The sequence below is a fragment of the Oncorhynchus mykiss genome, chromosome 24 (genome assembly GCF_013265735.2).
Source record: "Oncorhynchus mykiss isolate Arlee chromosome 24, USDA_OmykA_1.1, whole genome shotgun sequence".
Taxonomy (NCBI): Eukaryota; Metazoa; Chordata; class Actinopteri; order Salmoniformes; family Salmonidae; genus Oncorhynchus; species Oncorhynchus mykiss.
This window is the reverse complement of record NC_048588.1, coordinates 3,591,437-3,663,525: the sequence shown is the minus strand read 5'-3', so window position 1 is coordinate 3,663,525 and position 72,089 is coordinate 3,591,437. Positions and strand designations below refer to the sequence as shown.

The 72,089-nt window shown below is 43.2% G+C and overlaps 1 protein-coding gene across 1 annotated transcript; it reads left to right on the top strand.

The window, feature by feature from the left end:
• Nucleotides 1-21,040: 21,040 nt before the first annotated feature.
• LOC110503301 (prostacyclin receptor-like) lies at nucleotides 21,041-64,387 on the top strand. The gene is made up of 2 exons (XM_036961974.1): nucleotides 21,041-22,640; nucleotides 63,591-64,387. The coding sequence occupies exons 1-2, from the start codon at nucleotides 21,813-21,815 to the stop codon at nucleotides 63,879-63,881; spliced, it is 1,119 nt and encodes a 372-aa protein (XP_036817869.1). The 5' UTR covers nucleotides 21,041-21,812; the 3' UTR covers nucleotides 63,882-64,387.
• Nucleotides 64,388-72,089: the final 7,702 nt, after the last annotated feature.

The window sequence follows — 72,089 nt, the reverse complement described above, 5'->3', positions numbered from 1 at the left end:
GTAAGGAATCTGTTAGGATTGAGGAATATGTAGTTAATGTTTTATAGCAAAGTAGTTGTGATTGAAGTTGGAATGTAACCTGTGTGTGTCATCTGTGTAGGATTGTAGTGGTGAAACAGTCTCTACCTGCCCTGAATACCTCTAGCCCATCAGCCAACATCTCATTGGTGGAGCTAGTTATGATGTCACTGCTGCCGCACGCGCATCACCTCCTGTCCTGACAGGAAGTGGCCATTGCTGTGGAGCGACACCTGTCAACATCCCACGGCAAAATTTGGCCCAGTTGGACGGTAATGACCCGACATTCTTTCTGTTTGTTCTTTCACAGGCTAGCGAGGATGGTGTCCAACTCCTTATTGGCAAAATGACATCAATAGGGTGTGTGTGTGTGTGTGTGTGTGTGTGTGTGTGTCTGTGTGTGTGTGTGTGTGTGTGTGTGTGTGATGCCAGGTGGGCGGTGAAGCATCACCTGTGTTGCACAGAATACTCCTGGTTCAGATGATGACACTACCTGGATCACCTGTTGTCAAGTACGGATAAGAAATAGCCCGTTCACCAGTAAGAGACCTGGGTTCTAGGGATGCAATACAGACTAACTGCGTCTGATGTGCTCCTACTTTAGTACAATGCAACACCAGTGAATCGCTTCCTTTCTGTGGTGAAGAATGTGTCTGCAGAAATGAGCTGGGAACATGAGGCAGATAAGACCAATGGACTGAACGACTCAGTTGGGGTTTGTAGTCCAAATGGGCTATTTTAGTCTAAAATAATATCAAGCTTGTTGGTCTTCACATACCTACAGTATTACCACATCTGAGCTCCGTGGTTCTACGACCTCTGGCACGTGGTTTATGTTTATACCACAGAAAGTCTCTCAGAATGACAGGTCTATTTTCCCTTTGATCTGTTCCTCCGTTTGAAACCTCCTCTGTTCCTCCCTTCTTTCCTTCAGGAACAGAGGATGCTCAAACGCTCTGCCTTGGCTCTGTTCAACTCCCTCAGTCGCTGTCGCCTCAGAGAAGAATCTCTCATTTATGGAAGCTTCACCTTCCTCCCCTTCAACACCACCTCCCTCCCCCCCTACTCCTCCAACTCCACCCTGCTCCCCTCGTCGACCCCTGTGCTAGCCTTCCTGCGCTCCTTGGGCTGTTTCCACGTTGGGGTGCTACTCAACCTGGGGCCCGAGGCCCAAGCCCTGGTCCCAGCCTGGGCTCCCAGCCTTCCCAATACCGGGGTGTTTGTGACCAGCACAGGGATCGACCGCCTTGGCACCACCTCCCTGGAAACACTGGGGCTCCATGTCATCCAACTGTTTGAGTCTGGCAGCTACTCCTCCTAGGGCCTGTGGTCTGGGACATTGGGCAGAGTGAGAGAGGCTAGGACTGGATTACAGGGGAGGATAACTAGGCAGAAATGGGAACTATTTAGCCATCGCTTCTGTTGCGCACAAATGGTAATGTGTGCCAGGGAGGAGTCAAGAAATGGTTTTTTAAAAGGCTGTATCAAAATGCTTTTGAAAAGTCTTAAAATAATAAATTGTATAGTAATAATTTGTTCTGACGACATTGTCAACTTCAGAGGGTGCCAAATATGTGGAATACATTGCAAACACATTTTAAAGGCTATGGCTGTGTTTACAAAGGCAGCCCAATTCTGATATTTTTTCACCAATTGGTCTTTTGACCAATCTTATCAGATCTTTTTCAGGGTGTATAAACACAGGCATTGTCTGTTTGTTGTCATGAGTTTATACATCAATATGTTTCAGTTGAGAAACAAACATTGTATGACGTATCCTGAGGTATGTAGCTGAATAATGTGGTGGAACATACAGTAAATCACTGAATGAACCACAATGATTGGTGGGAAGGTCACACATGTTTCTGGTTTCATCCATTGTACATTACTGCCTTGAGTGACGTATTTGTGCCTAAAATCAAACCAGTGTGGAACTTAACATGGTGTTTGTGTGTGTGTGTGTACACACACTTCCTTTTTGCAATATGCATCCCTTCTAACTCTTATGTGGAGAAAAAGATAGAAGAAAATCATTTTAGGCCAACCAAACCCAAACAGAGTCAGCAGCCAGAGGAGTGAGTTTAAAGTAACACTTGCAACATGTCTGGGCCTGGCGAATGTTTGCTGATTGCCCATTCTAGAACAGAGTTTCCCAAACTCGGTCCTGGGGCCCCCAGGTGCACGTTTTGGTTTTTGCCCTAGCACTACAAACTGGGGAAAAATAACTTTAAACGGTCATCCAAGTCGGAAACTCAGGCATCTTTCTAGAGCTCCATCGTGCCGACCCTAAGATCACGGATACGATTTGGCCTCGTTCCCAGTTGAAATAACCACTCATCCTTGATGATTATGACGATGATGCAATTCAAGGGCCAATTTAAAAGCAGGTGCAGAAGGGTTAAACTGATCAAGTGACTGACGTTTTTTTTGACTGTGTTTGGTGTGAGTTGACCAGCCACAGAGGCACGCCGGAGGGAATGGCTGATGTTTTACGGGCTCCTAACCAACTGTGCTATTTTGTTCCTTTTTTCGCACATTTTTAAACTTATTTTGTACATAATGTTGCCGCTACCGTCTCTTATGACCGAAAATAACTTCTGGACATCAGAACAGCGATATACTCACCTCGATCTAGACATAAAAATAAATATTGAATGAGTCCGACGCGAAGGATATACTGCTTTCTCCGGAATTTTCTTGAAGAAAAGGCAGAGAAAAAGGGGGTAGAGGTCGGAGTGCCTTCTGAGAATTCTTAGGCGAGTGAGTAAACCCCATCTACCATCAGTCCTATTAGCCAACGTGCAATCATTGGATAACAAAATGGATGAGCTCCGATCAAGGATATCCTACCAACGGGACATTAAAAACTGTAATATCTTATGTTTCATCGAGTCATGGCGGAACGACGACATGGATAACCTACAGCTGGCGGGGTTTTTGGTCCATCAGCAAGATAGAACAGCTGCCTCCGGTAAGATAAGGGGTGGCGGTCTGTGTCTATTTGCAAATAACAGCTGGTGCACGAAATGTAATATTAAGGAAGTCTCAAGGTTTTGCTCACCTGAGTTAGAGTATCTCATGATAAGCTGTAGACCACACTATTTACCAAGAGTTATATATATTTTTCGTAGCTGTCTATTTACCACCACAAACTGATGCTGGCACTAAGACGGCACTCAACAAGCTGTATAGTGCGGTCGCATTAACATCTGCTAACCATGTGTATGTGACCAATAATATTTTATTTGATTTGATCTCCAGCACATCAGATGATGAGAGGTGCTGTGGCACTGCTAACACTTAACATACAGAACAAATGATACACAACTCACATGTACTGTTATACCTGTGTTAAGCAAAATTATATTTTTGTTTTAGTTACTAATATAGCCTGATATATGTAAGGAATCTGTTAGGATTGAGGAATATGTAGTTAATGTTTTATAGCAAAGTAGTTGTGATTGAAGTTGGAATGTAACCTGTGTGTGTCATCTGTGTAGGATTGTAGTGGTGAAACAGTCTCTACCTGCCCTGAATACCTCTAGCCCATCAGCCAACATCTCATTGGTGGAGCTAGTTATGATGTCACTGCTGCCGCACGCGCATCACCTCCTGTCCTGACAGGAAGTGGCCATTGCTGTGGAGCGACACCTGTCAACATCCCACGGCAAAATTTGGCCCAGTTGGACGGTAATGACCCGACATTCTTTCTGTTTGTTCTTTCACAGGCTAGCGAGGATGGTGTCCAACTCCATATTGGCAAAATGACATCAATAGGGTGTGTGTGTGTGTGTGTGTGTGTGTGTGTGTGTGTCTGTGTGTGTGTGTGTGTGTGTGTGATGCCAGGTGGGCGGTGAAGCATCACCCGTGTTGCACAGAATACTCCTGGTTCAGATGATGACACTACCTGGATCACCTGTTGTCAAGTACGGATAAGAAATAGCCCGTTCACCAGTAAGAGACCTGGGTTCTAGGGATGCAATACAGACTAACTGCGTCTGATGTGCTCCTACTTTAGTACAATGCAACACCAGTGAATCGCTTCCTTTCTGTGGTGAAGAATGTGTCTGCAGAAATGAGCTGGGAACATGAGGCAGATAAGACCAATGGACTGAACGACTCAGTTGGGGTTTGTAGTCCAAATGGGCTATTTTAGTCTAAAATAATATCAAGCTTGTTGGTCTTCACATACCTACAGTATTACCACATCTGAGCTCCGTGGTTCTACGACCTCTGGCACGTGGTTTATGTTTATACCACAGAAAGTCTCTCAGAATGACAGGTCTATTTTCCCTTTGATCTGTTCCTCCGTTTGAAACCTCCTCTGTTCCTCCCTTCTTTCCTTCAGGAACAGAGGATGCTCAAACGCTCTGCCTTGGCTCTGTTCAACTCCCTCAGTCGCTGTCGCCTCAGAGAAGAATCTCTCATTTATGGAAGCTTCACCTTCCTCCCCTTCAACACCACCTCCCTCCCCCCCTACTCCTCCAACTCCACCCTGCTCCCCTCGTCGACCCCTGTGCTAGCCTTCCTGCGCTCCTTGGGCTGTTTCCACGTTGGGGTGCTACTCAACCTGGGGCCCGAGGCCCAAGCCCTGGTCCCAGCCTGGGCTCCCAGCCTTCCCAATACCGGGGTGTTTGTGACCAGCACAGGGATCGACCGCCTTGGCACCACCTCCCTGGAAACACTGGGGCTCCATGTCATCCAACTGTTTGAGTCTGGCAGCTACTCCTCCTAGGGCCTGTGGTCTGGGACATTGGGCAGAGTGAGAGAGGCTAGGACTGGATTACAGGGGAGGATAACTAGGCAGAAATGGGAACTATTTAGCCATCGCTTCTGTTGCGCACAAATGGTAATGTGTGCCAGGGAGGAGTCAAGAAATGGTTTTTTAAAAGGCTGTATCAAAATGCTTTTGAAAGGTCTTAAAATAATAAATTGTATAGTAATAATTTGTTCTGACGACATTGTCAACTTCAGAGGGTGCCAAATATGTGGAATACATTGCAAACACATTTTAAAGAATATGGCTGTGTTTACAAAGGCAGCCCAATTCTGATATTTTTTCACCAATTGGTCTTTTGACCAATCTTATCAGATCTTTTTCAGGGTGTATAAACACAGGCATTGTCTGTTTGTTGTCATGAGTTTATACATCAATATGTTTCAGTTGAGAAACAAACATTGTATGACGTATCCTGAGGTATGTAGCTGAATAATGTGGTGGAACATACAGTAAATCACTGAATGAACCACAATGATTGGTGGGAAGGTCACACATGTTTCTGGTTTCATCCATTGTACATTACTGCCTTGAGTGACGTATTTGTGCCTAAAATCAAACCAGTGTGGAACTTAACATGGTGTGTGTGTGTGTGTGTGTACACACACTTCCTTTTTGCAATATGCATCCCTTCTAACTCTTATGTGGAGAAAAAGATAGAAGAAAATCATTTTAGGCCAACCAAACCCAAACAGAGTCAGCAGCCAGAGGAGTGAGTTTAAAGTAACACTTGCAACATGTCTGGGCCTGGCGAATGTTTGCTGATTGCCCATTCTAGAACAGAGTTTCCCAAACTCGGTCCTGGGGCCCCCAGGTGCACGTTTTGGTTTTTGCCCTAGCACTACAAACTGGGGAAAAATAACTTTAAACGGTCATCCAAGTCGGAAACTCAGGCATCTTTCTAGAGCTCCATCGTGCCGACCCTAAGATCACGGATACGATTTGGCCTCGTTCCCAGTTGAAATAACCACTCATCCTTGATGATTATGACGATGATGCAATTCAAGGGCCAATTTAAAAGCAGGTGCAGAAGGGTTAAACTGATCAAGTGACTGACGTTTTTTTTGACTGTGTTTGGTGTGAGTTGACCAGCCACAGAGGCACGCCGGAGGGAATGGCTGATGTTTTACGGGCTCCTAACCAACTGTGCTATTTTGTTCCTTTTTTCGCACATTTTTAAACTTATTTTGTCGCTTATGTTGCCGCTACCGTCTCTTATGACCGAAAATAACTTCTGGACATCAGAACAGCGATTTACTCACCTCGAACTAGACATAAAAAGAAATCCGACGTCCGACGCGAAGGATATACTGCTTTCTCCGGAATTTTCTTGAAGAAAAGGCAGAGAAAAAGGGGGTAGAGGTCGGAGTGCCTTCTGAGAATTCTTAGGCGAGTGAGTAAACCCCATCTACCATCAGTCCTATTAGCCAACGTGCATCATTGGATAACAAAATGGATGAGCTCCGATCAAGGATATCCTACCAACGGGACATTAAAAACTGTAATATCTTATGTTTCATCGAGTCATGGCGGAACGACGACATGGATAACCTACAGCTGGCGAGATAGAACAGCTGCCTCCGGTAAGATAAGTGGTGGCGGTCTGTGTCTATTTGCAAATAACAGCTGGTGCACGAAATGTAATATTAAGGAAGTCTCAAGGTTTTGCTCACCTGAGTTAGAGTATCTCATGATAAGCTGTAGACCACACTATTTACCAAGAGTTATATATATTTTTCGTAGCTGTCTATTTACCACCACAAACTGATGCTGGCACTAAGACGGCACTCAACAAGCTGGATAGGGCCATAAGCAAACAGGAAAATGTTCACCCAGAAGTGGCGCTCCTAGTGGCCTGGTACTTTAATGCAGGGAAACTTAAATCCGTTTTACCTAATTTTTACCAGCATGTTAATTATGAAACCAGAGGAAAACAAATCTCTAGACCACTTTTACTCCATACACAGAGATGCATACAATGCTCTCCCTCGCCCTCCATTTGGCAAATCTGACCATAACTCTATCCTCCTGATTCCTGCTCACAAGAAAAAACTAAAGCAGGAAGTACCAGTGACTCGCTCAATAAGGAAGTGGTCAGATGACGCGGATGCTACGCTACAGGGCTGTTTTGCTAGCACAGGCTGGAATATGTTCCGGGATTCTTCCGATGGCATTGAGGACTACACCACATCAGTCACTTGCTTCATCAACAAGTGCATCGATGACGTCTTCCCCACAATGACCATATGGACATACCGGAAGCCATGGCTTACTGGCATCATCCACACTGAGCTAAAGGGTAGAGCTGCCGCTTTCAAGGAGCAGGACTCTAACCCGGACGCTTATAAGAAATCCCACTATGCCCTCCAATGAACCATCAAACAGGCAAAGCATCAATACAGGATTAAGATTGAATCCTACTACACCGGCTCTGACGTTCGTAGAATGTGGCAGGGCTTGCAAACTATTACAGACTACAAAGGGAAACCCAGAGTCTACCAGATGAGCTAAATGCCTTTTATGCTCAATTCGAGGCAAGCAACACTGAAGCATGCATGAGAGCTCCAGCTGTTCCAGACGACTGTGTGATTACACTCTCCGTAGCCGATGTGAGCAAGACCTTTAAACAGGCTGTGTGGCCAGATGGATTCTTCACTGACATTTTCAACCTGTCCCTGACCGAGTCTGTAATACCAACATGTTTCAAGCAGACCACCATAGTCCCTGTGCCCAAGAACACCAAGGTAACCTGGCTAAATGGCAACCGACCCATAGCACTTTGAGTGCTTTGAAAGGCTGGTCATGGCTCACATTAACACCCAGAAACCTAGACCCACTCCAATTTGCATACCGCCCCAACAGATCCACAGATGATGCAATCTCTAATGCACTCCACACTGCCCTTTCCCACCTGTACAAAATGAACACCTTAGTGAGTATGCTATTCATTGACTACAGCTAAGCTAAGGACCCTGGGACTAAACACCTCCCTCTGCAACTGGATCCTGGACTTCCTGAAGGGTCACCCTCAGGTGGTAAGGGTAGGAAACAACACATCTGCCACGCTGATCCTCAACACAGGAGCCCCTCAGGGGTGCGTGCTCAGTCCCCTCGTGTATTCCCTGTTCACACATGACTGCATGGCCAAGCATGACTCCAACACCGTCATTAAGTTTTCCGACGACACAACAGTCTGATCACTGACAATGATGAGACCTGGCCGTGTAGTGCCAGGATAACAACCTCTCCCTCAACGTGATCAAGACAAAGGAGATGATTGTGGACTACAGAAAAAGGAGGACCAAGCACGCGCCCATTCTCATCATCAGGGCTGTAGTGGAGCAGGTTCCTTGGTGTCCACATCACCAACAAATTATCATGGTCCAAACACACCAAGTCAGTCGTGAAGAGGGCACTTGATTATGCCATTCTTAGTGCAAATTTCGGAAAATGAAAAAGACCTAGCTAAAAGATAAATTGCTGAAAATTTTTTCAAACCGTGTTTGTCCGTTTCCCCAGGTTTATAATGCATAGACTCCCCCTCAGGAGTCTGAAAAGATTTGGCATGTGTCTTCAGATCCTCAAAAGGTTCTACAGCTGCACAATCGTGAGGATCCTGACTGGTTGCACTGCCTGGTATGGCAACTGCTCGGCCTCCAACCGCAAGGCACTACAGAGGGTAGTGCGTACAGCCCAGTACATCACTGGGGCCAAGCTTCCTGCCATACAGGACCTCTATACTAGGCGTTGTCAGAGGAAGGCCCAAAAATTGCCAAGGACTCCAGCCACCCTAGTCATAGACTTCTCTCTGCTACCACACGGCAAGCGGTTCCAGAGCGCCAAGTCTAGGTCTAAAAGGCTTATTAACAGCTTCTTAACAGCTTCAAGCCATACGACTCTTGAACAGTTGATTAAATGGCTGCTCTGACTATTTGCATTGTCCACACCCCACCCACCATTTTTACGCTGCTGCTACTCTCTGTTTATCACCCATGCATAACCACTTTACCTCTACCTACATGTACATATTACCTCAATTACCTTGACTTGACTAACTGATGCCCCCGCACATTGACTCTGTATATAGCCTCGCTACTTAAATATATGTTATTTCTTATTTTTAAAATTGTTTATTAACTTCATTGTTGGTTAAGGACTTGTAAGTGAGAATTTCACTATAAGGTCTACCTGTTGTATTCGGCGCATGTGACAAATACAATTTGATTAGATTCTATTGCAAGTATTTGACTTTGTGTTGTTGCCCCAAAGGTATAATGTTTTTCATGGTACATTTATGATTATCAAACAAGCCAAACCCATTAATTTAATAATAGTATCTAAATATCAGTATCTAAACATGCTGCTAATCATTCATTAGTTGAATTAGTTTGAAGAAACAAGTGTAATTATTGGCAAAAGACCAATTAGTGGAAGAAGATCAGCATTAGGATGCCTCTGTAAATGCAGCCTTATGCAGTCACAAACAAATCCAACTGTTCTGAACAACTTATCTTTGCTTCTCACCCCATTCCTACCTTTAGCCCAAACTACTGGCACTCAATTGTTTTGTTTTTTTCTTCCCCGATTTCTTAAATCTCACTCTTTACTTCCTCAGTAATATTCAAGGATTCCAAAAATATCTGCCGCCTTCCATGTAAAATGTGAATATTTGACAATCAACCAACCAGGTCAACAGACATAGAATCCCAAAACCACAGGGGGGTGCACTACTCAATATTATGAAAGTGTTCTTAATGTTTGGTATAATCAGGTGGCCCAATTCTGATCTTTTGCCAAATTATTGGCAAAATTGCTCATCTAATTTGTCAGAAGACCAATTAGTATGTGGGGGGGGGGGGGGGGGGGGGTCAGAATTGGGCTGCTTGTGTAAACGCATCCATTGTTTCTGGCATTTCCCTACAGTTCTTACACATCACATACCTACCTAAACCTATAAACCCTAGGGGTCATTCTGGCTACGTTAAGACAGGCAGCCCATTTCTGGTCTTTTTTCTCTCTCACTAATTGGTCTTTTGGCCAATCGGATCAAAAGCTCTTATGTGATTGGTCAAAATAATATCAGAACGTGGCTGTCTGTGTAAACGCTCCCGTTTGTGAGCTCAATTTATCAGGAAGGATCTGTTTTACATCATGTCACACCTTCTCTCTCTCTCTCTATCTCTCGCTCTCTATCTCTCTCTCTCTAAATCTATCTCTCTCTGTCTCCCTGGTGTTTCTAATCAGGCGAACATGGGATATGGAATCCAAGTGGTCACACTGTGCATTGTTGTCCATAACAAACTGCACTCCCATATGAGGTAATTGTTATACCCAGGGCATGTTATTTTGATGACACTGTACTCTCTGCTTGTTGGGAACACTGCATTTGTTTTTGTTTTTTAAAATTGCATTATGTTTTGCTATTGAATTAGACATGGTGAGGCTGGCCTGGCTGAATCATGCCAGTATTGTATGGAGGAACACAATATGTGTTCCATCACAGGGGTCTTCCCCTAACCAAGAGATCACTTGCTCAGTGTTCCTTTGTGTCAACCGCTGGTACATACAAGGGGCTAATGTTAAGACTTGTACAACAACCAGGTGGTAAATGAACTGGTTGATCCTCTGTGCTGCACTCTTGTGAAGTCTGGATGTTAACGCCAGTACATCTCAAGGCACCATTAGGGTCAGGAATGAGAGAGGTGGGGGGTGGGGGGGGGTGATTTCTCAGTTACAGGAAGTTACTTCTCGTTGGGCATGGCAAGATACCACATTTGACCCCATGTCGTTTTTATACACAAACACAAACACGCAACAAGACATGCACTCGTGCATGCACACACAAACTGATTCAATCAGGAAAAGTATTTAATATTTTCATTACTTATAGCCTAAACCTGATCCTTATCTACCTAATAGCAAACTAAGCAACCAGACGGCCTTTCTTCGGGACAGCCTCAATAACAGAACAGATCTCACCACCGAAATGGGAAAGACCGTTAACAACATTTACTTCATTTTTTGATCAAATGTATTTTTGGAAGTCCATGAACAAAAATATATTAATGTCCAGAATAGTCCCACTGACTTTTAAAATGACATTTTAATGCTGAGTCAGACTTGCTTGGCCACGTCATCGACAGTACATGCTGTGTACACATCTATAAAGAGACGTGTCGTCGACAAAAGAAGTAGGTGGGAGCCGTCCTAATACACTGTGAATATGGCACGTTGCTTTATTATACAGTTTCATAAACTTTCACTAAATCCACATTCGTATGCTATGAATATATGGCCACAATTTATTTTGGATAGTCAGAATTGTCCATCTGTCGATGATCTGCAGATGGTCACACCCTCTGTTGTTAAAGCAACTGCTTGCTAAGGTTAGGTTAGGGTAAGGGGTTAGGGTGAGTTAATGTTAGGGTTAGTAGATAGTTGAAATGCCCCTGATAGTCCATCTGTAGTTGCTCGACAGATACCCAAATAAAGTGCTACCGGATATGTTTATCGGGTAATATAACATTTCATAAGAGCCCACTTCCAGTTACATGTTACCAAAGACTGCTTGTCAAGCATAGAACCAGATCCAGACGAGCCGGTTTACTGTTGTCAATTCACAAATGGAAATCACGGAGAGGTGAAAGTCAATCCAGACCACTGACGATAGACTGAAAAACACACAGATTTCCATTCATCTCCATAAAGGAGGTTAAACTCAGGAGTTCATAGCAATGGCCATTCCTCATTCCTGTCTGTCTGTGATAGGAGGTGGTCAACATTTCATACAAGTCAATCTCATCATGTGCCACATCATCCATCTTGACCGAGGGCCTGTTTTGATTTTGAGTCAGCCGAGGCAGGGAAACAATTTTTAACTCGACAGGGGAATCTATCTTAAACGCAACCCTGACCCAGATGGAACAAACACAGGGGCCAGAAACAAAGAAATTGGCTGGATGTTCATGACTTTATGATGAATAGTGATACCTTTTAGTGCTACTTGTTGGATTTATCGTCAAACTCAACTCAGATTTCCCGAAAGGTCAGGCAGTGTGGCAAACTGAGGTATTGGGACAAAAAGTTAATGAGTTTGAGAGTTTGTACGCTGAAACCACTGTAATATCCATTAGAAAGTAAATTCATCAAAACTGACTGAACGATTTCACAGAGGGACATCACCCACGTAAAGGGACCTAGGTTGATGTCACTGAAACAATATGTACATCCAATCACCGCTCTTCTTTAGAGAACTTTCAGTCCGGGGTCGAAGAAGCTACGGTCAGTCAGGTATGTACGAGGGTATAAACCACTCTGGGATCATCTGGAGCAGTTTGAGTGACATTCCCACATCCTTTCTTACATTCCTGTCTAGCCTCAATCGTTAACCTCAACATCGACTGTTAAGAACTGCTGTCCGGTGGCCTTTATGAACAATATCAGTCCAATGTTCTCCCCTTAGCCAGATAGGAGCTCGAGACGTCTAGCCGCGCAGTTGTGTCTGCATCATACCATTGATGCATCATACCACACTCCTGTTGTGGTTAATGGCTGTATGGCTCACCAACATCTGCCTTTGTGTGTGTGTGTGTGTGTGTGTGTGTGTGTGTGTGCTCGCGGGTGTGCATGTCTGTGTGTGTGTGCTTGTGTGGGCTTGCATGAGTGAGAGACTGCACGTATCACCAGATGTCTAAAGACCTGCTCTATTTATTGCTGCTTCAAACCTCCACTAAGATCTCTGACAAAAAGGCCACAACACACCAACCTTAGTACACGAGAGCAGATTCCAGGTGAGATGTCACCATCTCTGAGTGAGCAGAGCAGAGCACTGAGCGGGCTTCAAAGAAACAGCAGCATTCTTCTGCCCTTTCGTTTTTTTCCCCCCCAGGCTAACTCCCGGGCCAGGAGCACCGTCTCTGTGCGGCCAAACCTGAGATGCTCACAAAGTCCTTTTGGTGTTTAGTTTATTACCAACAGCGCTGACGTCCCAGGCCAGGGCTCTTGTTAAATCATTTCAGGGAGATATTTAACGTCTGCAATATAAAAACATGTCTCTCAAAGGCTTCAATTCCACAGTTTATTTCCTCTAGTCCATTTCAAGTTTCTATTTCTGCTCTGGTCTCTGGCGAAGTATCCGGACAGGCACTGAACCCATTACAGAGTAGGTCAGCTGTAACAGTGGAACGTTACGAAATTCAAGACCAAGGTGCCTTCATAGAGGTTTGCCACTATGATGCATTGAGAAGGGGATTCAACTCAAATAACACTTCACAAGGTCACATTATGTGGGTTGGAGATTGTTATCATGCGGTACTCAGCCATCAGACCACTTACCTAACCTGTGTGTTCTTCAACCAAGCAAGCCTAACAGTAAAAACGGAAGACATCAATAAATACCAATCAATGGTGTATGTTCCTGGGCGACGCACAATTGGCCTAGCGTCGTCCGGGTTAGGGAGGGTTTGGCCAGTAGGGCTATCCTTGTCTCATCGCGCACCAGCGACTCCTGTGGCGGGCCGGGCGCAGTGCGCGCTAACCAAGGTCGCCAGGTGCACGGTGTTTCCTCCGACACATTGGTGAGGCTGGCCTCCGGGTTGGATGCGCGCTGTGTTAAGAAGCAGTGCGTCTTGGTTGTGTTTCGGAAGACGCATGGCTCTCGACCTTCGCCTCTCCCGAGTCCGTGCGGGAGTTGTAGCGATGAGACAAGACAGTAGCTACTAACAAATTGGATACCACGAAATTGGAGAGAAAAAGGGGGTTAAACATTTTTTTTTTTTTTAAATGGTGTATGTTCTTTAAACATGTTCATCTCAGAGAGTAAACCCTATGACCCTGGAGCAACAGGCATAGGTTTAACGTACTCTACTGTTATCCTCAGCTTACTCATAAGCTGCCGTATATTAAAGGCCCAGTACTCCAACAGACACAGAGGCTCTGCAATGAATCAACCTATAGCCCCAGCTGTCTGCAACAATCTATCTCAATATGGGGCTATGTAAATAACGTCAGAGTTGTGACATTGGTGTGGTAGTTGGTATATTAATGCTGGCCTCCCTGGTTCTGCGTGCCTATTCTCTCCGTGGCCCATGCCCTTCTCTATGTCTTTGTCTGGGTGGTGTTTATTTAAAAGATGTCACTGTGTTTTGTTTTATGGGCAGTAGACTTGAAACACTCCCAGGCATTCTCTCAGTGATAATCTGTGAGCACCCCCCCCCCCCCCCCCCCCCCCCCCCCTCATGGTGCCAGGGGGCATGGGAGAAAGATAGTGGGACGGGAAGGACAGATCAGGGGAAAGGGGTAGAGGTCTTAGCTTTTCTTCCTTACGTGTTTGGTATGAGAAAATGGCTGACGTGATGGAAATGCTTCACATCAAATGTTTTGGTACAGTCTTGTTGCTACGACAAAAGGTACTCAGTGCGTTTGAGTATTTCAAAGTGCAGGCCATATTGTATTGTTTCACAGCATCTTTTTGGCCTGCACCTCAAGCGAAAGGGGCCAGCCCATTCAAATGACAAACCTTGAGTTACATGCAGGGACGTAGGTTTAAAGAAACAAACTCTTACCACAACCCAACAACCATTGGCTGAAAAAATGTGTCTACCAATCAATGCATTCAATGCGTCCAGAAAGTGACTGCTTAAAAGGTGAAAGCTAAACAGAATGCTGCAGAGGCAAAACAGAGCTACCCAAGTGTTATTGCTAATTTGGCAGCGATGACGGGTTATGTTTGACTGCAGCATTCCGCGATGGAAAAGCACTTGCTATGGAGAACGGGAGCAGGTGCACTTAGTGTGAAGCTGCTGCTGATTTTTTCCTCCCCCGATTTTTCCAGATAATTCCATATGGGCATATACATATTTTATAATGAGAGCCTGTAACAAGCCTCGATAGGCAAATAGGCCGCCAGGCAGACTGATCATTCCTGGAGAGTGTGTGTGTATCCTACTGTTGGCAACAGCATGTATCAGATGTTTTTAAAAATGAGCTCTGTGGGACAAACTAGTGCCTCCAGGTGCAGATGAGACAGATGTGATGAATCAGAGTAATGTTTTAATCAAACGGGTGGAGGCGGCGAAACTCAAATCTCCCGTCTGTAAGAGGAACCACAATCGAACACACGCGCGCACACGCACACACACACACACACACACGACCACACACACACACACACACACTCGACCACATACACATGCAGGCACCTGGAAGTGAGTCAGGCCAATAAAGACATCTCCAAACTCTCCACGTAACATCTGTTAACATCTGTCGGAGTACAATTCCTACTAAATCAATACTGGTAAGGTCAGATACGGCACATTTGGAAAGTATTCAGACCCCTTGACTTTTTCCACATTTGGTTACGTGACAGTCTTATTATAAAATGGATGAGATCGTTTTCCCCGCATCAACGTACACACAATACCCCATGATGACAAAGCAAAAACCAGGTTTTTAGAAATTTTGGCAAAAATATTTATTATAAAAAAATGCACCTGAGCTCAATTTCGAGTCTCATAGCAAAGGGTCTGAATCCTAATGTGGATAAGGTTTTGTAGTTTTTTATATTCCTACTGGTACGGCTCAATGAAAACACCTTGACTCAACGGAAAAGGAACCGTTACTCGCCAAGGAAACCATTTCTCTGACAGCCCTAGTTAGATTTTCTCTGCGCCAAATCAAATCACATGAAAGGCACATTAAACATTGGAGGTACAATTAAATCCAACGGCCTTGCTCACACCACCACACCGTTATAAGTGATGGCACTATGATCTGTAACACCTGGGTAGTATCTAGGATACCAGCACACATCCATCTTCATTACAGACCAGTGTCACGGGGGATGTTTGGAATGGGTCATCTGGGCAGAGGAGAGCAGAGAAGAGTGTGGAGGCTATGGCTCATTTCTGCCAGGAAGCTTTACAGCTTGAATGAATCATCTTACTCCACATCTCTATGATGGGTACATGAAAACCAGTACGCACACAAGTGCGGACGCGCACACACACACACACACGAGTGACACATTAGCAGTGGTTTACACAGGCATTAACACCAGGGAACATGTTTGACTGGCCATTAGGAAGGCAAATGCCCTGTTAAAACTGCTACACTGCACAGGGTCTGCTCTCTCTCTCTCTTGCTTTTCCTCAACCTGTGAAAAGTAATGAGGACAGATATGTCTACCGGTTGAGACAGTGCACCCTTGGGTATCTACGTTTTTGTAAAGCGCTGGTAGAACATTCCAGTGTCATAGCCTAGGGCAAACTGTAGGTCGAACAAACACGTGCAAAATTCTGTAAATCAATACTGGTAAGGTCAGATACAGCACATTTGGAAAGTATTCAGACCCCTTGACTTTTTCCACATTTGGTTACGTGACAGTCTTATTATAAAATGAATGAGATCGTTTTTCCCTGCATCAACGAACACACAATACCCCATGATGACAAAGCAAAAACAGGTTTTTAGAAATTTTGGCAAAAATATTTATTATTAAAAAATGTACCTGAGCTCAATTTCGAGTATCATAGCAAAGGGTCTGAATCCTAATGTGGATAAGGTTTTGTAGTTTTTTATATGCAATGCTCAAAAAAATAATGGGAACGCTTAAACAACACAATGTAACTCCAAGTCAATCACACTTTTGTGAAATCAAACTGTCCACTTAGGAAGAAACACTGATTGACAATAAATTTCACATGTTGTTGTGCAAATAAATAGACAACAGGTGGAAATTATAGGCAATTAGCAAGACACCCCCAATAAAGGAGTGGTTCTGCAGGTGGGGACCACAGACCACTTCTCAGTTCCTATGCTTCCTGGCTGATGTTTTGGTCACTTTTGAATGCTGGCGGTGCTTTCACTCTAGTGGTAGCATGAGACGGAGTCTACAACCCACACAAGTGGCTCAGGTAGTGCAGCTCATCCAGGATGGCACATCAATGCGAGCTGTGGCAAGAAGGTTTGCTGTGTCTGTCAGCGTAGTGTCCAGAGCATGGAGGCGCTACCAGGAGACAGGCCAGTACATCAGGAGACGTGGAGGAGGCCGTAGGAGGGCAACAACCCAGCAGCAGGAACGCTACCTCCGCATTTGTGCAAGGAGGAGCAGGAGGAGCACTGCCAGAGCCCTGCAAAATGACCTCCAGCAGGCCACAAATGTGCATGTGTCTGCTCAAATGGTCAGAAACAGACTCCATGAGGGTGGTATGAGGGCCCGACGTCCACAGGTGGGGGTTGGGCTTGCAGCCCAACACCGTGCAGGACGTTTGGCATTTGCCAGAGAACACCAAGATTGGCAAATTCGCCACTGGCGCCCTGTGCTCTTCACAGATGAAAGTAGGTTCACACTGAGCACATGTGACAGACGTGACAGAGTATGGAGACGCCGTGGAGAATGTTCTGCTGCCTGCAACATCCTACAGCATGACCGGTTTGGCGGTGGGTCAGTCATGGTGTGGGGTGGCATTTCTTTGGGGGGGCGCCGCACAGCCCTCCATGTGCTCGCCAGAGGTAACCTGACTGCCATTAAGTACCGAGATGAGATCCTCAGACCCCTTGTGAGACCATATGCCGGTGCGGTTGGCCCTGGGTTCCTCCTAATGCAAGACAATGCTAGACCTCATGTGGCTGGAGTGTGTCAGCAGTTCCTGCAAGAGGAAGGCATTGATGCTATGGACTGGCCCGCCCGTTCCCCAGACCTGAATCCAATTGAGCACATCTGGGACATCATCTCTCGCTCCATCCACCAACGCCACGTTGCACCACAGACTGTCCGGGAGTTGGCAGATGCTTTATTCCAGGTCTGGGAGGAGATCCCTCAGGAGACCATCCACCACCTCATCAGGAGCATCCCCAGTAGTTGTAGGGAGGTCGTACAGGCACGTGGAGGCCACACACACTACTGAGCCTCATTTTGACTTGTTTTAAGGACATTACATCAAAGTAGGATCAATCTGTAGTGTGGTTTTCCACTTTAATTTTGAGTGTGACTCCAAATCCAGACCTCCATGGGTTGATAAATTTTATTTCCATTGATAATTTTTGTGTGATTTTGTTGTCAGCACATTCAACTATGTAAAGAAAAAATTATTTATAAAAAATATTTCATTCATTCAGATCTAGGATGTGTTATTTTAGTGTTCCCTTTATTTTTTCGAACGATTTCTAAAAACCTGTTTTCGCTTTATTATGGGGTATTGTGTGTAGATTGATGAGGATTTTTTCATTTTTCCATTTTAGAATAAGGTTGTAACATAACAAAATGTGGAAAAAGTCATGACAATGACAGCTGACAGTGTTGCATTCTAATATCTTTTTCAGTACGCGGTCTGGGATGTACGCCGTGGGATTTTCTTTGCCAAATGACTTTTTCAGCAGCTTTTCTCTTTCTTTCTCTCTCTGTTTCTTTTCGTTATAGATCCTTGCCACCTCGTCTAGACGGGCTTTCACCCTCTCCTTGTTCTTCCTGACTTCTTCCTTACTCGCTGCTTTTCTAGCTCTGAGCAGCTCTTTCACTTTGTTCTTCTCCAACATCTCTCTTTCTTTCCTCTCCATGTTCTCCTGCTTTGCCCTGACTATCTGGGCAATTTCAATTTCCATCTGAAAGAGAACGCCCATATATGTTAGACAGTGATCTGAGATATTATTGTTACTCCCTCTCTAGCATGCAGACAACTTAATCCATTGAATCTGATAGTATAACCATTAGGAGGTGGCTTTTAACCTCCCTGAACTGTGACTGATTAAATGGAGCACTGTATCTGCGCCTGCTCTTGCTCTCTGAACCTCAGGACAGTCTTCATCTGGTACAGCTTTACAGTATGTAAGCCTCCTTCATCCTCTCCACCATATCTATCTTCTCTATGGCCCATCTGTCTTTCTCCATTTGCATTTTCTTAATTTCACTATTCTTTCTCTCCCGCTCCCCCGTAAGCTCCAACCTCTCCTTTTCCATCTGTCATCCCTTCTTTTCTTGTCCATGCAGGTACAGAATCCTTCTATTTTTTTAATTCCAGAGCCTCTATCGCTCTCTCCTTTTCTTTCAGCTCAGTCATCCACACCTCTGCTGCCTGCGTGTTCCTCCTCTTAATCTTCTCCTCCTCCTCCTCCTTCATCCATCTTTACCCCCGTTGATCCCAGAGGCTTCATAGGCCAGCCTTGGCCCGTCTCCAAACTGTCCTCCTTCCAGCCTACTAGTGTCTGATTCCTCTCCTGGTCTGCTGAGGCCAAAGCTGTCTCCAAACCATTTCTTATGAGGTTCCATCCATTCCTCTCTCTCTCTCTCTCTCTCTCTCTCTCTCTCTCTCTCTCTCTCTCTCTCTCTCTCTCTCTCTCTCTCTCTCTCTCTCTCTCTCTCTCTCTCTCTTTCTCTCTCTCTCTCTCTCTCTCTCTCTCTCTCTCTCTCTCTCTCTCTCTCTCTCTCTCTCTCTCTCTCTCTCTCTCTCCTTCTCCGCCCTTTCATTCTCAGCTAACAGTATGTTGTTCTCCACTGTCACCTTCCACAACTTGACTTGGCCAAGGACATCTTCACCTTTGCTATCTTGTCCACCAACGTTTGTGTGTCGGCTGCTGCTTGTCCAACACCCTTTTCACCCTTTCATTCTCAGCTAACAGCCTCTTATTGTCCTCTACGGTCACGTTCCATAACTTGGCGAAGGACATCTTCTCCTTTGATATCGTGTCCCCCAACGTTTGTGTGTCGGCCGCTATGCTTTCTCTCTGTTTGTCCAACACCTCTCGCTGCCTTTCATTCTCAGCTAACAGCCTCGTGTTCTCCACGGTCAACTTCCCAATCTTGGCCAAGTGCAGTATCTTCTCCATCGTCACCTTTGTCATCTTGACTTCTATCTTTTCTTTGTCTGCCATTAAGCTTTCTCTCTGTTTCTTCAACATTTCTCTCTCCCTTTCGTTCTCAGATAACAGCTTGGTACTCTTCACTGTCACCTCTCCTATCTCGGCCAAGTTCATTATGTTCTGCACCTTCAGCTTTGCCATCTTGAGCTCCATCTTTTTTCTGTCCGACACTTCACTTTGTCTCTGTTTCTCAAGCAACTCTCTCTCTAGCTTCCATTGGTAGTGGTTTATCTCAATAGAAGCCTCATTCTCCCTGATCTGTCAAAGCAACTCTTTAATTAGCCTTTCTCTTTCTTTCTCTGGTTCCACCCTCACCTTGTTGACTTTCTCCTTCACCTCTCTATTCCAGCTTCCATCGGTTGTGGTCTACTTTGTTTACAAGTCTCAATCTCCTTTCTCATTCTCAGCAGCCCTTCATTGTCTTTCTTTCTCTCATTCCTCCCTCATCTTGTTGCCTTTCTCCATCTCCTCACTTTCAGTAAATTATTTATCCGGCTCACTGACCCCTCTCTGCATGGCGAAACATGTATTAGTTTTATTTATTTCATTTGTTCCTATCATTTTCTTAACTGTCTGACCATGACAGATTTTTGACTCCTAAGGATAATTGGTATCAACTAGTAAATGCTAGTGAGTAAGCCTGTTTTTTTTTTACTGATTTACTTAAGTCTGAAACATTTTAACACATTAGGCTATTTTTTTCTGACCAGAGTTGGCCAGATTTAGTCTCACCTCCGCGAATTCCGTCCAATTACAGAGTTAAAAAAGTAGTTTAGCGAATGGATGCGTTTTTTTCCGTTGTTTCTGCTGGTTGTTGTAACATTCTAGGGTTCTAATGTTTAGCTAATTGTTGCATCATAATGAGATTGTAATTGTGGTTTGTATTCTGGCCAAAAATCTCTGAATTCTAAAGATATTAGAACGATATGTAAAAAAAAATCTTAATGACCTAATACATAGAATTACACAATTCTAGCTCATGGATGAGGTATCAAATTAATAAATCATTAATTCCGAGGCAAAGAAATTAGGTTCAAAATAAAGATGACTTTGTAAGTAATTAAATGTCCCATATTTTTTTTTATAACAAAAAAAATAGTCATGTAAGGCTATATAGTACGGTATGGTTCGTCACTGGGTTTCTTGAAGGTGGTTAGAGAAAATTAGAGAGGAAAAATATTTTTGCCATATGCAAATTATGAAACATTTGAAAACCTAAAAATCACCTCGAATCACCTCGAAAAGCGGATAGTCTTTGGAAACATGTAGCATTTCTGATATGTTATATGACCTAGAGCAGTACATTTAACAGTCTCGGGGACTGAGAGCGAGAGAGAATGAAAGTGCGAGAGAGAGAGAGAGAGAGAGAGAGAGAGAGAGTGTAGGCAACGCGTGGGCGAAAGAGTGCGAGAGAGAGAGAGCAGAAAGTGACACATGCACTGCCCACTCTTTATCACTAGCTGTCAGACAGATGCTTGCGACAGTCGGAGAGGTAGAGTTTCGGAGAAAGACAACGGGGACTATAGAACAGACTGATCAAAAGACATGGAGTGGCAGTCGATTTTTATCGCCAATTGAGACCCGTTTGGTAAGAGTTGAGCTTGTTTCGTTCCTATACACAGTGTTATTTATTACTCATGAATGTCAATATCGTTTGAACTGCTCTTGCGCAATGGATCCCTAAATAGTTGCGTGTTTTCTTTAAGAAAGAGAACCGTTTTATACCTTGGAGACTTTGGAAACTTTACAGAAGAGCAACAAGAGAAATGGAAACAATTTGGGGGAAATCCACTGAATCACAATGATTCAACAATGCCAAACCATTGGTCACAGACTTCCGTTCAATGTCTAGTTTTGAGTTGTCAACTAACGTGAATTCAACCTGAAATCAACAAAACATGTCACCATGTCATTGGATTTAGGTCAAAAGTTGGGTGAAAAAAATTGTTTTCGAGGTTGACTCAAGGACATCAAATTGACATTTTTGCTTGAAATGAGTGGAAGGAACGTTGATTCAACCGGTTTTTGCCCAGTGGAATGGGTCTTAACACTTACCATAGCCTTTTCTGCTGCCAAAAAAGGGTGACTTTAAGAGCTTGAGGGGGCCCACCACAACACTGACAGCCTGACACACAACACACACACACACACTGAACCTCGAGTCATGCTGTCGAACGAGAGCTGCGAGAACAGCACCCACATCCACACGGACGGGAACCCGGTGGTGAGCACGGTGATGTTCATCCTGGGGGTGATGGGGAACTTCATCGCCCTGGCTATCCTGGGGGTCCACCAGAAGGAGCGGCGCACCAAGTCCTCCGTCTTCTGCATCCTGGTGACGGGACTGGCCCTGACTGACCTGCTGGGAACCTGCTTCCTCAGCCCATTGGTGTTTGTGTGCTACGCCCGCCAGCGATCCCTGCTGGGGCTCACTGGGGACCAGGGACTCTGTGGCCTCTTTGCCTTTGCCATGACCTTCTTCGGCCTGGCCTCCATGCTCATCCTCTGTGCCATGGCCGTGGAGCGCTGCCTGGCCATCAGCCACCCCTATTTTTACTCCAAGTGCGTCCGACGCAGCTTCGCCAAGGTGGCCCTCCTGCTTATCTACATCTTCACCTGCGCCTTCTGTGTTTTGCCATTCTTCGGCTACGGCCGCCACAAGCAGTACTGCCCGGGCACGTGGTGCTTCATCAAGATGGAGGCGGTGGGCGAGGGGGCGGACGAAGAGAGGAAGGTTCTGGCATTCTCGCTGTCCTACGCCTCGGTCATGGCGCTGCTGATTGTGGCGGTGTTTGTGTGCAACGGCTCGGTGATCGTCAGCCTGTGCCGGATGCACCGAAGCCAGATGACACGGCGTGGTTCGGTGGGGAATGGAGGGAGGAAGAGGAAGATGAGTCTGGGCTGGTTCGGACAGGGGGAGGAGGAGATGGACCACCTGATGCTGCTGGCCTCCATGACGGTCATCTTCGTTGTCTGCTCCTTGCCGCTCACTGTGAGTTGACCTCTGACCTCTCTCTCTCTGACCCATATCCCTGTGTGTTTGTTGTTGTGTGTGTTCGATTATGTGTGTGCATATACGTGTGGCCCCAAGCTATGACTGACACACGTTCTGTGACTTATCTGCGACTCAAACTCTGTGTGACTCACTGTATTTACTCACTTTTCCCTTTGGCCGAGTGACCTCTTTCTCTTTTGTGTCTCTTCAATTGTCTTATCCTCTTGGTCTGGATCTCTCTGTATGTGATTCTGTCTGATACCTAAGTCATGACCCTACAGTACACTGTTATACTGTGGCTATTAGACATTCAAAACCACTTCGCTATGCTCCTGATCTCTCTCTGTACACACATTCTGTGTAAACAATGGCATGCTTTTGAGGAAGCATCCGATGTGGGAGAACTTTGTTCCAAGGAAGAAACTGTTTAAAAAAAACAAGCGGGCCTGTCTCTTCTCCTCTACTCCCAATGGGGCCGTTCCTTATGACATATCCAATGCCCAGAGAGGTTTGGTTGCGTAACCGGGCCGTCATTTGGATTGTAAAATAAACCTGACCGTTGATGTTTTGCTACTCTAATTGAGAGGTGTGTGCTAAACCTGCCAGCCCTGGAGGACTGGATCTGGCCCCTCCCTTCCCAGAGGGCTGTGGGGCGGGTCTCTGCTTGTGGGTGCTGTTCAGTGGGTTTGACACTGAGTTGGGGAGGCACCCTCCTGTCCCTGTCCCTTCTGGCTGTTACCACACACACAGACACAGACACATACACAGACACAGACACAGACACAGACACACACAGACACAGACACAGACACACACACAGACACACACACATACATATGGAGATTTGTTGAAATACTGATATTGTGAGGGTTGAAACCAAAACAATCTATGTTTTGCTGAAATTCACTGTTTGAGTGTAAAGATATAAGCCTGCTACCCTTGATTGCATACTGAATAAGCTTGCCAGTTTCCTTTGATTTAAGTTCAATCATTGATTTGTGCTACTAAGTACAGTTGAGTAATGGCATTCCAGTTGCCAAAGTAGTTAAAGAGTAACTCCAAGGAATGAGGATAATTGACTGTAACGTCAACTGTTGCCCTTTTTCTTTGAGTCATTCCATACCAATCTTCTCCCCGAGGTCTCTCTGCTGCCTGTGGGTAATACTCCATGATGAGACAGAAAGATGACAGAGCGGTTTTTAGGGAACTGTCTCGTTGCAGTCTGTCAGGAGCTGTGGTTGATACCTTGGGGGGGAAATAGGCAGGCACGTCCTGACTCCTGAGTCACTTCTTGAACCAGACGGCATCCGTGGGGGCAGAATTTCCTCCAACCTCCAGCAATGATTTGGCATACTTGTCGAAATTCAAATCCAACCAAATACTACTAAATGTGTAGATCGAGTCAGTTTGATTCACATGCAGATGGTAAGAAAGATTGCCCTGCAGGTTCGGCCTGGGCCTGTGATACCCGATACCCGCTTTAGTTGTGCATTGGCAGTTTCTCTCTTGTTTCTCTTTGACAGTCATTCAATTAGACGAACAATTGTTAGATTGGTAAGTTAGTCTAGCCCGCTATCTACACTTGTAGTAATCATGGCCAAATACCGACCAGGCATGCAGGGCACGTTAAGGCTGTTAGTCTGCTGATGAATTGAATAGCCTGTTATTAAGGAATCGCCCAACTGACTGACTCACACACCACACTGCGTGTGTGTGTGTGTGTGTGTGACTATGAGTGGATTAGAGTGAGGCAATAGAGGAGTGTGTATAGGATGAGATGAGTGCAGTTCAGCACAGTGCATGTCAATGCAGCAGTCTCTCTCTCCTCCCAGCTAAGCCCTGCTGCTTTGCCTTACAGCCCCAGACCTGAAGTTGAGATGCAGGTTTTTAGAGTGTAAGACTGCTGGAACATGATGGACACCTGAGCAAGAGGAGGATGGAGGAAAGAAACTACTCGCGTTTCTATGATTCCCTCTTCAATATGGTCGAGTGGCAGTGGGATAGAGAGTCTAGTTTATGTAATTCACTTACCCCTCCTGTCAATACTGAGCACACATACGTACAGTAGAGTCCACACACACTTAGACTCACAGGCGCGCCGCCGTCTCTCTGTCAAATTCTTATTAATGGAACGCAAAAAACACGTTGCTGTAACACTATACAGTAGAGCACAACGCCAGGCGCTGAAGAATAGATGCTTTTTCGTACAGCGGTCTGATTTCAGTACCGCCACAAGCTCTTAGTGAGGCTTAGCTGGAACACGCGAATGTGAGCGAGACGGAAAGAAGAGGTGCATTTGGGCTGATAAGAGGAGGATGTGTTAGCTTTCAATCTGTCCACTCTGGAAGGAATGGATGGGGTGAGGGAGAGGGAGGGAGAGGGAGATTGAAAACCAGAAAAAGAGGAGAAGAGATGAGTAACCAGCTGGACTGGTGCTGCTTGATGCAGTGTAGGTAGGTCATATTCATGGAAAAAGCTCCGTGAAGGCATATATCAATTCTTCAAAACATTTTCCACCCTTAAAAATGAGGAATAAGAAAAGGCTTTCTGGTCAAACGGATGGAAAAGGGGTACTTGCCTTCTGTAAATGTAAGAAATGTTGCCTAGTGTCTTGTCATTCTGTCACCAAAAATATTGAACGTTTACAGAAGTACCAAGTAAAGGCCGACCTACCGATTTAGTTAGTGTTTTTACTGAAAGCAATTTGGTTTATGATTTATTAAGTGATTAAAATGTGTCATTCGGTTACCAAATCGGTAACAGAATGACCAGAAAATCTGTAACAAAATGACTGCAACTGAATTGGCTACCATGGGAATTCATAGTAGTCACCAAGTCACAAGGTACAGTATAAACAAGTAGAGTATAGGACAGCACACTAGAGTAGAGTACAGTATTATTTACTTAACAATACAGTACTCTACACGGCTGTGCTGTGTTCTGCTGTGCTCTACTCTACTGTGCTACTCTGTGATGTCCAAGCGTCTCGACTATAATCATAGACACGTCTATGATTGGTACAGATTTGGTCCATTCCGGACCAACCAAATTTGGTCTTGTTTGGGGGCGGAGCTCATTAGAATAATAGCCAATGTGTAGAATAATACCCAAGCGTGTACCTATTCAGGATATCACCATGAAGAGAATGACATTCATAGTTATGCATTTCTGTATAGTACAGATCAGGGACCCATGGTGTCATTCTGTTACCATCATTCTGTTATTGCAGAGTTGTTAAACTCATTCCATGGAGGGCCTAGTGTCTGCAGGTTTTTCCTTTCAAGACCTAGACAACCAGGTGAGGGGAGTTCTTTACTAGTTAGTGACCTTAATTCATCGATCAAGTACAGTCGTGGCCAAAAGTTTTGAGAATGACACATTAATTTCCACAAAGTTTGCTGCTTCAGTGTCTTTAGATATTTTTGTCAGATGTTACTATGGAATACTGAAGTATAATTACAAGCATTTCATATGTGTCAAAGGCTTTTATTGACAATTACATGAAGTTGATGCAAAGAGTCAACATTTGCAGTGTTGACCCTTCTTTTTCAAGTCCTCTGCAATCTGCCCTGGCATGCTGCCAATTAACTTCTTGGGGATTCATTTCATTTGCAAGGCAAAGGGGGACTTTGCAATTAATTGCAATTCATCTGATCACTCTTCATAACATTCTGGAGTATATGCCAATTTCCATCATACAAACTGAGGCAGCAGACTTTGTAAAAATTAATATTTGTGTCATTCTCAAAACTTTTGGCCAAACTGTACAAGGGTGGAGCGGAAACCCGCAGACACTTGGTCCTCCTTGGAATGAGTTTAACAGGTTTTATCAGATGTTAAATCCACTTCACTTACTGTAGTTCATTAAAGCAAAATAGACTTTTCCGAACTCAAGGTGTCCTATCATTGCGGACATCCCCTTCTTTCTGCAGACATCTCTGAATCTTAATTCGGAGTAAATATAGATATTTACAGAATTTCTGGAAAACGTTGTCACATCAAAAACTGAGGGAGATGTTAGTGTCATTCTGTAACCACACTTTACATCTGTACAGTTATGAGTGCAATTGTGGTTAGAAAAAGTTTGGTTCCCCAACACAAAATTGAATCCAGACAGAAAATGTGGTTGTTTTTTATTAATTTTATTTATCCGTTATTTTACCAGGTAAGTTGACTGAGAACACGTTCTCATTTGCAGCAACGACCTGGGGAATAGTTACAGGGGAGAGGAGGGGGATGAATGAGCCAATTGTAAACTGGGGATTATTAGGTGACCGTGATGGTTTGAGGGCCAGATTGGGAATTTAGCCAGGACACCGGGGTTAACACCCCTACTCTTACGATAAGTGCCATGGGATCTTTAATGACCTCAGAGAGTCAGGACACCCGTTTAACGTCCCATCCAAAAGACAGCACCCTACACAGGGCAGTGTCCCCAATCCCTGTCCTGGGGTATTGGGATATTTTTTTTTTAGACCAGAGGAAAGAGTGCCTCCTACTGGCCCTCCAACACCACTTCCAGCAGCATCTGGTCTCCCATCCAGGACCAACCCTGCTTAGCTTCAGAAGCAAGCCAGCAGTGGTATGCAGGGTGGTATCATTAACATCGCAGGCTCAGACCAACATTCGATGATGGAGTCTGTAGGTATTTATAACGTTTGCTTTGTGGTTTATTGAGGAGGCAATTTTTCAGCTGTGAAACGGTGAAAGGTACGACAATGTGTAACATAACAGGATTGCAGACATTGCACCAGCTGACAAAGTTCCCTTTTAGACTTCTTTTCATGTTTCAATCTGGAGCCTACTTCTCAAATCTGACTCGAGGTCAGTAGCTATGTGCAGTATTGTAATTTGTTGGTCCCTGCCAGACTGTATTTACCTAGGCCTCATAGCGCTGCCCATATGGCCTTCAATTCCTTTTCACCCTGCTTTGATTTACATCCTGCATGTGGTTGCCGAAAGCGTTTGTGACACGGAGCAGAATAGATTGGTATCGTTAAACGATCGCCCTTGACGCTCTGAGGGCTATAGTGCGTCACTGTGGCTGATCTATCACACCGAGATGTGACTGTGTTTTGGGATGCGTTTGTGTATGTAATACATCGGTCTGATGTGTATAAGAGCGGAAGTCCTTTTTCTCTGGTGAACATTCCATGGTCTGATGCTTTTATCGATTTGATTGTAAATGTCATTGGTTATTTATAGTGCCTTGCAAAAGTATTCAGACCCCGTTAATTTCTTCACACTTTGTTGTGTTACAAAGTGGAATTCAAATAGATTGAATTGTCATTTTGGTCAACAAAATACTCATGTTAAAGTGGAAGATTATTCATATTTTTTAAAGATGAATATAAAAGCAAATAAATCAAATATGGTTGTTGCATAAGTATTCAACCCCTTTGTTTAACCAAGTCTAAATTAGTTGAGGTGTAAAATCACATAAAAAGCTACATGGACTCACTCTATGTGAAATAATAGGGGCTGACATGGTTTTTAAGTGCTATGTGGATTTTTTTTTATTTTTAAGAAGTTCATACCATGAATATTTTTTCTAGTTGGTTTTGAATTTTAAGACCACTTAAAAAAATACAAAATACAGGGAATGCCAAGAGTGTGCAAAGCTGTCATGAAGGCAAAGGGTGGCTAATTTGAAGAATCTCAGGTATATAATATGTATTTATATTTAATATATTATTTCATAGTTTTGATGTCTTCGCTATTATTCTACAATGTAGAAAATAGTACAAATAAAGAAAAACCCTTCAATGAGTAGGTGTGTCCAAACTTTTGACTGATACTGTATTTCCGTTCATTTTTTCCCAACTGGTACCAGGGCGACATTCAGACGAGTATGGTGAGGCCTGTGGGCGTCCTAGAGCAAAACAACATAATTAGTGTGTAGCCCAAAAGTTTCGGACACTACAGGCAGAAGCTGGGAGATTGGCTGTACCGACTTCAGACCAGTCCCATCTTTCCATAGAGGGGTCATAATAGTTTGTAGGCCAAAAAGTTTGGATGCTACGGATGATTCTGTGAGAAGACCGTTTTTTCGGGATGTCTCGTGGTCTGACAAACACCGCTCTAGCTCTGTCCCCTTTCAACACAGATGTCTCGTGGTCTGACAAACACCGCTCTAGCTCTGTCCCCTTTCAACACAGATGTCTCGTGGTCTGACAAACACCGCTCTAGCTCTAGACCCCTTTCAACACAGATGTCTCGTGGTCTGACAAACACCGCTCTAGCTCTGTCCCCTTTCAACACAGATGTCTCGTGGTCTGACAAACACCGCTCTAGCTCTGTCCCCTTTCAACACAGATGTCTCGTGGTCTGACAAACACCGCTCTAGGTCTGTCCCCTTTCAACACAGATGTCTCGTGGTCTGACAAACACCGCTCTAGCTCTGTCCCCTTTCAACACAGATGTCTCGTGGTCTGGCAAACACCGCTCTAGCTCTGTCCCCTTTCAACGCAGATGTCTCGTGGTCTGGCAAACACCGCTCTAGCTCTGTCCCCTTTCAACACAGATGTCTCGTGGTCTGACAAACACCGCTCTAGCTCTGTCCCCTTTCAACACAGATGTCTCGTGGTCTGACAAACACCGCTCTAGGTCTGTCCCCTTTCAACACAGATGCGGAAGTGCGACATCGGCGGATGCGGTGGATTGAGACGCATCCAATGCAAAAAACGAAATGCAAAACTGCAAAAAACATCTGTAGCTGGCAGTGCATTCAGAAAGTATTCAGACCCCTTCCCTTTTTCCACATTTTGTTATGTTACAGCAGTATTCTATAATGGATTCAATTGTTTTTTTTCCCCCCTTAATCAAGTGTTCAGATACTTTACTCAGTACTTTGTTGAAGCACCTTTGGCAGCAATTACAGCCTTCAGTCTTTTAGGTTTGACGCTACAAGCTTGGTGCACCTGTATTTGGGGAGTTTCTCCCATTCTTCCCTGCAGATCCTCTCAAGTTTTGTCAGGGTGGATGGGGGGCGTCGCTGCACAGCTATTTTCAGGTCTATCCAGAGATGTTAGATCGGGTTCAAGTCCGGGCTTGGGCTGAGCCACTCAAGGACATTCAGAGACTTGTCCCGAAGCCACTCCTACGTTGTCTTGGCTGTGTGCTTAGGGTCATTGCCCTGTTGGAAGGATACCTTTTGCCCCAGTCTGAGGTCTTGAGCGCTCTGGAGAAAACTCCTTCCATTTAAGAATGATGGAGGCCACTGTGTTCTTGGGGACCTTCAATGTGGCAGAAATGTTTTGGTACCCTTCCCCAGAAGTGTGCCTCGATACAATCCTGTCTCGGAGCTCTACGGATAATTCCTTCCACCTCATGGCTTGGTTTTTGCTCTGACATGCACTGTCAACAGCACTGTCAACCTTTTTTAGACAGGTGTGTGCCTTTCCAAATCATGTCCAATCAATTTAATTTACCACAGTTGGACTCCAATCAAGTTGTAGAAACATCTCAAGGATGATCAATGGAAACAGGATGCACCTGAGCTCAATTTCGAGTTTAATAGCAAAGGGTCTGAATACTTATGCGAACAAGGTATTTCTGTTTTCTATTTTTAATACTTTTGCAAGAATTGTTCCATTGACACAAAACATGTAAAACAAAATGTCAGCAAGACCTGGGAGAAGCAATTGATGACGATGAATGGATACAGGTATGTTAGAATGCCCAGTCATGTTCATATCATCTCAGACATATATTTATGCAGTTCAAGACCATCCATAGAGGGTAGTAACTGCCAGTGAAACTGAATAGCATGCACTCAAAAATGTTATTATCCTGCTGGAGGTATAAAAGGGGACATATTTAAAATATATATATATATATATATATATATGTAACCTTTATTTAACTAGCCAAGTCAGTTAAGAACAAATTCTTATTTGTAATGACAGCCTACCTGATACCATATGTTGAGGTCTTGTGAAGGCTGGCTGAATTCTGGCAAAGAGTATGTCCGTTTATCTCAGCATGTCTACGGATACTGCCTTCTCCCCGTTTTCATTTGCTTTGAATTGTTGATACTGGAGACTGTTATCAGAAGAAACGGTGTAACCAAGCATTTAAAGTGGCTAATAAATGCATTGCCATTCATTGGAAGGTTGGTTATCCTCCCTTAATGTATGGATGAAATGTCAAGTTATGTACAGTACCACTAGATTTGATTTGAGATTGATGGTATACTGTGCAACTGTTATAAGGTCTGGAAGCCTTATGTGGAATACTGTACGACAAAAGGAGTTTGTATTGAAAACATGTCCACGTCAGGGGAGATTTAGGCAATCCTTAGTTGCTGGGCTGCTCATTCCTGGTCCTGGGAGTCTGCTGTACTGTTGACAGTCTGAAACACTCTGAAACACCTGAAACCAATAATGAATGTTTCACTAAGATCCTAAAGCTGAGTGGGGTGTGTTGGGTTGGGGCGTTGCAGGGCCGTGGACCCATAGAGGCAGGACGAGGTGACCCAGCTATTGGCTGTCTTGAGTGGGTGAAAATAGGTTCCAATCAAAGTATCAACCAAATTGTGATGAGTGTAATTCACCCAGATGAAAAAGATACTATAGTATACTATGGTAGAAATACTATAGTATTCACTGTAGTGTTTTTGTGGACTTTACTGTAGTATTCACTGTAGTGTTTTGAAAAGTTAAGTCTGCAAATGACATAACTGTAGTGTACTGTAGTATTTACAGTTTACTATAGTATAAATACTTACTGTAGTTTTTTTGCTAATTGTAGTATGCTGCAGTATTTACTGTATTGTTTTTGAGGAGTGTAGCAACATTTCCATAACCTGTAGGACTGAGGTCTGCATGGATAGGTCAGAGTGTCTGCTCTTTTCCACAAGCTAAGACAACCTCTTATCTCTCAGTCAGTGTGATAAGGGGTTAAGAATCATGCAAGTTGATCATAACAAACCACATTTAAGGGTGAAAGATGTGGGAGTGCAGCCGTGCATGCTCCATTGTTTTGGTCTGTGTGCTATTGCTCAAGGGCACATTAACAGATTTTTCACCTAGTCGGCTCGGGGACCTTTCGGGTTACTGGCCCAACGCTGTTAACCACTAGGCTACCTGCTTCCCCTGCTTGCATACCTTATCCTGCTGTTGTCACAGTTCCGCATATCTAGTTTGGAGTCTTCCGGAGAGTAGATGTGCTCTGTGAAAGAGATAACAAACCCACTTCCATGACCTCTCCTCCTGTTATTTCCTTACTATATATGGTAAACACATGCCCATTCATCTGACAAGGCCAGACTAATAGCCTGCCTGTAGCGTGCCTTTCAGCTCATTGACCCTCACCCCTATCCGTCCCCCGTACGTCCCCTAATCGCCCTCTAGGGAACTACCCACATGGAAAAAAATACTATAGAATACTACAGTACTTACTATAGAATTCTATAGTAAACTGCAGTATACTGTAGAATACCAAACTACACTGTAGTATCCCTCGATCATGTGTACTTACTATAGAATGTTGTAGTATACTGTAGAGTACTAAAGTAAATACTACAGTGTTATCTGGAGACAAAAAAAAACTACTAGTAAATACTACAGTAATGTCTGAAAAAAATACTACAGACCCCCAAAATACTACATTTTTTAAAATTATAGTAAATGCTACAGTATTTGATTTGCATATACCCTGCCCATTCCCCTCCACCATATCGCAGTTTGTGACACCATAAGTAGGAAATCTACATGCCAAGTGAAGGCCATATTGATTTCCCTACAGGTTATTGAAAATGTGGTCTTTTACTATTTCTCCAGTAGGTTTCCTGAAGGAAAAAGCCTCCACTTCTGTGTCAAAAATGTTTAAAAAAAGACTATAGTATATACTACGATCTGCAAAAACACAATTCATTACTATAGTATAAACTACAGTTCTTTTACTACAGTATTTATACTATAGTTAACTATAAATACAGTATACTATAATCTACAAAGACAATACATTAATTACTACAGTTTTCTTTTACTACAGTATTTATACTAGAGTTAACTATAAATACAGTATACTATAATCTACAAAGACACTACATTAATTACTACAGTTTTCTTTTACTACAGTATTTATACTAGAGTTAACTATAAATACAGTATACTATAATCTACAAAGACACTACATTAATTACTACAGTTTTCTTTTACTACAGTATTTATACTAGAGTTAACTGTATATTTTTTTTATTTTTTTTATTTAAACAGGCAAGTCATTTAAGAACAAATTCTTATTTACAACGACGGCCTAGGAACAGTGGGTTTAACTGCCTTGTTCAGGGGCAGAACGCTCTTGTCAGCTCAGGGATTCGATTTAGCAGCCTTTCGGTTACTGGCCCAACGCTCTAACCACTAGGCTTCCTGCCGCCCCTAAATATACTACAGTCAATACCACAGTAAAGTCAGCAAAAACACCACAGTGAATACTATATTATTTATACCATGGTATACTATGGTATTTTTTTTCTCGTGCAGGTGAAGCATCAGCACTTCAGGTTACTCATCAATACAGAGAGCAATAGAGGGCAGGGTTGAAATGAGGAAAGAGGGATATGGGATCAGAATACTTTAGTGTACAGTAAGCACAAAAGTGTTGAAATGTTCACATTGGCGCCTACATACGCAAAACCACTATCAACATCGGTCCAAACCACTATTTAGGGCCCAGCCAAAAGATGCTTTGGTTGAATGACTCAGGTTCTAGATTGACGTTTCGTACTGGGCCTTGCTCAGCAGTACAATATTGACCTGTTCTTCTGCAATTATGTGTCTGTGACCTCCGTAACGTTCAAAGGGTCATTTGTTAATGGCTTTTGCAATGCTCCAATGAATGTTCCGTTGACTATATGTTGTACAGCCGTTGAGTCTTAACGTGCCTTGGTCGTGGGTGCCAGCCTGAGAAATGTCCTTCTCCTTCAGTCTGGAAATTCAAATGTAATCACATGAACTGAGCAGATCCCGACTGTGGGATCTGTCACGCCTGCTCCCGCTCCCCCTCCCTGGCGCTCGAGGGCGCCAAGCTACCCGTCTTTACACGCACCTGGCACCATCATTACGTTTGTTGGATTCACCTGGACTCCTTCACGTGGCTGATTGCCCCTGTATATATCTGTCTGTTCCTCGGTGGTGTTCTCTGTGTCCGCGTTAAATGCTTGTGTTCCTGTCCAGACGCTGCTCCTGTTCCGTTTCATGTCCGTCGGCTATTAAACCTTCACTCCCTGTACCTGCTCCTCATCTCCTGCGTCGATCCTTTTCAGGATCTGAGTGGGAAAGAAGACAGAAGCCCAGTGTGACGCCGAGGCTACTTTGAGCAAAGATTAGCTTGTAAGGTAAGGAGAGCTGTTTGCTGTTCTCTGGTAATGTGATGCCAACTTGGCCTTTAGAAAAGGCATTCGCCGGCTCAATAATAGCTAGTGTTGCATGTGTGGGGAGACGTCATCCAATCACCGATCCGTATGAAAGTTCAGGCCTTACTGGATTGAGAGAATCCTGTAACGGGGAGGGTGAGTGAAACACTGACAAGCCAGAGCCTCCATTTAGTCCCAGGTGCTCTAGGCAGCTTTTTAAAGAAATCGAGAACCCTATTGTCAGGCTCACCCAGGTCTCTGGTGCAAAGGTCACCGCTGTGTCGTGATAAAAAGCTAGCCTTTGTGACCCGAACAAAAAGAACTCCACCTCTGAATGAATTAGCATTCACACACACACCAGTGCAGCAGGCTCTCTGTGTATGTCTCCACCCTCTAGATCCAGTAGTAATTGCTGTGTCCACAGGCTCCCAGGCACAGCTTTAAATGCTGTTACGTTACGTCTCAGTGAAACACAATGTTCTGTTTAGTCTAAATAACTAATTGTTAACCGACAACTGGTTCAGATGGGTTTGGCAGTGCACAGCCTCGGCCACCCCAGACGGGGTGACGTTTGGTGCGTCACACTTTCCACCTGCCCCTGTACCCACACATCCGACGTGTGGCACAGAGAGGGGTTAACGTAAACGCATCACAGGAGCAGAAAGGATATATCCTGCAGGGTAAATGTCTACCCGCCCACCCTTTCTCGTTGACATCAAGAGAATGATTGGCAGTGGTGAGCTGTTGCGGGGAGATCTTGAACAGATATGGCACAGAGAGAGAGAGAGAGGGGAACTGAGGTATGGGGAGGGAGAAGAAGAGAGAGAGAGAGACTATTATTGCTATTGAGAAAGGCCGCCGTAGGCAGACCTGGCTCTCAAGAGTAGACAGGCTATGTGCTTACTGCCCACAGAATGAGGTGTAAAACTGAGCTGCACTTCCTAACCTCCTGCCAAATGGATGACAATATTAGAGACACATATTTCCCTCAGATTAGATTTTGATAAACGTCACCATGAGCCATCGCCTCATAGCACCTGGCAACATGATGCAAACCCTGTTAGTCCTTAATGACCTCTGGCAGCCCGGCTTCTTCGCTAAGAGGTGGGGCAATCGGCTGAAGTTCTGCATATGCTGATCAATGGATGGCTCGGGACTCATTTGTTAGTTTATTTCCTAACAGGAGGTCCTGACCATCTGGTGGTGTGTTTTGGGGTAGAGATTGATTTGTTGGTCTGATGGATGATGGGAGTGGTAGATACATTGCTGTTTTTACAGAGGTTGTGGTGGGCAGTAATATTTGATATGCGAAGATACAGTACATTGTACACACATTACATGCGACTCGTAATAAGACCAAGCGGTTGGCCTATTAAAATGCTTTTCTGACTCCATAAAGATAATTAGCAATATGCAAGAGACTATGGTTGTGTTACGGTAATAGGCAATAAATAAATGTCTGACAATGGAATTCTAAATACAAGTGTATTTAATTACTTTGTAAAAATTAATGGATTCACATACAAGGCATAAAGCTTGAGTTACAAAGCAATAACGAGAGAGAGAGAGAGAGAGAGAGAGAGAGAGAGAGAGAGAGAGAGAGAGAGAGAGAGAGAGAGAGAGAGAGAGAGAGAGAGAGAGAGAGAGAGAGAGAGAGAGAGAGAGAGAGAGAGAGAGAGAGAAAAACCAACCACAGCAGTTCAGGAAAAAAAAGAGTTAGAACAATGAAGCTAAGACCCTTAAGTGTCTGAGTTTTCTGGAGTTGTTGTGCAATAGTATTGGTTTAAAGTTAACCTCCAATCGGGTGTCAGTCCTAACACACAGAGTGCTGAATTCCTTAGAGGAACTTCTTGCATACAGTCCATAAGAGTTGGGCTGCCCTACAAGGTTAAGCATAGAGAGAGGAGTGATGCACTGACATGAACCTTTACAGAACTCATTTCAAAATGTACATGTACAAAATGTATGTCTCTGTCTGTCTCTCTCTGTGTCTCTGTCTCTGTCTGTCTGTCTGTCTCTCTCTCTTGCTCTCTTTGTCTGTCTCTCTCTGTGTATCTGTCTGTCTCTCTCTCTCTCTCTGTGTCTCTGTCTCTCTCTGTCTGTCTCTCTCTGTCTCTCTTCATCTGTCTGTCTCTGTCTGTCTCTCTCTCTCTCTGTGTGTCTCTGTCTGTCTCTCTCTCTCTCTCCCTCTCTCTCTGTGTCTCTGTCTCTCTCTCTGTCTGTCTCTCTCTGTCTCTCTTTGTCTGTCTCTGTCTCTGTCTCTGTCTCTCTCTCTGTCTCTCTCTGTCTCTCTCTCTCTCTGTCTCTCTCTCTCCGTGTCTCTGTCTGTCTGTCTGTCTCTCTCTCTCTCTCTCTCTCTCTCTGTCTCTCTCGCTGTCTCTCGCTGTCTCTCTCTCTCGCTGTCTCTCTCTCTCTCTCTCTGTCTCGCTGTCTCTCTCTCTCTGTCTCTCTCTGTCTCTCTCTCTCTGTCTCTCAATTCAATTCAATTCAAGGGCTTTATTGGCATGGGAAACATGTGTTAACATTGCCAATGCAAGTGAGGTAGATAATATATAAAGTGAAATAAACAATAAAAATTAACAGTAAACATTACACATACAGAAGTTTCAAAACAATAAAGACATTACAAATGTCATATTATATATATATATATATATATATATATATATATATATATATATATATATATACAGTGTTTTAACAATGTACAAATGGTTAAAGGACACAAGATAAAATAAATAATCATAAATATGGGTTGATTTACAATGGTGTTTGTTCTTCACTGGTTGCCCTTTTCTTGTGGCAACATGTCACAAATCTTGCTGCTGTGATGGCACACTGTGGTATTTCACCCAGTAGATATGGGAGTTTATCAACATTGGATTTGTTTTCAAATTCTTAGTGTAATCTGAGGGAAATATGTCTCTCTAATATGGTCATACATTGGGCAGGAGGTTAGGAAGTGCAGCTCAGTTCCCACCTCGTTTTGTGGGCAGTGAGCACATAGCCTGTCTTCTCTTGAGAGCCATGTCTGCCTACGGCGGCCTTTCTCAATAGCAAGGCTATGCTCACTGAGTCTGTACATAGTCAAAGCTTTCCTTAATTTTGGGTCAGTCACAGTGGTCAGGTATTCTGCCGCTGTGTACTCTCTGTGTAGGGCCAAATAGCATTCTAGTTTGCTCTGTTTTTTGTTAATTCTTTCCAATGTGTCAAGTAATTTTCTTTTTGTTTTCTCATGATTTGGTTGGGTCTAATTGTGCTGCTGTCCTGGGGCTCTGTAGGGTGTGTTTGTGTTTGTGAACAGAGCCCCAGGACCAGCTTGCTTAGGGGACTCTTCTCCATGTTCATCTCTCTGTAGGTGATGGCTTTGTTATGGAAGGTTTGGGAATCGCTTCCTTTTAGGTGGTTATAAAATTTAACGGCTATTTTCTGGATTTTGATAATTAGTGGGTATCGGCCTAATTCTCTGCTCTGCATGCATTATTTGGTGTTCTACGTTGTACATGGAGGATATTTTTGCAGAATTCTGCGTGCAGAGTCTCAATTTGGTGTTTGTCCCATTTTGTGAAGTCTTGGTTGGTGAGCGGACCCCAGACCTCACAACCATAAAGGGCAATGGGCTCTATGACTGATTCAAGTATTTTTAGCCAAATCCTAATTGGTATGTTGAAATGTAAGTTCCTTTTGATGGCATAGAATGCCCTTCTTGCCTTATCTCTCAGATCGTTCACAGCTTTGTGGAAGTTACCTGTGGCGCTGATGTTTAGGCCAAGGTATGTATAGTTTTTTGTGTGCTCTAGGGCAACAGTGTCTAGATGGAATTTGTAGTTGTGTAGTTTTTGGAACACCATTATTTTGGTCTTACTGAGATTTACTGTCAGGGCCCAGGTCTGACAAAATCTGTGCAGAAGATCTAGGTGCTGCTTGTAGGCCCTCCTTGGTTGGTGACAGAAGCACCAGATCATCAGCAAACAGCAGACATTTGACTCTGTCTCTGTCTGCCTCTCTGTCTGTGTCTGTGTCTCTGTCTGTCTGTCTGTCTCTTTGTCTCTCTCTCTGCATGGGAAACATATGTTAACATTGCCAAAGCAAGTGAAGTAGATAATAAACAAAAGTTAAATAAACATTACACACACACAGAAGTCCCGAAAGTATACATACAGTGTTGTGCAAAAAGTACAAAAGGGAAAATAAATAAACATAAATATGGGTTGTATTTACAATGGTGTTTGTTTTTCACTGGTTGCCCTTTTCTTGTGGCAACATATCACAAATCATGCCTCTGTGATGGCACACTGTGGCACACTTCCTTAAGTTTGGATCAGTCACAGGCGTCAGGTATTCTGTCACTGTGTACTCTCTGTTTAGGGCCAAATAGCATTCTAGTTTGCTCTGTATTTTTGTTAATTACTTGACAGATTAGAAATAATAATATTTTTGTTTTCTCATGATTTGGTTGGGTCTAATTGTGTTGCTGTCCTGGGGCTCTGTAGGGTCTGTTTGTGTTTGTGAACAGAGCCCCAGGACCAGCTTGCTTAGGGGACTCTTCTCCAGGTTCATCTCTCTGTAGGTGATGGCTTTGTTATGGACGGTTTGGGAATCGATTCCTTTTAGGTGGTTGTAGAATTTAACGTCTCTTTTCTGGATTTTGATCATTAGCGGGTATCTGCTCTGCGTGCATTTTTCCCTGTCACTCTCTCTGTGCCATATATGTTCAGGATCTTCCTACACCTTCTCACCACTGCCAATCATTATCTTGATGCCAACGACAATGGGAGGGTGGATGGATATTTGTTTTCCATTAGCCTCAACCTGTGTGTGTGTGTGCGTGCGTGCGTGCGTGCGTACACAGTCAGGTCCCAAATGATTGGCATTCTTTATAAAAGACTGCATGAAATGTATAATGCAATATTGTATACCCATGTTTTTTTTTTTGTACTAATACAATTGCTCTGAAAAAGAGATTTTGATTAACAAGTCATACAAAAAAAACATGTAAAAAAGATAGCTGTCAAAATGATTGTTTTCAATACTCTGGCAGCCTCCCCTTGTAAGGATAAGACCTATTGGAAAACGCATTGGGAGGGACCTTAGAACAGAGTTGTCAAACGTTTTGGGTCCGGGGACGCCTATTGTGGTAGTACATTCATCAGCGACCCCCCCCCCCCCCCCCCCCCTCACTCATAATCAGAACACCACTCGAGTGAGTTCAAAATAGCATACAAGGAGTTTTACTCTTACTTTGGCAGTACATGGCCGGACGAACCAAGTCTCGGGCCCTGGGAAGAAAATGTTGTCTGCAGTTTTCAAGCTAATTCTTCTGATATTCTACACATTTTGTCATGGGGCAGAGAGAGAGAGAAAAACATCTGTTTTTAAAGCTTAAATTACAGTGCATTTATGTTAAAAAAAGGGGGAATTTTAAGGGAATTCAAGAAGTATTGAATTGAAAAATGTATCATTGGCGGTCTACTGTGGATACCGATATCCTGGTGAGCCTCCAAGTCCATTGTTGCCCAGGGTTAAGAACATACATTGTAGATTGAAGGAGATACAGTGCCTTCAGAAAGTATTCACACCCCCATTTTTCCCCCACATTTTGTTGTGTTACGGCCTGAATTTTAAAATTGGGTTAAATTGAGATGTGTCGTCACTGGCCTACATACAATACTCCATAAAGTCCAAGTGGAATTATGCAATTTGACATTTTAACTCATTTAAAATGAAATGCTGAAATGTCTTGAGTCAATAAGTAGTCAAACCCCTTTGTTATGGCAAGCCTAAATAAGTTGAGGAGTAGAAACGTGCTTAACAAGTCACATAATGAGTTGCATGGACAAATTGCTTTGCCACGTTCTTTTAACGTATTACCACTGAGTTTCTAAACCCGGAGGCACGACATCGTGAGACACTTCGGAAACGCTTCTGAAACAGACCAAACAGACTAGGCCTGGGGGTTTCGGGGTTTGAGAAGTCAATGAGAGAAGTGAACATTTCTTCCTTTAGTCGTTCATTATCTCCAACACAACCTACATTCGGGGGCCCAATGTCTTAAGTGATTGAACATGTTATTACTCTAACCGTGTGATAGTGACAAACTGACACGTTTTCCTGTTGTTGTTGTTGTTGTCAAAAACGACTTTATATCAAAGGAGTGACTTTTGATTTGACAGCCTGCACATGTGCAGTTCAGCTCTACACTCTGAGAACAAAAGGTGTTATCTAGAACCCAAAAAAAAGGTCATTCGGCTGTCCCCATAGGAGAACCCTTTGAATAACTCTTTTGATTCCAGGTAGAACCCTTTCTGTTCCAGGTAGAACCCTTTTGGGTTCTGTATAGAACCCTCTCCACAGAGGGTTCTACCTGGAATCCAAAATATTTCTACCTGGAACCAAAAAGCGTTCTACCTGGAACCAAAAAAAAGGTTATCCTATGGGGATGGCCGAAGAACCCTTTTGGAACCCTTTTTTCTAAGAGTGTAGATGACTGTTAAACTCAATGACATGTTGCTACTCATGATCTTAGCTAGCCAACGTCGCCTACAAGTGTGATCGGGGATTTCTATTGGAGAAGCAGTTTTATCTTCAATACCAAAGTTCAAACTTGTACTTTGGTATTACTTTATTGCCTTGTTGCAAACAGGATGCATGGAATAACTAACTCTGTCAGTTAGGTTTGTATTGTGGAGTAACTACCACATTGTTGATCCATCCTCAATTCTCTCCTATCACAGCCATTCAACTCTGTAACTGTTTTAAAGTCAATATTGGCCTCATGTTGAAATCCATGAGCTTCCTTTCCAGCAACTAAGCTAGGAAGGGCGCCTGTATCTTTGTAGTGATTGGGTGTATTGATACTCGCTACTCAAGCTAAAGCTCTTCAGAGACCCGTCCCTGCTGTGTGTGACGCAAGACCAGTTCTGTGTTGCAGGCTGGTGTATTTGTTATGGATCCCCATTAGCTGCTGCCTTGGCATCAGCTACTATTCCTGGGGTCTGGCAAAATTAAGGCAGTTATACAATTTTAAAAACATTAGAATACATTCATTACAGAATCCACAACACACTTATGTGTGTGCCCTCAGGCCCATACTCCACTACCACACATCTACAATGCAAAATCCATGTGTACGTGTGTGTATTGTGTGTACGTTATCATGCGTTTGTATGCGTGTCTGTGTCTGTTTGTGTTACTTCACAGTCCCCGCTGTTCCATAAGGTGTATTTTTACCTGCTTTTTAAATCTGATTCTACTGCTTGCATCAGTTACCTGATGTGGAATAGAGTTCCATGTAGTCATAGCTCTATGTAGTACTGTGCGCCTCCCATAGTCTGTTCTGGACTTGGGGACTGTGAAGAGACTTATGGTGGCATGTCTTGTTGGGTATGCATGGGTGTCAAATCTGTGTGATAAAATTTTAAACAGACAGCTTGGTACCTTCAGCTTGTCAACACCTCTGACTTCCTCATGACCTGTTTTTGTAAATCTCTATTCCACTTTGAGCCAGGAGAGATTGACATGCATGTCATCAATGTTAGCTCTCCATGTACTTTTAAGGGCCAGCTGTGCTGCCCTGTTCTGAGCCAACTGCAATTTTCCCAAGTCCCTCTTTGTGGCACTTGACCACACAACTGAACAGTAGTCCAGGTGCGACAAAACCAGGGCCTGTAGGACCTGCCTTGTTGATAGTGTTGTTAAGGCAGCAAAGCAGTGCTTTATGGAAAGACTTCTCCCCATCTTAGCTAATGTTGTATCAATATGTTTTGACCAGGACAGTTTACAATCCAAGGTTACTCCAAGCAGTTTAGTCACCTCAACTTGCTCAATTTCCACATGTATTCATTACGAGATGTAGTTGAGGTTTAAGGTTTAGTGAATGATTTGTCCCAAATACAATGCTTTTAGTTTCGGAAATATTTAGGACTAACTTATTTTTTCGTACCCATTCCGAAACTACCTGCAGCTTTTGTTAAGTGTTGCAGTTATTTCAGACGCTGTAGTAGCTGACGTGTATAGTGTTGAGTCATCCGCATACATAGACACACTGGCCTTACTCAAAGCCAGTGGCATGTCGTTAGTAAAGATTGAAAAAAGCAAGGGGCCTAAAGAGCTACCCTGGGGAATTCCTGCTTCTACCTGGATTATGTTTGAAAGGCTTCCATTAAAGAACACCCTCTGTGTTCTGTTAGACAAGTAACTCTTTATCCACATTATATCAGGGGGTGTAAAGTCATAACACAAACGTTTTTCCAGCAGCAGAATATGATCGATAATGTCAAAAGCTGCACTGAAGTCTAACAAGACAATAAGTGTATCATCAATTTCTCTCAGCCAGTAATTTGTGTATGTGACGTGCTTGTTGAGTGTCCTTCCCTACGTATATGCGTGCTGAAAGTCTGTTGTCAATTTGTTTACTGGAAAATAGCATTGTATCTGGTCAAACACCATTTTTTCCAGAAGTTTACTAAGGGTTGGTAACAGGCTGAATGGTCGGCTATTTGAGCCAGGGCTTTATTATTCTTGGATAGTGGAATGCCTTTAGCTTCCCTCCAGGCCCGAGGGCACACACTTTCTAGTATGCTTAAATTGAAGATGTGGCAAATAGGAGTGGCAATATTGTTCGCTCTTATCCTCAGTAAATTTCCATCCAGGTTGTCAGACCCCGGTGGCTTATATTTTATTCACCTCTTCTACACTGACTTTATGGAATTTAAAAGTACAATTATTTTCTTTCAGAATTTGGTCAGATATACATGGATGTGTAGTGTCAGCGTTCCTAAGTTTGTTTATCTTACCAATGAAAAAGTCATTAAAGTAGTTGACAATTCTAGACGGTTGATACACAGTGGGTTTTATGATAATTGAGCCAACTGATTCAATGAATGATCGAGCCGCGTTGGCTTTTTCCCCCAAAAAATGTATTTAAGGTGCTCCAAAGCATTTTACTCTCATTCTTTATATTGGTTATCTTTGCTTCATAGCATAGTTTATTTTTTTATTTAGCTTAGCCACATGATTTCTTAATTTGCAGTACGTTTGCCAATCGGTTGGGCTGCCAGACTTATTTGCCATACCTTTAGCCTCATCCCTCTCAACCATACAATTTTTAAATTCCTCATCAATCCAAGGGGATTTTACAGTCATTTTCGTAATGAGTACATGCTTATTAGTAACTGGAATGAGCAATTTCATAAATGTGTCAAGTGCAGGGTCTGGTTGCTCCTCATTACACACCACAGACCAGCAAATACTCTTTACATCATCATCAACATATTAATCACTATATTGGGCCCAGCCTTTGAACTTTGGTTTTCCTAGATATGGCTATTATATTGTGATCACTACATCCTATGGATTTGGATACTGCTTTAAAGCAAATTTCTGCAGCGTTAGTAAAGATGTGATCAATACACGTTGAGGATTTCATTAGACCACCAAGTGCTAACAGTGCTGTTTGTAACTACCCTGGTAGGTTGACTGATAACCTGATCCAGGTTGTAGGCACTGGTTAGAGTTTGACGTTTTTTCTTGAGTGGGCAGCTTGATGAGAGCCAGTCAATATTTAAATCACTGAGAAAATATACTTCTCTGTTAATATCACATACATTATCATGCATTTCACACATGTTATCCAGATACTGACTGTTAGCACTTGGTGGTCCATAGCAGCTTCCCACAACAATGGGCTTTAGGTGAGGCAGATGAACCTGTAGCCATATTACTTCAACAGTATTTAACATTAGATCGTCTCTAAGCTTTACAGGAATGTGGTTCTTTATGTAGACCACAACACCGCCCCTGTTTGCATTTCTGTATTTTTGGTAGATGTTATAACCATGTATTGCTACCACTGTATCATCGACGGTGTTAATCTAAGTGAGTATCGGAGATAGTCAGAATATGAATGTCATCTGTTACAAGGTGTGGTAGGTGAAGTGTGGCTGCAATGGGTGAGATTAGGGGAGATTTTATGACAGGGGAGTTTCATAGCTCTTAATCTAAATATGCTGCTCAACTGATTGAGAATGTGAAATCTCCCTCCTACTCGTTTCTTTCCCACGCATACTACACCACACACAAACCCATCACTCAATTTCTGTCCTCCTTTTATTCTCCTTTGGCTCGTATACATTTTCCCAGAGCCTTTTGTTCATCGGTCAAAATCGAGGTCGTTGGCACGGTCTTGTCTGCACCTTTGAAGCACCACAACTTTGAGGATATGTCCCTGTGTTCACCTTTACTGGTGGTTGACTCTAATAAGACGTCCGGATCCTGGTTCAAACTATTGTTTGAGGAGAGGAGGGTGCAGCAGGGCAGTAGACGGTTCATTTGGTCAGAGTGAGGGACAAAGACTGTTAGAGGCTTTAGAAGAGATATGGCATACAGAGAGCGAGCGAGAAAAGATTGCGGGAGAAAGTCAAGTTAGAGGGAATCAGAGGTCAGAGGGAGAGAGCGCAAGATGGCAACTGTTAATTAGGAGCACAGCTGGTTTGTGTCGAGTCCACTGTGGCAGCTACTGGTACAAAGTGATGACCTCACAGTCTCATCCAGGACGCAGCCATCAATCAGATCTGACACTGAATACCATCACCCGTTTCCCCCGACTCTGAGGGGGAAAAAAGCATGAGCATCTGTTTGGCCAGCACCAAGGGCTTCTATTTGATGCTGCACTTTGTTGTGGCTGTAGACTCGGGCAGCCATTTTAACTTTTGTGGGAACTCAACTCATCACAGGTGGGAGGACATTTTGACAGCGTTCAAAAGTAAGATTCACCTTGGTGCAAACAAGAGCAGTCAGTGTTTACAGTAATTACTTTGGCGTCATTTTCACAAGTATCGGGTACATTTTCACAAGTCTAAGCACAAATTTAAAGAGATCATCAAAATGGCTCATGTTCCAAAACTCTAAGCACATTTTCAGTTGACCGAGTACAACAAACTATTCAATATCTGCTTTTCAAAATGCAATATTCACTTTACTTTCGATATGATTTTCTTGTAATTCATTAGCCATACAATTAACTCAATGGTCACTTAAATGGGAAGAGGTCTGTCGATGGTAAGGCGTTGATCTGCTTTCTTGATATCTCAGTCAACCAGACAGGTCCTACAGGGCCTAGCTTTGTCACACCTGGACAACTGTCCAGTTGATTGGTCAGGTTTGGCAAATAAGGACATATGCAAATTGCAGTTGGTCCAGAACAGAGCAGCACGTATTGCACTTAGATGTACACGGAGGGAAGTGTCAGTAACATGCACGTCAATCTCTCCTGGCTCAAAATCGATTAGAGATATACTGCATCACTAGTGGTCTTTGTGCGAGTTATTGATGTGTTGAAGGTACCGAACTGTCTGTTCAAGCAGTTTGGGACACTCATGGGTATCACACAAGACATGTATCCAGAGGTCTCGCCACAGTCCCCGTGTCCAGAGCAGAGGCTGGGACACGCACAGTATTGAATAGAGACATGACTAAATGGAACTCTCTGCCACCCCAGGTAACTCAAGCTAGCAATAAAAATAGATTTTTAAAAACAGATAAATGAACACCTTATGGCACAACGGGGACTGTGAAGAGACACACAGACATTTTGTATTGTATTTTGCATTGTATAATGTATGTGAAACATGGTTGAGATACGACTGTGGTGTGTGGTCGTCTCACCTGTCTATCTTAAGATGAATACACTTGCTGTGGGTCATAAAAATACTGTAAAATACAATGTGTGATGTTATTTGCATATTGCATCCTGATTGGCCATAAAATGCTAAAGAGAGGAATGTAGTGGTTCATGAGGAAAGCCTCTCCCTCTCTCACGTGGCCTGTAAATGTGAAGCAACGTCAACATCTGTAGAGATGCACCGTGAGTAGTTATCTTACTCACTTACAGACAAGTCGGATTTACACGCCACAATACACGATTACAATACAGCTGGAAGATGTATGATTGCCATCCCCATGAGCGTACCACCCTGCTTCTGACCATGGATGAGGCATGCAATGACATCAATCCAGACCTATTGTATGTCAGGCTTGGATTCATGCCATGCCAAAAAGTTTTTTTTCCCAAGGTGCACTAGTATTGACGACATGCGATTTCGATGAGAACCTATGGCCAAATGCTCAAGACAGGCTTGATGCAAACTAGTACCTGCTAAACATTGTTCATTTCATTTGTTTCATTTCATTACATTGTGAAAGATGTCTTCAATGATCACACCTTTTGATCACACACAGGATAGAAATGATGGAAATGTGTTGTTCAGTCAATTTTTAAAGTGTTTTGTGAATTTTTAAACATGTAGCTTGTGTTTTTTGCTCTATGATTAACTGGTTGTTAAAATAACTAAATTAAGAAGATATCGTTATGTTGTGTTTGATTAAACCAATGAATGTACTCATTATAGTTCACGGTAAACATATATTTTGAATCAATGGTTGTGTGGTGAAAGATGTCTACAAACATAATTAATGCACAATGAAAGGTTTTGAATGTAAGACTGGCTGCTATGTTTGAAAAATATATATTTTTTACCTCATAAATGTATCCATTTGACATCAGTTTATGTTGGAAGGTTAAAAAAAAATCATATATGGATGTGGCTGTAAATTCTAATCATTCTAATTCAATTGGACGAACTGGAACGAGTCACTGTGTGCTCCCATTTGAAAATATAGTGTAGTGTACAATGCACTGCTGGGTTGTATATAAGTATATATTCCACTCATTATCTGAATTTCCTAGATACACTGTAAGCTGATACATTATCACCTGTCTCTCTGCTCAAAATGCATCAGCTGACAAGTCTCATAAGAAAGGGTGATCTTGTACTATGTTGCATTGGGCAGAAATGGCTTACAACACTGTACTATATTTTTCCACTAGACAACTGCTTTACAATACCAATATTTCTGTTGATTTCGCCCACATACAGTGCATTCAGAAAGTATTCAGACTCCTTGACTTTGCCCATATTTTGTTATGTTTCAGCCTTATTCTAAAATGGATACATTTTTACTTTTTCTCATCAATTTACACACAATACCCCATCATTTCAAAGCAAAGACAGGTTTAGAAAATGCAACTGAAATGTCACATTTGCATAAGCATTCAGACCCTTTACTCAGTACTTTGTTGAAACACCTAGGGCAGCAATTACAGCCTGGAGTCTTTCTGGGTATGAGGCTACAAGCTTGACACACCTGTATTTGGGGAGTTTCTCCCATTCTTCTCTGCAGATCCTCTTAAGCTGTCAGGTTGGATGGGGAGCGTTGCTGCACAGATATTTTCAGGTCTCTTCAGAGATGTTCAATTGTGTTCAAGTTCGGCCTCTGGCTGGGCCACTGAAGGACATTCAGAGACTTGTCCTGAAGCCACTCCTGCCTTGTCTTGGCTGTGTGCTTAGGATAGTTATCCTGTTGGATGGTGAACCTTTGCCCCAGTCTGAGCTCTGTCAGAGTTACCTTCTTGTCCAAGGCCCTTCTCCCCTGATTGCTCAATTTGGCCGGGCGGCCAGCTCTAGGAAGCATCTTGGTCGTTCCAAACCTCTTCCATTTAAGAATGTTGGAGGCCACTCTGTTTTTGGGGACCTTCAATGCTGCAGAAATATGTTGGTACCCTTCCCCAGAGCTGTGCCTTGACACAATCCTGTCATGGAGCTCTACAGACAATTTATTTGCCCTCATGGCTTGGTTTTTGCTCTGACATGCACTGTCAACTGTGGGACCTTATATTGACAGGCGTGTGCCTTTCCAAATCATATCCAATCAATTGAATTTACCACAGGTGAACTCTAATCAAGTTGTAGAAACAGCTCAAGGATGATCAATGGAAACAGGATGTACATGAGCTCAATTTCGAGTTTCATAGCAAAAGGTCTGAATACTTATGTAAATAAGGTATTTTTTAAATATTTTTTTTAATACATTTGCAACATTTCTAAAAACCTGTTTTGCTTTTTCATTATGGGGTATTGTGTGTAGATTGATGAGGGGAAAAAATAATGTAATCCATTTTAGAACAAGGCTAAGGCCACAAAATGTGGAAAAAAATCAAAGGGCTGAATACTTTCCGACTGCACTGTATGTACTGTGTAAGGATAATGAGACTAAGACTGACATACTTCTCAACATGCTCACAACCTGCCATTGGATCAAACTTTTTTTTATTGCATGTGAAATTATAGTCAAATACTGTATAGAAAAGTATATTTACCATCTACGGTCCTTTCTATTCAGCAGTTCAAAAATAACAGTTTTGAAATGTGTGTCTTGTCATTTAAAAAAAAAATAGTCAAGTCAAAGTCCAGACCTGAATCCAATCGAGAATCTGTGGAAAGAACTGAAAACTGCTGTTCACAAATGCTCTCCATCCAACCTCACTGAGCTCGAGCTGTTTTGCAAGGAGGAATGGGAAAAAATGTCAGTCTCTCGATGTGCAAAACTGATAGAGACATACCCCAAGCGACTTACAGCTGTAATCGCAGCAAAAGGTGGCGCTACAAAGTATTAACTTAAGGGGGCTGAATCATTTTGCACGCCCAATTTTTCAGTTTTTGATTTGTTAAAAAAGTTTGAAATATCCAATAAATGTCGTTCCACTTCATGATTGTGTCCCACTTGTTGTTGATTCTACACAATAACTGAATGACAGACGGGTGAAAGATGTGTGAACGCCTAATGAATGCACAATCAAAGGCTCTGAACATAAGACTGGGGACCATTACAAGTGTTATTAGTTCAGGGTTTTGTTCTTAGTTTTGAAAATATATCACTTACATCTGAAAAAATGTGCCAAAGTGATACGAGAAAAACTGCAAGAAAGCAGAGTTAAAATTGCTAATACTGTATGTAACGACCAAATCAGAATGAATGTATCCCTCATTATCAACGATTTGGTTTCTATTACAAATATTGATTAAGCAGCTGAAGAACACAGTTGTTCAACATGGTTGTGTCAATATTGCAGAGAAAAGCCCTATGACAGGATTTAGAGGTGTAGGTGTAGAACAATAGGCCACTTGTATGAGGCGTTGGTTCACCCTCCTTATCCCAGGATATGATCTAATGAAGTCTGCCAATACACACATTGAAGTGAAATACTGCACACACACATTAGGACAAACCCTATATCTAACCCAGGAGTCATGTGACTAAATCACCTGACCTGCTGTTATAAAGCAGCATGCAAGAATGTCTGATATACACAACTTCTGGGTTTTGAGTTGACTGCACTGCAGACCCTGTTGCAGTTAGCTTTTTTTTTTTAACTGTGAGTTATTGCAAGCTTTTCTCTGTTAGGAAAAAATCCAAGTTTTTCTGAATTATTGGCGAAAGTTTGGTGGATTCCTTGGATTCACCTTACATCCCTTTAAAGGGAAATGGGAATTCCAACAGTCGGAGTCATAATGATTCACCATGTGAAGAGTTTATTTCCAAAACGCAATTTTCAAAAATAATCAATGTCACATGTATTAATTTTTTTCATCAGAAATGTTTGCTAATTGGTACCTTCATGTGTGGAAAAATATTACTGTTAATATTACTGATTTTTTAAATATATATTTTTACCTGGAATGGAATGTACGTATCCTGTACATTTGACTGTGAAATGAGGTAGTCTCACCTAGATATCTTAAGATGAATGCACCTACCACCTACCAGTCACTCTGGATAAGAGCATCTGCTAAGTGACTAAAATGTCAAATGCAAATGTAATATTGATGTCACAAATGTATAATCTGTCAATTTCTTTATAAAAAATGTAGTTATTTGTTACATTTGACTGTGTAAAACCAAGCAGTACTACTTATTTTTCTGCGAGTGAGGCGGATATATATATAGCATTTTGCAAAAAAAACATGATTATTTGTCTCTGAAAGGGAAAGATTTGAAACAAATGCATGTCTGTCATTGAACAACCCCATGCCACGATTAGATAGTGAAAAACTAACAAATCCCTTTCATCATTTCTTTAAACAATAGAAGCTAATTTACCAACATTTCTGAAAATGGATATATAGTGTTTTTGAATGAAACTTTTCATATCCTATTGGAATATCGAGTCAAATCCCTCCATCAGACACACTTACACCCTTGTTAAAAAGACATGGGAATTCCTACAGTCAAGCAGTCATAATGATTCACCATGGCGTGTCCTATTGGAATATTAAATGAAATTCCCCAGTTACAAATACTATGTCATTTCTGAGTTCACGGTCAGGTTTGAAGTTTCCCTGCAGTTTATCAAATAAGCGTACCGTTAAAACATGATCCTGCATTGTAAAACCAGCAGGCAATATTGTGTCCTTTGTTTTCATCTCTTACATTGTACATTCAGATTTATTCACGGGCTGTTTAGGGAGCATTTTTCTCGAATGAAATCTCTGTTTATTAAATATCTCTCTGATCATTCTAGAAGTCTCGGTTCCTGTGGAGAACACATGTTCCGCCAGGCAGAACGCTCAGAGCTAGAGAATGCGGACAGCGGGGACTGCACCATTCCTAATAATTGAAACCATGCATCCAGGAACCCCATCTCGGAATCTGTGGCTTTGTGTTTTAGTGACCACTGACCCATAGTTAGGGTTACTGCTACACTCCAGCTAAAAGCCCTCTCACCCCCTTACATATCTCTTTACAGGCCTTGCCAAAACTGCTACTATGTGCCCCCTGCACCTAAAAGTGCCAAGGTGAGCATCATTCTGTTCCCCTGAAATTCAACTTAGTTATGAGACACTCATTTTAATGTTGCTAAATACATAGCAATACACAAATATATAGCAATAAACAACCAAGCATAGTTGCTCTAACATGGGACTGTTGGTTTCAACCTAAATCCCTTCAGGGATGTGTGTGGCTGCGGCTGTATTGTATTTAAAGGGAAGGTTTAGTGACACCATCAGTAATATTGAGGTCCAGAGGTTAATGGGTGGGCTTTGCAGAGGACAATTCCCCCTGAAGTGGGAATTGAGAGAGTTCGCTGGAGTTCTCAACAATTCCTTTCATAGCCATCCACACAGGGCATACACTGGATGGATCCACGTTGAATCGACGTCTGTGCCCAGCGAGATGTCCTCTATGTAACGGATGGAGACTGTGATCAGGTTTTGTTCATGTGTACCTACTTGTGTGTTAATCAGTAACTGTGTTTGGATCACACTTTATGTCCCTGATCAATCACCTCGGGTGTCCGCTGTGTCAAATCAAATCACATTTTGTATTGGTCCCATGCACAGGGTTAGCAGATGTTATTGCGAGTGTAGCGAAATGCTTATAGAAAAATAAAAAATAAACATTTTTAAACACAGAAAAAAAAGAAAAAAATACTGCACAGTTTCCTAAGGACTTCAAGCAAAGCGGCGCCATCTTGCACTTATAGGTCATATTTTATAGAAATATGTGCATGTGTGTGTGTGTGTGTGAAGGAGGAAAGTTATAGGTCTGTGTGTTTTTGTTTCAGTGTGTATCCTTCTGGTCCACACTCCCCCTGGTCCACACTCCCCCCGGTGCCCTCTATCTGTGGTCATTATATGTGTGCGTGTGTGTGTGTGTGTGTGAGTTCACCTGATATGCCCCAGTACTCCAGCACAGCACCTGTGTGCTGACAGCTCCACCCAGCCGACAAGCCTTGCACGAGGCTTGGCTTGTGCAATCAAGAAGGGCTCATAGGAGCAGGAGCCTGTTTCTCCTGTTTCTCCTGTTTCTGTCGTGTGAGGCAACTTTTGACTGGTACTGTACGGTGAAAGCACACCCCCCTGGACAGGACGCTAGTCTATCACATGGCCTTACCCCCACATGGTCTCTTTTAAAGTAACTGTCCAGGGTTTCCATATTTCTATGTAATATGACCTATAAGTGAAATAGTTTTCCTTCCACAAAATGGTAGTTAAAACTTTTTACTGCAGTGGGTTAAATCAGGGTCACACAGTGTTTTTTTGGTAGTCTTCAACAATTCTACTTTGAAACAAAAGTATACACCTCATGGTTATGGGCTTAAAAAAAGAAGACACCTGTACCAGGCCAGATAAAGAGTTGTATTACACTTTGAGTTTGCATCCCAATATTACACTTTATGTACATCACAGAAGACTGACATATATATATATATATATATATTTAACTTTTGACATAGAAACACCAGATTTTCTTGAAATAATGTTGATGAATTATGACCAATATTAATAACATTCCACCCATGAGGCCACTGGAGTTGGATTTGGTCTTTTGGCAGCAGGACTATGCATGTTAAAAGCAGCATTTCTGTGTTGGATGGTGTGGGCGTACCCCAACGACAGAATGAGGTGGGCGTATACCGGTCATTAAGAATACTCAAGTGAGTAGACTGCTGATTGGCCAGCTCATCCTCCTCAGAAGTTTGACATCATGAGGGAATAGCAAGCTTTTTTGAAATGGTCTGTTTGAGATACAAGTTTGAGGTGGGGTTTTTGAAGTGTTTTTTTTTTCTCTCTCTCTACAATTTATGCTTTGACAACATACAAGGTCAACAACAGGTCAACAACATTGTTTGAGAATAAATTAACAGAATATAAACATTGTGCCAATAAAGTAATGAGTTTAGTTCGTCCCATCTGGATTAAAGAAACGGCCCACTGGGCAGACACTGGTTGAATCAACGTTGTTTCAATGTCTTCTCAATTACATGACTTTCAACTAACAGTGGAAACTCGTTGAATTGACATCTGTGCCAAGTGGGTGGAAGCATTCCTCCCTTTTACCAGATGAAATTCTGACTTGTTTTTCTTTGAATATAGAGTACACATACTGTATAAGACATTAGTCAACTTTCAGATATGTGCATCCTCTTAGTGTTGATAAGACAGCAAGGGCAGGGAGTAGTAGAGGTAAGTGGATATGACCATGAAACCAAAAGCACAGAGACAATACAGTATATCCCTGAAGTAGAAGCAGTCTACCACATATGGTTATTTTTCATGCTCTCTCCCTAGTCAACGCGCCCTGCCAAATTATTGAGTCGATCATGTATTCTGCATACCACAACAAATGGCCTGCCAAGCCCTGAAGCCTTGCTCTGTCTGTTTCTCTCTCTCACTCGTCCTTTCACTCTTCATAGGGTTTTTTGGTTTGTTTACATTTGTAGCTGTCTCTAATTTGAGCGAACATGTGAAACGGCCGTAAAGTTTACTCATCAATTAGTTGTAGGGAAAACTCTCTGACGACCAGCCCAATGCCAACAACTCTAGCACATGTTTTGGAGCAGCCCTGTCACTGAGTCTGTCAGTGGGTGGCTGTTGCAGTTGCTATACTGAAGAGGCCTAAAGATAACCCTGGTTAGTGTTCAGTAGGGAGAAAACGTTTGGAGACTGCGTGAAACGGGGACATGCTACCGAAACTACTCAAATAAGAAACAACAATGTTAATTTCCTGTTGCAGAGCATTTCAAAACATTTTGCTATGGTGTGTCCTACTTCACACGCCCCTGTATTACCCCAGGTTTGTAGTAGTGTGTTGAGGTTATGTGCAGGAAGGTCGTTTGGTGTGTTCTGGAAGCCATTCGTCACAGAGAATCCTAACGAGAGTCTACATGTCAGGGCTTGTGAAGTGGCTACAGTGACAGCTCGTGCTGTCTCTGTGGTGTAACATAAACCCATCACATGCTACCTGCCTCTCTCACGTGCCAACAGTTTTAATAGTAAAAGACATGCAAAGACATGTACCTGCGAGGTAATCACAGTTGTACATCAGAGTGACAGTCAGAAATCCTCACCACAGGGTTTACTATCTTTAGAGATTCTATGCTACAGAGGAAGGGACTCTGGAGAAAGGTCTAGTGTTCCTCTGTGACCCTACAAACATTCTGCTATTTCTGCTATTTCCTGCCAGGTTTCTTCTGGTCTAATTTGGGCACAAAACGGGAGAAAGCATTTTCAGTCACAAAACAAATATGAGCGTTTTTATTGGACAAGCTTCCTCCGAGTGTTAAATTTTTTTTTAAATCGCGTTTTGCCCTCTGTTGAGGATGTCCTGGTCACTCCTGGTCTGTTCTTGTCCCTTCCGTTCTCTGTCTGTCGGTCCCAGTCCCACCATGTATAGCTGGAGAAGATGGGCTATGATCTCTGCCCCATTTCCCTCATTCTCTGTCACTCAGTCACACATCCTTCCTTCTGGATGTGATTTGTGCCTCCTCGTTCTCCAATTATCGTCGTCCCGTGAGTGAAGGAGTCTTTCAGGAAAACAATAGACACCGGTTCTTAGGGGGGGGGGGGGGGCCCAGAGAAGATCCAGCGGTAAACGCCTACTCAGCCTATTGCTGAAACCTTCTATTGACATTGCAACATGGCTAGATGTGCTTTCAGCCTATCCAGTCGTCTTCTTTCGCCGTCTGAGAGTGGGGACTCCAGCACAGTGACACAGTGGCTACAGTTTGACTTCCTCTTTAATATGGCCTCTATATTAGCAGGTTCTGGGCTGGCTGCTACACAGCAAATGCAGCACTTTTCAGTCTCTATTTGTCTGTTTTATGGGTCAGACGGTGTTTGTGCTGTGTATCGGGCCACATGCTGCTTCACGTGAACAGCCTTTTTTTTTTTTACAACACCTGCCCTCAGTTCCCCTTAGTGGTAACGAAAGAGGACTTGGTACCGGAACAGGAGCTTTCTGGCTTTCTGAAGGGGAGAGTGCAAGCAGACCGAGGTGCAAGTGAGAGAGAACGTGGGAGTGGAAGGAGAGGAGAGAGGGTTGAGCTTGTGAGGGGAGATCATGATAATGGCAACAATGGAAAAACAGGAGATGACAAGAGAGGATGGAGAGACTTGTAAAGGAGGGGAGAGATGGGGAATGAAACAGAGTGCGGGTGGGTGGATGAGGGGAGAAGAAAGAGAGAGGGACCTGAAAGAAGAGGACCACAATTAGAGAGGGGTTAGTCTGAGCGGATGGAAAGATGTCAAGCCAAGCTGCCACCACCACTCCTTAACTCACTGAGTGTGACGTCACGTTCGTGTGTGGCTGTGTGTGTACGTGTGTAAGTGTGAGTGCGGATGCATGCATACAAGTTCTCAGGGCTCGAAAAACAAGACTTAAGTAGATGTTTTCAAAAACATTGTGGTGGGACAAAACATGGGTGTGTGTGTGTGTGTGTGTGTGTGTGTAAAGTCAGTGAAAGTGTCATATTTCCTGGCACACATCTGTTCTTTGTTACTTCAGTAGTCATCTGTTAGAAAGACTGCGTAACAATGATTAACATACAAGGGTAATTATGAGATAATGATGAACAACACGCAGATAGTTGCCAAGAAAAGCACAGGATGACAATGGAGCTCGATTGCTGGGGTGAGGCATCACCATTTGAGGATGAGCTGAAGGAGAACGCTCTCCCTCCCTCTCCCTCAATCTCCCGCTCTCTCCCTCTCTCTTTCTGAAGTTGCCCTCTGACAGAAGAGATATCAATCTTGTGTTAGCTCTGGTCTGCGATGCCCAGTATCTCTTATGGTTGCCAGGCTCGGTATGAGTTATGAACAGACCACAGGCCCTGATGGGCTGTGTCTCATGGTGCCTGCCTGGTCAACATTGTGCTTGCCTCTAGAACTGATGCACCCCTCCTCAGAGCATAATACTCTTTCCAGTAAGGGTACATTAGAGGCTTTATACAACCGCTTGAACAGGTCACCTATGTATCGTGTAGTTGGATACTTTGATAAAAGCTTTGTTTCCTTGCCGGCGCGTACGCAGCAGGTCCAGTCACCGCCTGGGGATTGAGCCTTCCGGGTAAATAACTCTCCTATTGTTACCAGTCAATACACAGAAGCCTGCTGAGCACTTGTACAGTCTTAATGGCTGCATTGAAGTCTCTCTGTAGCCCTTTTGGGCTTTCTTAGTGCACATGCACGCGCACACGCACGTGCGCACACACACACACACACACACACACACACAATGATTCCCCAGACAGATGACAAAAGGATTGTGTGGACTGGTTCTAATTTTGGTGGACAGACGGAAGATATTGACAGACCGAGTGATTCCACAGATAGAATTCACACGCGCACGCAGACGGCACACGCACATTGTCTGAGAGCTAGACATCTAGATGTTTTTTCTCCATAATGGTTTGGCTGTGGGGAATAGGGTTCAAATGGGTGTTGATCATACAAAGTCCAGCTACCTTACACACACCGTTTCCTCAGTGCTAAGTTGATGATAAAACTCTCAGGCAATCGGGCTTCCTAGAGTAGGGTATAGAATGACCTCCATGGACCACCATAGATTAACGTTCACTGTACAGGAATGACTCCCCTGGATGAGTCCAAGTCTCCGGGCTTGGGGGGGGGGGGGGGGGGTTGCGGCGGCGCCTGCATTGATGCAAAAGTTTGCCCTTCTTTGTGACCTTTCATGGCGGCAGGTAGCCTAGTGGTTAGAGTGTTGGGCCAGCACGAAAAAAATACTATAGTAAACCATGGTATAAATACTATAGTATTCACTGTAGTGTTTTTGCTGACTGTACTGTGGTATTCACTGTAGTATATTTAGGGGATGGCAGGAAGCCTTGTGGTTAGAGCATTGGGCAAGTAACCGAAAGGCTGCTAAATCGAATCCCTGAACTGACAAGATAAAAATCTGTTGTTCTGCCCCCGAACAAGGCAGTTAACCCACTGTTCCTAGGCCGTCATTGTAAATAAGAATTTGTTCTTAACTGACTTGCCTAGTTAAATAAAGGTTAAATCAATTAAATTCAGCCTGTGTTCAGAGGATGGACTGTAGTGTTCAGAGGATGGACTGTAATAACAGGCTGAGGGAAGGAGGAGGAAAACACAGGAACGTTACTTTGTGTTCTCATTCTCAGGAACAACTGAAGTCATTATTGGACTGCGAACTAACACCGTATCATCAAGACTGTTCACAGAAAGTATGTATGAGAACAGGAAGTGGTACTCTATGTGGTTGTTTTCACATGGAGTTGCATGTCAAACAAAAAGTAAGAATGATGCGGTCTCTCTCGCTCTCTCTCGCTCTCTCTCACTCTCTCTCGCTCTCTCTCGCTCTCTCTCTCTCTCTGGGATCCACTGCTTTGCTATCTCTGGGGTGTGCAGACGCAGAACTTTATCCTCCCATTGAAACAGGATCTGAGGGGAAGGGGAGAAACAGTCATCCAGGAGCCAAGATGGAGACTAATAGGCCGCTATGGACGTCCATTATGGGGCCTATTTCCTGATAGCAAAGACCAGTACTAAATGGCCTATAATGTATCCATGCCTCTCTGATCTGCACCCGCACAGACAGACTGTACCCAGGTAGATACACCCTTAGGTGTGCGCGTGTGTGTTTTATTATTCTTGTATATGCCTTTTCCCCCCCCCCCCCCCACACACACACACATTCATCAGTATGGAGCATGTTTAACCAGCGGCTGATGCCTCACATCTATCCTGCGTTCTAAACCCACACTCGGTGGCAGCACCCGTGATTTGTGTCTCTTTTAAAGGATACCAGGTCTGCCCAGAGAGCCATATGTGGCTGGGTGGCAAGGAGAAGGTGGTAGCTGAAGCAGTGTTGTTTGTGAGACGCTTTGGCAGCGCGTAGCAACAAACATCATATTAAGCTTTCTTTCACAGTACACATCCAAATCACATTTCCTGCGTTTTCTTTTCTTTTTGATGTTTCTTTTGCGGTCTGTTCTTCTTTGTGTGTTTCCTAGGTTTGTGCCTTGAATGTATAATTGCTTGGTCTTACAACGCAGGGCTCCTTTTAAAAAAAAAAGAGACCTCAGTGGGACTCCCCTACCTAAATAAAGGTTACAAATAAATCCAAATGTGAGTTGACAATCACTAGGTGTGTGTCAGTGTGCCTGATGTGTGACATCCCACCCAGACACTGTCACCATAAAACTGTTTTTTTTTTTTAATTATGTATTCATCTATCACTGTTAAACAGGCTCCTAGTTTGTAACCATCATTCTTAGAGGCCTTGTAATGCCAACAATGGAGAGGCTGTAATATATTAGTCTGGCTGTCACCAGCTCTCAAAGTCACGGCTCACTGAGAAGTCACCTGGGTCGTAATATATGACTGGAGCAGACACTTTTATCCTAAGTGACTTACAGTCCTGCGTGCATATATACACTGCTCAAAAAAATAAAGGGAACACTTAAACAACACAATGTAACTCCAAGTCAATCACACTTCTGTGAAATCAAACTGTCCACTTAGGAAGCAACAATGATTGACAATAAATGTCACATGCTGTTGTGCAAATGGAATAGACAACAGGTGGAAATTATAGGCAATTAGCAATAAAGGAGTGGTTCTGCAGGTAGTGACCAGACCACTTCTCAGTTCCTATGCTTCCTGGCTGATGTTTTGGTCACTTTTGAATGCTGGCAGGGCTTTCACTTTAGTGGTAGCATGAGACAGAGTCCACAACCCACACAAGTGGCTCAGGTAGTGCAGCTCATCCAGGATGGCACATCAATGCGAGCTGTGGCAAGAAGGTTTTCTGTGTCTGTAAGCGTAGTGTCCAGAGCATGGAGGCGCTACCAGGAGAAAAGGCCAGTACATCAAGAGACGTGGAGGAGGCCGTAGGAGGGCAATAACCAAGCAGCAAGACCGCTACCTCCACCTTTATGCAAGGAGGAGCAGGAGGAGCACTGCCAGAGCCCTGCAAAATGACCTCCAGCAGGCCACAAATGTGCATGTGTTTGCTCAAACGGTCAGAAGCAGACTCCATGAGGGTGGTATGAGGGCCTGACGTCCAAATCTGGGGGTTGTGCTTACAGCCCAACACCGTGCAGGACGTTTGGCATTTGCCAGAGAACACCAAGATTGGCAAATTCGCCACTGGCGCCCTGTGCTCTTCACAGATGAAAGCAGGTTCACACTGAGCACATGTGACAGACGTGACAGAGTCTGGAGACGCCGTGGAGAACGTTCTGCTGCCTGCACATCCTCCAGCATGACCAGTTTTGCGGTCGGTCAGTCATGGTGTGGGGTGGCATTTCTTTGGGGGGCCGCACAGCCCTCCATGTGCTCGCCAGAGGTAGCCTGACTGCCATTAGGTACCGAGATGAGATACTCAGACCCCTTGTGAGACCATATGCTGGTGCGGTTGGCCCTGGGTTCCTCCTAATGCAAGACAATGCTAGACCTCATGTGGCTGGAGTGTGTCAGCAGTTCCTGCAAGAGGAAGGCATTGATGCTATGGACTGGCCCGCCCGTTCCCCAGACCTGAATCCAATTGAGCACATCTGGGACATCATGTCTCGCTCCATGCACCAATGCCACGTTGCACCACAGACTGTCCAGGAGTTGGCGGATGCTTTAGTCCAGGTCTGGGAGGAGATCCCTCAGGAGACCATCCACCACCTCATCAGGAGCATGCCCAGGCGTTGTAGGGAGGTCATACAGGCACATGGAGGCCACACACACACAACTGAGCCTCATTTTGACTGGTTTTAAGGACATTACATCAAAGTTGGATCAGCCTGTAGTGTGGTTTTCAACTTTAATTTTGAGTGTGACTCCAAATCCAGACCTCCATGGGTTAATAAATTAGATTTCCATTGATAATTTTTGTGTGATTTTGTTATCAGCACATTCAACTATGTAAAGAAAAAAGTATTTAATAAGAATATTTCATTCATTCAGATCTAGGATGTGTTATTTTAGTGTTGCCTTTATTTTTTTGAGCAGTGTATATATATATCTTTTTACATATGGGTAGTCCCGGGAATCAAACCTACTATCCTGTTCTAGCATCGTGCCATGCTCTACCAACTGAACTACAGAGGACCACAATTGTCAGCCTGTACAGTATAGGGCCTCTTAACTTCTCTACTGCCTTGGGAGCTATGTGTCTGACCCTTAACCTTACTGCCGCTGTTCAGACTCAGAGAACAGCCCATATAACATATACCTCCTCTAACTCAGCCTGGGGCTACAGTAATGGCAGTAATGGTAGATTTACTTCACTATCCCGCAGCGTGCTCCAATGGATGACACATATTTCACCCCTACAGTAGGCCACCCTTTCAATGTGAATGAATAAATGACAGTGCAGCCCAGAACCAAGCCATGGGATCAACAATTGAATCAGGGAAAACCTGCTGCATTTATAATTGATCCTCCACTCCCATGAATGTAATGAATTACATGAGCTGTGGTCCCACGTAGCCATCGTTAGTCCTTAAATTAGGAAGCTTTCCTGCAACAGTGAGGTTTGTCAGCTTTGAAGAGGAAATAAGGGTCCTCGTGAGAGGGAAGAGAGGCTATGCTCTCTGTGTGTGTGTGTGTGTGTGTGTGTGTGTGTGTGTGTGTGTGTGTGTGTGTGTGTGTGTGTGTGTGTGTGTGTGTGTGTGTGTGTGTGTGTGTGTGTGTGTGTGTGTGTGTGTGTGTGTGTACGTTGGTTCTTCTATCCTTGTTGGGACCTAAAATCCCCAACAAGGATAGTTAAATAGAAAGGCTATTTTAAGCTTATGTGTTAGGTTTAGGGTTAGGTCTACAATTCAGTTTAGGGTAAATGGTGAGTGGTTAGGGTTAGGGTATGGGTTAGTGGTTAGGTTTAGGGTATCGGTTAGTGGTTAGGGTATGGGTTAGTGGTTAGGTTTCGGGTCTGGGTTAGGGTATGGTTTAGTGGTTAGGGTATGGGTTAGTGGTTAGGGATTGGGTTAGTGGTTAGGTTTAGAGTATGGGTTAGTGGTTAGGTTTAGGGTTAGGGTATGGGTTAGTGGTTAGGGATTTGATTAGTGGTTAGGTTTAGGGTCTGGGTTAGGGTATGGGTTAGTGGTTAGGTTTAGGGCCTGGATTAGGGTATGGGTTAGTGATTAGGTTTAGGGTCTGTGTTAGGGTAAGGGTTAGTTGTTAGGTTTAGGGCCTGGGTTAGGGTATGGGTTAGTGGTTAGGTTTAGGGCCTGGGTTAGGGTATGGATTAGTGATTAGGTTTAGGGTCTGTGTTAGGGTAAGGGTTAGTTGTTAGGTTTAGGGCCTGGGTTAGGGTATGGGTTAGTGGTTAGGTTTAGGGCCTGGGTTAGGGTATGGATTAGTGATTAGGTTTAGGGTCTGTGTTAGGGTAAGGGTTAGTGGTTAGGTTTAGGGCCTGGGTTAGGGTATGGGTTAGTGTTAGGTTTAGGACTAATTTTGAATGGAAATACATTTTTGGTCCCCACAAGGATAGAAAAACATAACGTGTGTGTGTGTGCGTGTGCGTGTGCGTGTGCGTGTGTGTGCGCGCGCGCGTGTGTGTGTGTGACAAGTGACTCTTTCGCTAAAGTCATTTTGTGCAATTTGGGGATTCCCTTCCCTCCAAAAGGCACTACTACATTTCTACAGAAATATCAGTTCATTTTGTCATGTGTCTGTTAGTAGAGGTCGACCGATTATGATTTTTCAATGCCGATACTGATTATTGGAGGACCAAAAAAGCCGATACAGATTAATCGGCCGATTTAAAAAATAATAATACAAAAATAATAATAATAAAAAAATAAATATTTGTAATAATGACAATTACAACAATACTGAATTAACACTTATTTTAACTTAATATAATACATAAATAAAATCTATTTAGCCTCAAGTAGATAATGAAACATGTTCAATTTGGTTTAAATAATGCAAAAACAAAGTGTTGGAGAAGAACGTAAAAGTGCAATATGTGCTATGTAAGAAAGCTAACGTTCCAGTTCCTTGCTCAGAACATGAGAACATATGAAAGCTGGTGGTTCCTTTTAACATGAGTCTTCAATATTCCCAGGTAAGAAGTTTTAGGTTGTAGTTATTATAGGACTATTTCCCTCTATACCATTTGTATTTCATTAACCTTTGACTATTGGATGTTCTTATAGGCACTTTAGTATTGCCAGTGTAACAGTATAGTTTCCGTCCCTCTCCTCACTCTTCCCTGGGCTCGAACCAGCAATACAACGACAACAGCCACCCTCGAAGCAGCGTTACCCATGCAGAGCAGGGGGAACAACCACCCCAAGGCTCAGAGCGAGTGAAGTTTGAAACGCTATTAGCGCGCGCTAACTAGCCAGCCATTTCACTTCGGTCACACCAGCCTCATCTCGGGAGTTGATAGGTTTGAAGTCATAAATAGCGCAATGCTTGACGCACAACGAAGAGCTGCTGGCAAAACGCACGAATGTGCTGTTTTAATGAATGTTTACGCGCCTGCTTCTGCCTACCACTGCAGAGTCAGATACTTAGATACTTGTATGCTTGTATGCTCAGTCAGATTATATGCAACACAGGACACACTAGATAATATCTAGTAATATCATCAACCATGTGTAATTAACTAGTGATTATGATTGATTGTTTTTTTATAAGATGAGATTAATGCTAGCTAGCAACTTACCTTGGCTTACTGCATTTGCATAACAGGCAGTCTCCTTGTGGAGTGCAACGAGAGAGAGAGAGGTCGTTATATTGCGTTGAACTAGTTAACTGTAAGGTTGCAAGATTGAGTCCCCCGAGATGACAAGGTGAAAATCTGTCTTTCTGCCCCTGAACGAGGCAGTTAACCCACCATTCCTAGGCCGTCATTGAAAATAAGAATGTTCTTAACTGACTTGCCTAGTTAAATAAAGGTGTAAAAAATAATAATAAAACATTTGGCAAATCGGCGCCCAAAATACAGATTTCCGATTGTTATGAAAACTTGAAATCGGCCCTAATTAATCGGCCATTCCGATTATTCGGTCGACCTCTAGTCTGTAGTTGTGGCGACATGGCAACGCAAATACAGTGTCTGCACAATGTTCTCTGCCTTTTGATCCTCTCCCATGTCTGTTAGTGCATTACAGGACATCGTGTCTGTTCTGGCTAGTTTAGCCCATGGTGGGGAGGAGAGAGCGCTGTTCCTGCTCCCTCCTGCATGGGGATTTGGCACAGCTCAGGCCTGTAATAGTCCCTGGGCTGCTCCCATTCCGTCTTTTGGGTTATTACTTTTCACTCCCAGGCCTTAGCAACAGGGAAACATTTGACACTGTGACACAATAACACTCCACCAGGCCACGTAATCAATTATGAGACTGTTTGTTGAATACATCACAGGAAATAAGGGGATTGGAATGGGGCGGCTGAGATGCTTTTTAGCCAGCTGCTCTCTGTGGGCAGGATGTCTGTCTGTCTGTCTGTCTGTCTGTCTGTCTGTCTGTCTGTCTGTCTGTCTGTCTGTCTGTCTGTCTGTCTGTCTGTCTGTCTGTCTGTCTGTCTCATTCTGTCTGTCTGTCTGTCTCATTCTGTCTGTCTGTCTGTCTCATTCTGTCTGTCTGTCTGTCTCATTCTGTCTGTCTCATTCTGTCTGTCTGTCTGTCTCATTCTGTCTGTCTGTCTGTCTCATTCTGTCTGTCTGTCTGTCTCATTCTGTCTGTCTCATTCTGTCTGTCTGTCTGTCTCATTCTGTCCTGTCATATATACGAGCCTTTTTATACACGGTCTTGTCCTTACTCCTCGCTCGCTCTTGTTGCCTCCCGCTTATTACTCTCTTCCCCACCCCCAGCACTTTTCTGTATCTCTCCCTACACATAAAATGTATGTAACATTTTATGTTGACCAATAAGAGTAGCTACTGAGGATCCTAATAAACTGAACTCTTTCGTATTTAACTCTCCTCAGATTACCGGTTTCGCCAATGCCATCGAGCCGGTGGGTGACGACCAGGAGAACCTGCTGGCGTTCCGTTTCCAGGCCCTCAACCCCATCGTGGACCCCTGGGTCTTCATCATCTTCCGCAAGTCTGTGTTCCGCCACCTCCGCTCGCTGCTGCGCTGCCGCTTTACGGGGGGAGCGGTGAAGAACACGGCCCACTGCACCTTCTCCTTACCCCCTGACGACCACAGGGAGTCTCCCAAGCCCTCACCCTCCGTCTCCCTGCAGCCCAAACTATACTCCAGCCGGCCCCTCTGATGTGAGGGGTGGGACCCGGCGCAGGAAAGAGGATGGGAGTTATGGATGTATGTATGTGGGAGAGCAGACAATAGGGGAAGGGGTTCTGGATAGAGGATTTGGAGAATTCGCTTTGTGGACCACCAGCTCTTACAGGAGGTACCTTATCCGCTATTGACTAGAATGCATATGCGTATACTGATGCATGAGCTACATATTTCATACATGGCCGTGCTGTACAAAAAGACTGCAAAGGAGTGAATAAAGTGATTGATTGTGCCTTTAAACTCACTGAAAACTTAACTCAAAGCAACTGAAAATGACAGAAACTCTTGCTCCGTACTGAATGTATGCAGGAGAGGACCACTAAGAGGGATTTATTATGGACAACCAGCCCTGGAGGGGAGTAACTACAATGTTGTTGATCCATCCTCAGTTTTCTCCTATCACAGCCATTAAACTCTGTAACTGTTTTAAAGTCAGCATTCATGGTGAAATCCCTGAGCGGTTTCCTTCCTCTCCGTCAACTGAGTTAGGAAGGACGCCTGTATCTTTGTAGAGACAGGGTGTATTGATACACCATCCAGAGTGTAATTAATAACTTCACCGTGCTCAAAGGGATATTTAATGTCTGCTTTTTTTTACCCATCTTTCCATTGCCCTTCTTTGTGAGGCATCTGAAAACCCTTGTCTTTGTGGTTGAATCTGTGTTTGAAATTCACTGCTCGACTAAGGGACCTTACAGATAATTGTGTGTGGGGTAAAAATCATGTTAAACCCTATTATTGCACACAGAGTGAGTCCATGCAACTTATTATGTTAAGCAAATTTGTTAAGACTTTTTTTTACTCCTGAATGTATTTAGGCTTGCCATATAACAAAGCGGTTGAATACTTATTGACTCAAGACATTTCAGCTTTTAATCTGAAACGTTTTCAAAAATCATCATCCATTTTAAATTCAGGCTGAAACACAACAAAATGTGGAAAAAGTCAAGGGGTGTGAATAGTTTCTGAAGGCGCTGTATATAACAACCCGGTGAAACCCAGGATTTTTTTTTGCACTAGGTCTTCTGTCCAGGTATCACTGGACACCATTTCCAAACTGGGCGAGAATGTTCCTGTTAAAAAATCTACTAATCATTCTGTTTGCTTACCAAAGATGGTATGGTCGTGTGCACGATTACGACCTGATGGAATTTAGATTTCCTCACTTCCTGAATTATTTCACATCTTGTAAATGTAAAACACGATACATCAAAAACAGACAATATGCCCGTGCGTATGCCCAAGGAAATCAGGTCATTAACTTCATGTGACATCAACAACAGTGTAGTACATCAACATGCACGAACGAGTAACATGTGATTTGTTATGCTGTGTTTCATCGACAGCCCCTTTGCCCTCTTAAACTCTTAGCTCTTCACATGGCTGTCTGATCTGTCACATCATTGAAGTGTGGGATGCAGCTTACGCTCTGTTTCGCTGCACTGGTCCATGTAGCGAAAACAGAATGTAGGCCTGCGAGGTCAAGTACGAGGTCACAGCAGGTCACATTCATACAGCGTGACGGCCTCTCTCTCTGTATGCATGTCCCCTGGATCTAGAGTCAAGTTTTAATGCAGGCCAATCTCTTTATCTTCTTGAAAGGCTGAATGGATCATGGATCCTATGCATGTGCACGTGTCATGTCTTAAACCCCCGTCTCAGTTTCCAGACCTTTGCGTCCAACACTTCGTCAATGCGCTGTCGTAGGCAATCAAAGCTGGGGTGTATTATGGGCTCATTGAGAAAGACCTGTGTCTATGGCGCTATTCTGTTGTACAATATATCGTATGAACATTCCTTTGTGTACTCACGCAAGATGGTACCTCTCTTTCTTATCAAGCTAATTCATTTGACCTATATTGTCATACCAAAAATAATCCTGCAGCCACAGGATTTGAACGTTTAGTCCATAATGTTGCTTGATCAGTGGTTAGTCTATTAGCTGGCCAAAAGTAGGCTACATGAAAAGTGCAATACTGTTAATATAACCACGTGGCAGTGTGGGTTGTCAGTGAATTTATGCAAATCACGAAGCTCATCTGCATTTAACACGGTGCAGTGATCAAATTCAGATCCGACATTTGTATGAGTTTGTTTGAATGTAGTTCTGTGTCGGTAGTTCCGTAGTTGAAAAAGCTCACCAAACGATGTTTGAAGTTGTTGCTTTTTTTTTGTCCTCTTTCTCTTCCGTCACTATGGCTGTGGTCCCACAGGCAGCTCAATTCTGTTATTTCCACATCAGATATTTTTCAGAGCTAAACTGATTACTAAAAAAAGACCAGAATTGGGCTGCCTGTGTAAACTCAGATTCTGAAAGTGATTGCGTGAAGAGTGCTGGGTTTATGTTTGCAGGTGGTAAGTGCTTTTTTTGTGTACGTTTCTATGTGTTCCCTCAGTTGTGTTGTATGGATGGTTGTGTGGTGTTGTGTTTGTGTATGTGAGTGTGTTGTGTTGTGGTGGTTTTGTTTCCGGAGCTATAATGTGACTCGTGCCCAGCGTGTGTTCCAGTGTGGTTTCTTGCACTTGAGAATATACGGTATCAGATATGTTCTTCAGTATTGGGATCAATTGTAACAAATGTTTAAGTGAATACATGTTACAGACGTGTTATGTGTAGGTTGCTGTACATGTTCCTATGTAAAAATATTCAAATGCCAAATAAAGATTGAAACTATATGGTGTGAGTACCTTTCCACATGTACAGTTGAAGTCAGAAGTTTACATACACCTGAGCCAAATACATTTAAATTCAGTTTTTCATCATTCCTGACATTTAATTATTATTTTTTTTAATCTATTTTTGTTTCATCAGACCAGAGGACATTTCTCCAAAAAGTACAAGCTTTGTCCCCATATGCAGTTGCAAACCGTAGTCTGGCTTTTTTATGTTGGTTTTGGAGCAGTGGCTTCTTCCTTGCTGAGTGGCTTTTCAGGTTATGTCGATATAGGACTCGTTTTTACTGTGAATATAGATACTTTTGAACCTGTTTCCTCCAGCATCTTCACAAGGTCCTTTGCTGCTGTTCTGGGATTGATTTGCACTTTTCGCACCAAAGTACATTTATCTCTAGGAGACAGAACACGTTTCCTTCCTGAGCGGTATGATGGCTGTGTGGTCCCATGGTGTTTATACTTGCATACTATTGTTTGTACAGATGAACGTGGTACCTTCAGGTGTTTGGAAATTGCTCCCAAGGATGAACCAGATTTGTGGAGGTCTACAATCTTTTTTCTGAGGTCCTAGCTGATTTATTTTGATTTCCCCATGATGTCAAGCAAAGAGGCACTGAGTTTGAAGGTAGGCCTTGAAATACATCCACAGGTACACCTCCAATTGACATAAATGATGTCAATTAGCCTATCAGAAGCTTCTAAAGCCATGACACCATTTTCTGGAATTTTCCAAGCTGTTTAAAGGCATAGTCAACTTAGTGTATGTAAACTTCTGACCCACTGGAATTGTGATACAGTGAATTATAAGTGAAATAATCTGTCTGTAAACAATTGTTGGAATAATGACTTGTGTCATGCACAAAGGAGATGTCCTAACCGACTTGCCAAAACTATGTGTTTACAGATGAAGGAAAACAGAACAAGACAAGAGAAACAGGATTTTGGTTTAGTTGGGGTTTAGACAATACAACTGCTTGGACCTTGCCAGTCAGTCGCACACACAAAAAAATGGCCTCTGGGGACAATGACATGAACGTTTACGATTCTTAGAAATATAGAGAAATAAACCTCATTGGCAAGAGAAATGCCACTCCTATGGTTTACAGTAAGTATAAATATGCAGTCATAAAGTATTCATAAAACTTCACTTCCCCATATGCCATCTCAAAAGATCATTTCAGAAGCAGGCAGAGCATGTAGGAAAGGTAGTTGCAGTACAACAACGATGCAGTATATTCTAGAGGTCGACCGATTATGATTTTTCAACGCCACTACCGATTATTGGAGGACCAAAAAAGCCGATACCGATAAATCGGCCGATTTTAAAAAATATATATATATTTGTAATATTGACAATTACAACAATACTGAATGATATAATAATATAATACATCAATAAAATCAATTTAGCCTCAAGTAAATAATGAAACATGTTCAATTTGGTTTAAATAATGCAAAAACAAAGTGTTGGAGAAGAAAGTAAAAGTGCAATATGTGCTATGTAAGAAAGCTAACGTTCCAGTTCCTTGCTCAGAACATGAAAACATATGAAAGCTGGTGGTTCCTTTTAACATGAGTTTTCAAATATTCCCAGGTAAGAAGTTTTAGGTTGTAGTTATTATAGGAATTATAGGACTATTTCCCTCTATACAATTTGTATTTCATTAACCTTCGACTATCAGATGTTCTAATAGGCACTTTAGTATTGCCAGTGTAACAGTATAGCTTCCGTCCCTCTCCTCGCTCCTCCCTGGGCTCGAACCAGCAACACAACGACAACAGCCACCCTCGAAGCAGCGTTACCCATGCAGAGCAAGGGGAACAACTACTAGGAGGCTCAGAGCGAGTGATGTATGAAATGCTATTAGCGTGCGCTAACTAGCTAGCTATTTCACTTCGGTTACACCAGCCTCATCTCGGGAGTTGATAGGCTTGAAGTCATAAACAGCGCAATGCTTGAAGCACAACAAAGAGCTGCTGGCAAAACGCACGTAAGTGCTGTTTTAATGAATGTTTACGCGCCTGCTTCTGCCTACCACCGCTCAGTCAGATACTTAGATACTTGTATGCTTGTATGCTCAGTCAGATTATATGCAACACAGGACACGCTAGATAATATCTAGTAATATCATCAACCATGTGTATTAACTAGTGATTATGATTGATTGTTTTTTATAAAATAAGTTTAATGCTAGCTAGCAACTTACCTTGGCTTACTGCATTCGCGTAACAGGCAGTCTCCTTGTGGAGTGCAACGAGAGAGAGACAGGTCGTTATTGCGTTGGACTAGTTAACAGTAAGGTTGCAAGATTGGATCCCCTGAGCTGACAAGGTGAAAATCTGTCGAGGCAGTTAACCCACCGTTCCTAGGCCGTCATTGAAAATAAGAATGTGTTCTTAACTGACTTGCCTAGTTAAATAAAGGTATAAAAAAAGTACACTTTTTTTATTTCATTTATTTATTTATTTTTTAAATCGGCAATTCGGCGCCCAAAAATACCGATTTACGATTGTCATGAAAACTTGAAATCGGCCCTAATTAATCGGCCATTCCGATTAATCGGTCGACCTCTAGTATATACCCTACAAAAAAAAAGAGGTTAGTGAAAGACCGAATTGACAGTATAGAGTTGGCACAGACCACAGCATGCCTCACCAGAGGGACTGTCATCTGAACGAGGACATGAAACCATAACCAACAGATTCTGCCACCACAAAGCCTACTCCTTTACCACAGCCTTAAGCAACAAAAAAAATCTAGTAGGAAGTAGAGCAGCTTTACTGACACATTAAACTGATATAGATGCTTCACTTCCCAGCATTGTTCGTGTGTGTGCGTAAGAGAGAGAGAGCTACTTACAAGCCAAAAACACTTTATGCTCATTCATAATAAAGAAACACGTTCCCTATATCATATTCCCCGGTAATGTGATTCCACTAAGTGGTTGAGGATGGCCCTTCAATTGCAAGAGGATTTCTCATGGTCAAACGATAGCTATGTTTATTTACCACTAAGAGCCAACACAGAAACAGGCAAAGCCCTCTCCCTGTCTTCATGGCCTTTCATCATCACCATTATCGCAAAGACGTTGTCGAGCAAATTCTACCTGAGTAATGGGAGTATTATTTGTGCAGGTTATTTGCGTAGATGCTTTTTCATGTAACCAATCTGGTTTAGTGGTGTGTTGTGTGCTCAAGACTGTCGAACCAGCAGGCCTGTCCTTTGAGACACAAGCATTCCAGATACACATTTGGCGCAGGTCTCTACAGCTGATTAGGTCTTGCGATATTTTCAAAATGCATCCTTACTCCCTTCAGTGGCGACATCACTGATGTATCACAATACTTTTGTTCGTGACTAAATAAGTCCATGATTAATGATGTACGGTGCATTCGGAGAAAGTATTCAGACCCCTTGACTTTTTCCAGATTTTGCTACGTTACAGCCTTATTCTAAATTTAAATTAATTGTTTTTTTCCCCCTTTATCAATCTACACACAATACCCCATAATGACAAAGCAAAAACAGGTTAAAAAAAAACCTGAAATTTCACATTTACATAAGTATTCAGTATTCTTCTTGGGTATGACACTACAAGCTTGGCACGCCTGTATTTGGGGAGTTTATCCCCTTTTTTTCTGCAGATCAGCTCAAGCACTGTCAGGTTGAATGGGGAGCATTGCTGCACAGCTATTTTCAGTTCTCTCCAGAGATGTTCAAACCGGTTCAAGTCTGGGCTCTGGCTGGGCCACTCAAGGACATTCAGAGACTTATCCCGAAGCCACTCACTGCTTTGTCTTGGCTGGGTGCTTCGGGTTGTTGTCCTGTTGGAAGGTGAACCTTTGCCCCAGTTTGAGGTCCTGAGCGCTCTGGAGCAGGTTTTCATCAAGGATCTATCTGTACTTTGCTCCGTTCATCTTTCCCTCGATCTTGACTAGTCTACCAGTCCCTGCCGCTAAAAAACATCCCCACAGCATGATGCTGCCAGTACTATGCCTCACTGTAAGGATGGTGCCAGGTTTCCTCCAGGCGTGACGCTTGGCATTCAGGCCAAAGAGTTCAATCTCAGGTTCATCAGACCAGAAAATCTTGTTTCTCATGGTCTGAGAGTCATTTAGGTTTATTTTGGCAGACTCCAAGCAGGCTGTCGTGTGCCTTTTACTGAGGAGTGGCTTCCGTCGGTCCACTCTACCATAAAGGCCTGATTGGTGGAGTGCTGCAGAGATGGGAGAACCTTCCAGAATGACAACCATCTCCACAGAGGAACCATCAGATTCTTTGTCATCTCCCTGACCAAGGCCTTTTATAATTTATTTGTATTTTTTATTTAACCTTTATTTAACTAGGCAAGTCAGTTAAGAACAAATTATTATTTACAATGACGGCCTACCCTTCTCCCCAGATTGCTCAGTTTAGCCGGGCGTCCAGCTCTAGGAAGAATCTTGTTGGTTCCAAACTTCTTCCATTTAAGAATGATGGAGGCCACGGTCTTCTTGGACCTTCAATGCTGCACACATTTTTTTGTACCCTTCCCCAGATCTGTGCCTCGACACTCCTGTCTCAGAGCTCTACGGACAAATGCTTCAACCTCATGGCTCATGGCTTGGTTTTTACTCTGACATGCACTGTCAACTGTGGGACCTTATATAGACAGATGTTTGCCTTTCCAAATCATGTCCAAACTATTTAATTTAACACCGGTGGACTCCAATCAAGTTGTAGAAAAATCTCAATGATGATCAATAGAAGCAAGTCTTATATAGCAAAGGTTCTGAATAAATAAGGTATTTCTGTTTTTTATTTTTAATTCATTTCGAAAATGTTCTAAAAACCTGTTTTTGCTTTGTCATAATGGGGTATTGCGTGTGGATTGATGAGTTTTTTTTATCAATGCATTTTAGAATAATGATATAACGTAACAAAATGTGGAAAAAATCACTGTATGCCATCTAGCAGACACATTTATCCAAATCGACTTACATTATAGGTGGTCTCAGGAATTAAACCCACTGTCTTGGCATTGCAAGCACCGTGCTTTACCATCTGGGCTACAGAGGATCAGAAGGACGGAATGATGATTTGCTCTAGTTTTGGAACAGCAGCCTGGTCTGTTGTACAGACAGGAAGCCCATCACTCTGGTTATCTGTGATTCACCAGAGTCTTGACAGTGAGGAATCTTTATCTGAAGCAGAACACTAATGAACAGCAGTCCTGGGCCTCACTGAGGTTGTAATTAAAAGTGTTCATTGATTAACCAGATGGAAATAGAATGGATGAACAGAACAGGGATTGATGAACTGAGATGAACCAGACTGATACGTACAGTTGAAGTCGGAAGTTTACATACACCTTAGCCAAATATATTTCAACTCAGTTTTTCATCATTTCTGACATTTAATCCAAGTAAAAATTCCCTGTTTTAAGCCAGTTAGGATCATCAGTTTATTTTAAGAATGTGAAATGTCAGAATAATATTAGAGAGAATGATTTATTTCAGCTTTTATTTC

What these genes read in the sequence shown, in the direction of transcription:
- LOC110503301 (XM_036961974.1), top strand. Translation starts at nt 21,813, where the DNA reads ATGCTGTCGAACGAGAGCTGCGAGAACAGCACCCACATCCACACGGAC. An exon ending in TCTGCTCCTTGCCGCTCACT is followed by an intron (nt 22,641 to 63,590) that starts GTGAGTTGACCT and finishes AACTCTCCTCAG; the next exon opens with ATTACCGGTTTCGCCAATGC.